Consider the following 64798-nt stretch of genomic DNA (forward strand, 5'->3'; position numbering starts at 1 on the left):
GGGGTTTGTGTGTGTGTCTCTGTCATTGGTGTGTGTGTGATGCGATGTGTGTGGCATGTGTGTGTTTGTGGTGTGTGATGTGGTCTGTGTGTGTGTGGTGTGTAAACTTCCTCCTCGCCTATGGGGGGTCAAGTCTACATAACGCCTGAAGGCAATTGTGTGGGTGCTTTTGCTGTTGTCGTTGGGCTTGAAGTGCAGCTGGTTTCTGAATCCAGGTTGTCACGGGTGAAAAGGAGGCACATCTCAGGGATACAGGCTGGAGGGCGGGTTTCACTGGCTTTGGAGAAAAGAGTTGAGAATATGATGCATCAGATTTGCAAGTCAGGGCTCCCTGCTCAGAGCGTGGAGGTTTGAACGCCCGTTTCCTTGGGCACAAACAGGGATGCCCACTTCCTGAGGAGAGCGTGGGTACCCAGAGCCTGCTGGTTTTGAACTCCAAGAGTCTGGAAGGAAGAGGAGCAAGAGTGCAGAGTCCTGGGCACCCGAGGAAGACGGCAGCCACCAGGGGCCTGAAGGAGGGGCCAGGGGAGGGACGGGGCCACCTCAGGGCCAAAATGTGTCGCCCCAGTGCAAAAAGTCCCATAGGCAACACAGAACGTTGAAACGTGGAGATTCCACTGCAATAGTTCCTTCTTCTACCTGTTTCTTTCTTCCACCTGTTGCTAATCAACTGTTTTGAATAACTGGACATTCACTAAATTGCTGACTTTTCGAACTTGGCTCTCTGGGGCTCCTTGGGAAGTGGGACCAAGCTGGGTGGTGTCGGGAAGCTGCCCAAAAGCTGTGGCCTGAGGAACTGGGGGCTCAGTCCTCAGCTCTGAAGCTCTTTATTGAATGTTTGCATCTAGGGTCCTGGCCTGAGACGTCCCCAAACACACTAGGTCCCATGTGACCTTGAGCAAGTCACTTAGCGTGCTGGGACCTTGGTTTGCGCACCTGTGACGTCAGGCATCGCAGGGTCGCCATGGGGATGTCCAGGGGCCTTGTGCGTGCCCAGCTAAACGGCAGCTGTCTGCCCTCATAGGGATCACTGCTCATGTCTTGCCCACTGCTGGACACTCTCTGAATTACCTTGGAAACCCCAGCTGGGCACAGGCAACAGTAGCGTGGTGACTCTTCCAGTCCTCAGAGCACACGGTCCTCCAGGTGGCAGCCGTGAACACCTGGAGCGCGGCGTTCTGACCGCTCACGCGGACTGGCCAATGCCCAGGAAGACAGGTCGTTAGTGGCCTGAGGGGCCCTGAGATCCGGCAGAATCTCTCTGCAGCCAGCCTAGACCCTCCCGTGCTGAGTCTGACCTGCCCCTGGTCAGTGCCCCACCCACGCAGGGCGGCCACAGTTCTTATCGGCTGGACCTCTGAGCTCTCTTGGAGTTCCCTTCTGCTTGCTTACGGAGTCTCCCCAACCCAATTTTAGCTCCATGTAAGGGCCCTCCCTTAATACCCAGTCCAGGGTCTCCTGGGGTGAATGCCAGTTGGATCCCATGACTTAACAAAGGCATTGCCTTGGACCCATTTCTCAGATGGGGAAAGTCAGGATCGGGTTGTACTGACGTCCTCCTGCTTCTGCAGTGAAAAGACATGACCTTACCACATCGGTACTCATCTTCCCCGTCTTTGCAGTCTGACACTCCGTCGCATCTAGCCGTCAGCTCAATACACTTAAAAGACGACCGACACCTGTACTTCCCGGAGCAGTCGAAGTGGACTGGAGAAAGGAGGGAGGGGGCCGAGGAAGGGCTGCTTCAGTGCACAGCACTGACAACCGTGCACCTGCCACGCGGCCTTGAACTTGCCCAAGCGGCATGAGAGCTGCGTTGAAACGGCATGACTGCCAGCAGCCTGTTTCCCTCAGCCCAGTTTCTGTTCCAGGTTCCAGCGGGTGGGGCAGCTGCACCCCACCGTGTCTCCCTAAGTGACCTCAAGCCACAACTCAAGATGCATTTAGACTCCGGTGGCTCAAGGTCCAGAGAGAAAGTGCATGGCTGTGGCCGACTGGCTAAGCCATCTGAGCAAGGAGCCCTGAGTGAGGACCCCTGGCCCCCAATCTACCTCCTGTCTTCTCTGACCCTGGGCGAGAAGTGAGGGAACTGTGGACCCCAAAGCCGAGCACGTGGAGAGTTAAACCGATCTGAGATCCGCCTATTTGAAGAGTAAATACGAAATTGTTCCCTATCAGAGACCATGCAAATGACTCTCTTTCTCAAAAGCCACTTGCACCTTATTTGAAACCCAGCTTGGCCTGGCATGAATGGCCTCCTTGTCTCCTCCACTGGCTCCCACCCCCTCCTGCCTGTGGGTTCAGTTTCATCAGCTGCCTTTGGCCACTTTTAACTGGGCAGGCTCCTTGGTGACAAAACCTCCAGCACAGCCAAAGGCCCCCGCTGGGGCCCAGCTCGGCTTCACAATCCTTCAGGCAAATAAAGCTCAAATCAGCGAACCCAGAGGGTGTTTGCCTTAGTAATTAGGGCTGTGTGGCGGGCCCAGGCTGGTGTGAGGGGGGAGCCCGTGAAAGTCTAAACGCCTGAACAGGTACTTGAGAACCTACTAAATAATGGATCATACTCACTGCCCAGACCAATGGCCAGCGCTAATATCAATGCAATTATCCCGATGACAATGATGGGAAAGAACTTCAGTGGCAGCAGAGACAGGATCTGGGCAGCCACCGCGTCGGCATCTAGAAACCAAAAAGCGGGGAGAGCAAAAGGCCACGCAACAACGAATCTGAATGAAATAAAACAAAATTTAGCTATTCATCCCCCCTGCCCTCAGTGCAGAGAATGTTCCAGCCCAAAGAGAGTTGACTTAGAGAAATGGCCGCCTACCTGGGGGGCACATTCTCTAAAAGTTGAGCCCCAAGCTCCCCAACTCCAGCCCAGCTCCATCCGTCCTCGGCTAGGGGATGGTGTGATGGGTTGAATTGTGTCCCCCAAGAGACGTGTGTATGTTCAAACCCTCAGAACTCAGAATATCATCTTATTTGGAAATAGAGTCTTTACAGAGGTGATCAAGTTAAATCAAGGTCATTAATGTGGGCCTTAATCTAAAATGACTGGTGTCCTTATAAAAAGGGGAAATTCAGACACAGAGACAGACACACAGAGGGAAGATGATGTGAAGAGACGCAGGCAGAAGGCCATGTGAAGATGAAGGCAGAGATTGGGGTGATTCATCTATAAGCCAAGGAACCCATGATTTATCAGCAAACCCCAACATCTAAGGTGAGGCAAGGAAGGATTCCCCTGCAGGTGGCAGAGGGAGCAAGTCCTTGCCCTCACCTTGGTTTCAGACTTCTAGCCTCCAGAGAAAATAGATTTCTGCTGTTTTAGGCCACCAAGTTTGTGATGTTTTGGTGGCCCTAGGAAACTAACACGGAGGGGAGGTAGAACCCCAACTTCCAAGGATGTTTTCCTAAAGAGGAAGGCAACATGTAAAACCCAAACAGGGTGCTTTCAGGAGAGAGAGAGCTGGGAGCTCTGAGAGGGTCACCAGTGGTCATTCTCCACCAGTCCTGGGCATAGACACCGAAGGCCTTTATTCCAGACCATCTCTTGGAGGATGCTGGCAGAGCAAACAGCCTTAGAAGACAGAGATAGTGTCCTTCTCCAGAGCAAGGGACAGGTTATTATTTACTGTCTGGCTTAATAAATACCACCTCTTCCTTTGGGACAAAGCCTGTGCAGGTCTGTTTGAAGCCCATGATAAAAGATGTGGATTCCCTCAGCTCAGGTTTCCTCAGCTGTGATGCAGACCCACTGCGTGTACAGCGTGCACCTGGGCCGCTCCACACTGCTGCCGAGGGACTTGGTGGGCAAGCGTGACCTACTCAAACAGGATGCTCATGCCACCTGTGCTGTGCGTACACGTGTCTGACGGAAGGGCTGTGTCTTCTGCCAGCATCCGTGGGACTGGGGCAGGCTGACTTGTTAGCTTGCAAGTAGGGTAAAGCCCCAGACCCTTCCCAGTTCTTGCCTATAGAACAAGGCTGATTTGGTAGAAAAGAAGGTGTGAAGAGCTTAAGAAACCCAAAAGTGCAAGCCTCTCTGGACAACAGGAGGATTTCCACTGCAACGTTTACTCTCAGGAGAACAGACCATTTCATGCAAATTATCTCATCAATCCTGAAAATACATCTATGCTGAAGTTGTCCTCTCTTATAATTAGGAAGATTAGAATGTAGGAAAGGGAGGAAGCTTTCCAGGCCTCACATGATGACACAGGATGGAGACTCCCTTGGCCTCTATTCTCCTGCTCTTGGAGATGTTGGGCCGAGAGTCTCCCATGGAAGAGCCAAAAAGAGGCTCCCTGTCTGTCTTTGGAAACCCACAACTTCAACCTCTGGCTATAAAGACTGTGATTATAAAATGGTCAGTACCCTTCCCGGTTGCCCAAAATAGAAGTGAATTGGAAAACAAAAATGGAAAAAAGAAAGTGATGAAATGGGAGGAAAAGGAGAAAAGAGTAAAGAAGGAAAAGGCAGGAGCAGAAAGGGAAGAATGGGGGGATAGGAGATGCACATCAGACTCTGTGCCGTGAGTGTGGAGCGGGGCGGAGGGACCACCCGCACGGTCCTTGTTTAGCCTTGGATGGAGGAGCGGGTGGCTTGTTCCAGGCTGTACTCTCAGCACCTAGAACAGCACTAGGCATTCCACAGTCCTCAGTAAATGTTAGTAGATTGAAGGAATGGGTGGATGGATGGATGAATGGATGGATGGATGGATGAATGGATGGATGGATGGATGGATGGATGGATGGATGGATGGATAGATGGATGGATGAATGGATGGATGGATGGATGGATGGATGGATGGATGGATGGATAGATGGATGGATGGATGGATGGATGGATGGATAGATGGATGGATGGATGGATGGATGGATGGATGGATGGATGAATGGATGGTTTCGGGATAATGAACGTGGTTTTATCTCAAGGCCAGAGACCAGTTCCTTTCAGGATGACCAATTTAGAGTCAGCCAAGCAGACCCCTCCCCTCCACCTCCCCCGCGTCCGGAAGCCTGCCCCAATCAGTCACTCTCCCTACTGGAGATGCCGGTTCTCCAGTCACTTTAAAACTCAGCAGGAACCCCAGAAGGACTTCTCATGATTCTAGCTGTTCTGTATCTAAGAGTGAGGTTTAGGAAGTGAGCCCCCGTTGTAGATCCAAAGATTGTCCTTCAGTTAGCACCTTTGTATCAGCTCACATTTGCCACTGTATGGCTCCTCGGCCGCGTGCCCTGTGGTCCCACTGTGGTCCCCCTCCTCCTTGCCCTGTCTTTGAGGACATGCTTGGAATAAAAAGCAAAAGGTATAGCATCTCTTCAAAGAAGGAATGCAAATGATAAACAAGCACACACAAAAAACACCTTCAACCCCTCTGGAAACGAAAAAAACACCACAAAGTAGACATAATTACATATCACCTTTGCAATGTATTATTATTATTACTACTACTACCATTCCCACTGCAGTCCAAAGTGAAAGGAAATGGATCTCCACTTAACAGTCAATAAGGGTATAAGTTGTGTAAACCTTTGGACAGTCAAATTGGAAATATGTACCAAAAAGCTAAAAAATGGATAGAATTTTTGACCTATTAATTCCACTTCTAGGAATTTATCCTAAAAAGTCATCATAGATGTACACAAATCTCTATGTAAAGGACACTTAAAGGAGTGACCTTGATAATATTGATGCACGGACATATGGAAACAGCTTAAGTGACCAACAAAAGGGAGTTGGTGAAATAACAAATGGTATAGAAATATCTAAAATGATAAAGGAGAGGTGTCGGCAACGTTTTTCTGTGAAGGACCTGATCGTAAATGTTTTAAACTTTATGGGCCATAAGTGGTCCCTGTCACAACTTCTCAACTCTGCAGCTATGGCCTGAAAGCAGCCAGACAAAGTGTGAATAAATGGATATGTCTGTGTTCCAATAAAACTTTATTTATAAAAACAGACAGTGGGCCAGATTTGGCCCAGGGACCATAGTTTGCCAACCCTTAAAGGCTATTTAATTATTTAATGTCATGGAAAGATGAACATAATATTCTTAAGTTAAAAAAAAAAGCTTCAAAATCATACAAATAGTAGGCAGACCTCGTTTTATCACGCTTTGCTGATATTGCAGTTTTCATAAATTGAAGGTTTGTAGCAACACTGTGTAGTCAGATAAAGGCTAGCATTTTTTAGCAATGAAGTTAATTGTTTAAGTTAAAACGTAATTTTTAAATTAGGGTATGTACATTGTTTTGGGGCATAAGGTTATTGCACACTGAATAGACTATGCTATCGAATAAACTTGACTTTTATATATATGGGGAAACTAAAAAATTAGTGTGACTCATTTTATTGCAATATTTGCTTATTGCAGTGGTCTGGAACCAAACCCAAAATATCTCTGGGGTCTACCTTCATATTTCACTTCCAAAGAGAAATACAGATATGTTGATAGGAAAAAGGCAAGAAATAAATTATAAAGTGCTAATATGTTTATCTCTGAGTAAGAGTAAAATTGTGGGTCATCTTAAAAAAACTTTGATTAACTGTATTTTCTAAATTTCTATCATAAAAAAATGCATTGATTTATTTAAAAAGAAAAGTTTTAAAAAGTTTTTATTCCTTCCCATGACTAGGAATGAATCATGAAGAAATGATCAAAACTTAGCAGAAAAGAATATGTACAGTGTTATTCATGTTATGATTTATATTATAAGATATTAGAAACAATTATATGTCAAATGATGACAAAAATGGCTATGTAAATTACACACCTATCTGATCCTATAAAAACAGGCATTTAGAAAACCAAAAAGCACATGGAAAAATGCCTGTCTGCATCTGCACTGCCTGTGAGTGTATACTTATGGACAAGGACAGGGAGAGAATAAAGAAGATGTAAAAACTAGCTAAGTTTGGGTGGTTAGGTAACTGCAGGATGTTTTTTCTTCATTTCCACTGAGGCTAATTTTTGAAAAGCGTTTGTAAATTGTGTATCTTTTCCCTTAATTGAAACCTCTTCTCCCACCTCCCATCGGTCAACATCAGTTGTCCAGGTGGTTTAAAAGGAATCGATAGTGCGGCCCCCATGCCATGCTTTCTGGAACCCTAGCCAGGGGCCCCAGAGGTCCCTCTGCCCAGCCCCTGGGCTCAGTCTTCCTGACTGCAGCCGGGACCAGGGAGCCACAGCTTCCTGTGACAAGTCCTGATAGGGTCTTTGCCAAAAAGATCCTATCCAGGCAGGAAGGAGTCTGCCATTTCTCCAAGCATTTGTGACCCATTTCCAAAACTGACTTTCCTTCCTTCAGTTGCTAGGAGCAACTCCGTCACCTGCTGTTGAATTTTAATCTAGGTATCTGATACCATTAGGGCAACCAGCTTATTTTAAGTTTTCTGGAAGGACTGGTGACCACTGATTGTCAGGAATTCCTGGAGGCCTCAGAGATTTCCTGGCCAGGATCTGACCCCTAACTCCCAGGGGCAGTTGGAGCCTTGATTTCTGAAAACCTCCATCCAGAGAATACCAACACCTATCTCCAGGGAGTTGGCAAGAGGCTGAACAAAGTGACGGCCCCCCCTAATGCCCCTTCTCTCCAGGATTCTGCAAACACGAGGAAGCGGCCTGTGGGTGTGAGGGCTCCTGGGGAGATATTTCTCCAGGGGAACACTCAGCCACATCGATCATCTATATGGGGGAGGGGAGGCGGGGCAGAAATGATACCTGGTGCCACCTACCTGGTGCAACAGGACTTATTTTCAAATCGTCAAGGCCGAAAAGCGATCTGAAGGAGAAGGGGGCTTCGGCAGCAGGTGGGTCATTTTCCCCCATGGTGACTATTTCAGGACCTCGGAGACCAGGCTCTACCTCCACCTCCTTCGCAGGAAAGAATAGAGAGCGTTTGCATCCCCATTTATAGTTTTAGCATCAAACGAATCTTTGTCGTGTGAAATCTTTGAAATCTGACAATCCACATAAAGAGCATTCAGTGCCAATAAATCAAAACTATTTGTCCAGGGAGAACACTTTTTTTTGTTTCTGAGCCACAGCAGGTAACAGAGAAACGTCTAGAGTGAGCGAAACTACGAATGTAATTCTGCCAAACGTATGACTTTCCCATCATTTGTTCAACCAATCTTCAAATCAATTGAATAGCATGTCTCTAGAGATATGCCCTTTTACCATTTAGAAGTTAGTTACCATTATTTTTCAGAAGATAACTTACTTTCAAACACTTTCTTTCTCTCTTTTGTCCCACTTAAACTCGACCCTTTTGCCTGTGCAGGTGATACACCTACCATACTATAAGAAGTCTGGATACTCACATAATGTCCGTGCCCCCAAAATGCAGATAGCACCAAGGAAGGGACGCTCACCCACAGTATTTGGAGCTTCCCGTAAACACAACCTTTTCCTGGCTCGCACAGGCTTGACCTAATTAAGGATGAAAGTATCCTCGCCCTCCGGGTGCCCAGGGCCCCCCTTACCTCACAAAGGGAGGAGTGGCTGGCGACTGTGGGCTCGCCCAAAAGCTACACGGGAGATCTGTTTCCTCCAAGAGAATTCCACCTATCGCGATGCCGGACAGGTCAGAAGCCTTTGGAAGTCATTTCCAATAACTCAAAAGAGGGGCAGAGGCAGCAAGGAAACAGTCCAAATGTTCCCAACTAAAGTCCAGCTCACTCTCCGAGGAATCAGGCATGAGCACCCCAGGAAGTTGCTTCTGCAAAGTGCTAAAACCTAGACTTTCCAACAGTCATATAAACATGGATACTTAGATCACCCATGGTTATTTTCTCTCCATTTACTTGTAATGTTTGAAATTCAAAAGGGAACTATTAAGCCACTTAAAACAAACTCTGTCTTCATGCTGTTTCACGTGGTCATGGGAAAATCTAAGCAAGAGTTATGCGCTAAAAATGTTTATTTCATTTCCGTTGCAAGAGTAGCTTCGAAGAATAGCTTAGGAAACTAATAATTCACATTCAGCATTTTTTTACCGTGATTCTTGCTCGTAAGTGCTGCTTGCTATCAGCCTGTGGCAAATTCCACAGCCTAGCTTTAGAACAAGAATAAGAATCAACAGCAAAATGCTTTCTGAAACAAGGAACCTAGGTAAGGGAGTCCCTTCCCAGCAGGTCATGGTTGGGAGGTTTCACATCCAGAAATGTTGTGAAGTCATCTTTTAGAAGCGGCTTCTCTCCCCTCCATCCCCCCCCCACAACTTCACTCACCATTTCTGGAGCCGCCATCATTAAAAGCAGAAATAATTTCCTTTCTCATTATAAAAGCAAGCGTGATGGTAAGCAGGCTGCCAACAGGATAGTCCAACCGGGAAATATTTCCACCAAGGCACTCAGCCTTGTCGACTCAATCATCACAAAATGGCTTGATCACGGGCCTCTGGGTAACCCTACCTGGCAGTGACTATCAAGTAGCCACTGGTGGTTGACTGCAGAGACCAGAGAGGGGAAAATGTGGCTCGCCTTTAATTAGTTAAGTAAGGTAAGCAAACCTTTTCAGAAACTTCTCATAAGAGAGGCTTTGGGACACAGGCACTCCTTTTATTTAAAAGAACGGGCAGGTCCTGCCCAGTGCTGAGCAAGCTCACCCAGCAGGGCAGGGAAACGCTTTGGTGGGGCTTTCTAGCCCCCTATGTGCCTGAGCTCAGGTTTAGACTTGCAGCGCTCTGCAGACAAAAGACGGGGGACCCGCCGCCAGCACTCTACAGAGACACCTTGCCCGCTCCACTCTGTAGAGTCCTCTGCGTCCCAAGAGACTTCTGCGCACAATACAGCTTAAAGATGTGTTATCAGGAAAGCACAGAGCCCTGCTGCTGTGGGCAGGGGACTGGGAGCCCCTTTGGAAGGCCAGGGTGAATGTGAGCTGGATGAGAGTCGTGCATTCACTGATTCAGCAAATATTGATGGGCCATCTGCCATGAGCCAGCCATCTAGACTCAGAGCAGATGGCAGAGGGGACAAAGCCCTCACCTGTGGTCTCAGGCGATGACAGACACTAGAAAGGGATGAGGCCGGGAGCGGTTTAGATAATGATGGGACAGTGTGGTGGAGGACGGCCTCCAGGAAGGAAGTGACGTTTTAGTAGAGCCCTTGATGATGTGATAAAGTGGGTCTTGTGAGCTTGAGACTAACCAGGACTCTTGGCCTCCTTAACCAATAGAAATGGATAAGAGGCCAGACAAGAAATTCAGACAAGGCTGTGTTGGGGCTCCTGCGGCCGCAGGAAGGAGCAAAAGCAAGTAACAGGTTCCCCTGATTGCTCCCCGAGGGGGGTTGAGCTGTTCCTTACAGGGGGTGAGGGTAGGGGTGTATCCAGGGGTCAGGCCAGAGGGTGACTTAGGTGGTCTGCCCACCCCTTTGGTGGTGTTGAGTGCAGGGAGCATTTGCAGTGCCCTGTTTTTGCTCCCAGCTCTTCAGAAATGGCAGTTGGGGTTTTGTTTTTTGTTTTTTTTTTTGGTCTTTTTGTATTTTTTGAATCTTGTTGTCCAGAATTTGCCCTAACTGTGCATGCACGAAGTTATTTTTAGTCCTTTATAGTTTCTTTGCGTTTTGTTTCTCTAGGAGACGTTTGTCCAGGTGCAAGTACTGCAGCAAAGGGTCCCAGGTCCCAGCCTGTCTCCAGCTAAGAGGGGAGCTTGCTCCAAGCGTGGGACCATCAATGCCAAAGGCCCAGTGGAGAGGATGAGTTAGGAGTGTTGGAGAAACTCAGGAAAGCCTATGTGCCTGGACAGGCCAATGGGCAGAGCTTGGAGAGCCCGGGCTCCTGGGAGGACTCTGGTTTGGCATCCATGTGAGGGAAAGGGTGGAGGAACTGATGTGGTAGATCCCCGGGTGTGGTGGGGAACTACCTGTGTGCACCAAGTAGAGGGGCAGGTGTGTGTGTACAGAGAACCAGGAGGAGGCTACTGAAACCCCGGGCCACCACGACTGCGACCAGGGTGCTGGTGGCACAGGTGGAGATCAAGGGCAGGGTTTGGGATTGAGTTTGAAGGTCGCGTTGGTGGGATTGGTCAATGGCAACAGTAGCCAAAGAACTATATTCAGCCAATCGTGATTTACTTCAGTCTTGTTTTCCCACCCCCAAGCACCTGCCCACATATATCTCAGTGTCTTTTGCATTTAACACCAGGTGTCCCTCGAGCCCATACATCCCTTCTTTACATCTGTCCTAACTACCCTCCCCAGTCCCTGAAGGAGTATTTGCTCTCAAAGACAGCGACAGGAAACTTAGAACTTAATCCTTCCTTTGCTTTTACCTGAGTGTCACAGCTGGCGCTCCCAAGTGTGGTACAGCTCTCGAAGGACAAGAGTCTAGAATGTGCTCTTTGGGTGTCCAGCACAATGGTGAGTGTGTGATGGGCCTCCATGTATTCGAGCTGATTGTAAACCTAGGTGGATGGACAATACTGAGTAGACATGCAGAAAACCAAAAGCAACCACGAGGTCATATTACCATGGGTTCACATGTTGGCATGTGGGTCAGATGAAGTCAAAGATTGGGACAATTCACCAGCGGGTATTAGGGAAAGAACCCATGAAGGTAGCTAGACTTCTACCACCATAAAGTAGCTTTTCAGAAAGGTTACCTACAATTCAATTCCATCAAACTCAAAATAAAATGTTAAGGAAACAGAAATCAGCATACGTAGGGCTGGCATCTGATATTCACCAAGCTAATGTCTTCAGAGGCCTCGGTTTGAAGGTATGAGAAGGGGCATCCTCCCCCGAGGACTCCTCTAGAAGCTGTGAAGCCTTAGTAACCATCTTCACACAGCTTGAGTTACAGGTGTGGTCTGTTTCCACCTTGGTTCCTTTAGTGAGTGAAGGGAGGCTTTGGGGCTCAGCCCCAGAAGAAATCGTTGATCAGGAAGCTTTAGTCTTTTCACTGTTGGCCTTTGAAGATAACTTTTCAATCTAAGAGAAAGGAATTAAGCTAGATAGGGCACTTCCTTGTTTACACGGATAAGATATTTTTTAAAAATTACATTTTAATGTGTTATAAGCACCATTGTTCAAAAAGTGGTTTACTCTTAGAGGAGAAAAGTATGTTTGAGGAGAGGCTCTATTTCAGACCCCAAATCTACTTTTTTCCCTTTGGGTAACAAGTTTTGCCTATTTTCAGACATTCAAATTTAAGGTCTATAATTCATTTGATTTTGAAATTATTTCATGTTTTGAAATCCTCAAAGGAAAAAGATATTACTTTAAAATATAATTTTTACTTTTCACATTTAAAGGTGAAATATTGAAACGTTTTCCTCTGAGGTGGACAAAAATATAAGGAGATGTACTATATAGGTATATGTCATATGTATTCAATATTTGGTGGCCAAACCAGTGCAATAAAACTGAAAGAAGAAGGAGGAGGAGGAAGAAGAAAGAAAAAAAGAAAAGGAAAAAAGATGAAAGAAAAAGAAAGGAATAAAGGAAGGAAGGGAGAATTTTTAAAAGAAAAGAATATGCACTGGTTAAAAAACAAGAAATAAAGCTAGTATTATTCATAGACAAAATTATTTTTGCACAAAGAATATCTTTAAAATTCTAAAGATAAACTTTTAGAATTAATAAGTAAGTCAAGTAAGACTTGTGGATATAAGTTGAGTGTAAAATAATGTGAAATCAATAGTATTTTGATTTATCAGCAACAGAGTAGGAACATGAAATTTTTAAAAGATATACTTTACAGTGCATCAATAATAATCAAATATCTAAGAATAATAAAACCAATATTGTAAAACCTTGTGAAAATTAAGAGGGAAACCTCACTAAAATGGAATTGGAAGGCCAGAAGTGGGAGTTCTCACAGACACACAGGTAGACATCAATTACAGGAAGAATTCTCAATTACAGACCCCAGCAGAGGGATCACCAAAAGGAAAGAATCACCAATTATGCGCCCCAACAGGAAAAGATGCACATTGCATCTCCTACAAGAAATTGACCACCCCGGTAACTCAGCCAGTGAAAAACCATCATTACCCTGAATTCTCACTTTTATCCAATGGACTTAGTTCAGAGTAAGCCCTCCCAGCTTCCCCCTTTTTACTATAAACTAATGTTCCTCTCCTTTGTTTATTAGACTTGCCTGTTGTTTTTACTGTGACTTGCTTGTCCTGAATTGCAATTCTCTGTTATTCTCGAATAAACCCATTTTTGCTGGTAAAATAACTGACTTCTATTTTTTAAGATAACAATCTGGATACAGAAACTATGTAGCAGAATTGGAAGTGCCTGGAAATTTGGCAACTTACATAAGATGGTCAAATTCCTTGAAAAACAATTTAATAAAACACATACAAGAAGAATAGTCCTATATTGCTTAAATAAAGTAAATCCATAGTTTAAAACTTCCCCAAAAAAGAAAATTCTAGGCTCAGATGACTTCACTGATAAATCTTTTCAAATATTTAAGAAAGAAATTATACCAAACTTACAAAAACTCAGAGAATTTGGAAAGAGATAACACTCCCAACTCATCTATGAGGCCAGAATAGGGCTGACACTAGGGTGACCAATTGTCCTTGTTTTCCTGGGACTGAGAGGGTTTTCCCAGGATGGGAACTTTCAGTGCTAAGACCAAGAAAGTCACAGGTAAGTCAGAATGAGTTGATCACTGTTGATACCAAAACCTGACAAGGAAATTACAAGAAGGGAAAACAAAAGGCCAAGCTAACTTACAAATATTGATGCAAAGATTTTAAACAAAACATTAACAAATTGATTCCAGCGATATATAAAAAGGATAACATATTATAGCCAAGGAGGTTTTATCTTTGGAAAACAAGATTGATTTAACATTCAAAAGTCAATTGACGTAAGTTACCTCATTCACTGAATAAAAAAGGAAAACAATATGCTCACCTCAACAGACGCAGAAGAAGCATAAGATAAAATTTAATATACATTAATGAAATTTGAAAACACTTCAGTAAACTAGGAGTGAAAAGGAATTTCTTTTATTTGATAAAGAGTATCTACCAAAAAGCCACTTTTATTCAACATGGCATTGGAGGTCTTTGCCAGACAATATGGCAAGAAGAGGAAATAAAGTTTATAAATATTAGAAAGTGAGGGGAAAACTGTCCTTATTTGAAGATTACATAATTGTGTACATAGAAAATCCAAAAGCATCTACCAAATATTAGAATTAATAAGTGATCTCAGGGCTTCCCTGGTGGCGCAGTGGTTGAGAGTCCGCCTGCCGATGCAGGGGACGCGGGTTCGTGCCCCGGTCCGGGAAGATCCCACATGCTGCGGAGCGGCTGGGCCCGTGAGCCATGGCTGCTGAGCCTGCGCGTCCGGAGCCTGTGCTCTGCAACGGGAGAGGCCACAACAGTGAGAGGCCCGCGTACCGCAAAAAAAAAAAAAAAAAAAGTGATCTCAGCCAGATTATTGGATGTGATGTCAATACATAAAAATCAATTGTATTTCTATACGCTGGCAGCAAACAAATGGAAACTGAAACTATTTTTAAACCATAGCATCAAAAACATACAACATGTAGGAATAAACTTAATGACAGAAGTATAAGACACTGAAAACTACAAAGCATTACTACAAGAGATTAAAGAAATAGAGAGATGTACCATACTCATGAAATGAAAGACTTAACATTGTTGAAATTGATCTATGGAGTCAACGAAATCTCCAACAAAATCTCAGCAGGCCTTTTTATTGGTGGAAATTGGCATACTGTTTTTTATTTTCCTCTGGATTCCTTCCCTTTCCTTTTTAAAAATCAATTTTATTGAGGTTTAGTTTACACACTATAAAACGCACCCATCCTAAGTGTTTAGTTCAGTCAGTCTTGAACATCTATGCACCTATATAGTCACCACGAAATCAGGAAATAGGACATTTCCATTATCCTCCCAAAACCCCTGCATACACTAGTCTTGGTCAACCACGTTATCTGCTTTCTGTTTCTATAGATTAGTTTTACTGTTTTTAGGATTTCATTTAAATAAAATCATATAGTATGCATGATCTTGTGTCTGGCTTCTTTCAGCCAACAAAATGTTCTTTTAAATTCATCCATGCTGTTGCATGAATCAGCAGTGTGTTACTTATTATTGATAAATGTTATCCCATTGATTGAATATACCATAATTTGTGTATCCATTCTCCAGTTGATGGACATTTGGATTCTTTCCAGTTTGAGTCTCTTGTGAATAAAGCCATCATGGACATTCATATACAAGTCTTACTGTGGACATACATTTTCATTTCTCTGTGACAGATTGCTAAGAATGGATTGATCATATAGCACATGTATGTTTAACTATAAGAAACTGTCAAAATGTTTTCCAAACTGGTTGGACAATTTTGTATTCCCACCAACATTATGAGAGTTCCAGTTATTCCACAATCTTGTCAAAACTTGGTATTGTCTGTCTTTTCAATTTTAGCTCTTCTAGTAAGTGTGTTGTGGTATCACGTTGTGGTTTTAATTTACATTTCCCCGATGACTAATGATATTGAATATCTTTTCACATCCTCTTTAGCCGTTCATGTATCTTCCATTGTTAAGTGTCCATTTAGGTCTTATGCCTATCTTTAAACTGGATTGTTTGTTTTCTTATTATTGATTATTGTAATGTAAATACACACAATAGATACGTATGCAATTACAGTAAGTCCCCTACATATGAACCTTCAAGTTGTGAACTGTCAAAGATGCAAACGTGCGTTCGCATGTCCAATCACGTAAGTTAGTTCACGTGTCTGGCGTACATTGTCAGGTGCGTGCATCCTCTACAAGTGGTTGAGCTTTTGTGTACTTTACTGTACAGGACTGTATAGAGTACAACAGTATAGTGTCTTTAGTTCAAGCCCAGGATGTCTGGAAGCAAGGGTAAAAGCAGCGGTATATAGCCGATTGTGTTAGTTGTGTCCCTAGACTAACTTTGTTGGACTTACTAACAAATTGGACTTACGAACTGGCTCTTGGAACGGAACTCGTTCGTATGTAGGGGACTTGAGGTATATTATATTATATTCTCTATATATTCTGGATATAAGTCCTTTGTCAGGTGTATATATGATGATATTCTCTCCCAGTCTGGCCCTGGCCTTTTTATTTTCTTTATGATGTCTTTTCAAGAGCAGATGTTTTCAATTTTGATGCAGTCCAATTTATGAATTTTCTTCTTGTATGGTTCATGCTTTTTATGTACTAAGAAAGCTTTGCGAACTCCAACATAGCAAAAGCTTTTTCTTTTAGAAGTTTCACAGTTTTAGCTTTTACATTTAGGTTTATCATACATTTTGGGTTAATTTGGGGGCATGATGTGGAGAAAGCGTTGAGGTTCATACTTTTCCCATATCAATATGCAGTTTTCCAGCACTATTTGTTGAAAATATTACCCCTTCCCCCATGAATTACATTGATCCCTTTGTTGAGAATCAGTTTGGCTACATATGAGGGTCTTTCTGCACTCTCCAATGGCTCACGATGGCAACCTGATTTTTAAATGTATATGAAAAATCAAAGGGCCCAGAGGAGCAAGACAATCTTGAAGTAGAAGATACAACTCAGAGGCCTTAGCATTATAGTAATTAAAGTAGTGTAGTGTGGGCACAAAAATGAACAAATCAAACAGGAAAACAAAATAGAGTCAGAAACAGACTAATACATATTCAGTCAACTGACTTATAATAAGCATTCTACTGCAATTCACTGGGCAGAGGGTGGTCTTTTCAATGAATAAAGAAAGGTATAGGGAAATAAGTGAACTTTTACGCCTACCTCCCACCATATAGAGAATTAATTCAAGGGGATCATAGAGCTAAATATGAACCACAAACATGGTCAAGCTCCAAGAAGAAAACATAGGAGACTATCTTCATCAGTGTTGGATTAACAATGATTTCTTAAATAAGATGTAAGAAGTTCTAACCATAAAAGAAAAGATTGCTAAATTAATTTTTATTCAAATTAAGAATTTTTGAGCTTCCCTGGTGGTGCAGTGGTTGAGAGTCCGCTTGCCGATGCAGGGGACACGGATTCGTGTGCTGGTCTGGGAGGATCCCACATGCCGCGGAGCGGCTGGGCCCGTGAGCCATGGCCTCTGAGCCTGCTCGTCCGGAGCCTGTGCTCCGCAATGGGAGAGGCCACAACAGTGAGAGGCCCATGTACCGCCAAAAAAAAAAAAAATTAAGAACTTTTGTTTCACCCAAAGACATTACTAAGAGATTAAAAAAGCAAACCAAAGCCTGGAAGAAGTTACCTGTAAAGGCATCCAACAAAAGACTCATCTCTAGAGTTTCCACAAACTGATAAGCAAGCACAAACAATCCAATTTAAAAATGGCGGACAACCAGAAGAGGCCCATCCCCAAAGAGGACATTCAGAGGGTCAGTAGCCTGTCTCGTGGTCCTCAGTGTCACTGACATTTGGGGAAATGCAAATTAGAACCAGAGTGAGATACAAGACAGCCCCAGACTGGCTGAAAGACTGATAACATCAAGTGTGGGCAAGGCTGTAGAGCAGCAGAGACTTTCATCCACTCCTGGCAAAGGGGCAGGTGGGTACAACGGCTTTATAAAACTGCTTGGCAGTATCTAATGAAGGATGCACATGTCCTATGACCTCACTGTCCCACACCTAGACGGGTACCTAACAGAAATGCATGCATGGGGCACTCAAACACATATACAAGAATGTGTGCAGCAGGAAAACTGAAAACCCCCCAAATGTACATCAACTGAGAACTAGAGAAATGAATTATGGTGCGTTTATCTGATAGTTCACAGCAATACCGTGAACCATGGCTACACTCAATAACGTGGATAAATTTCACACTCGTAATTTTGGGCAAAAGGAATCAGACATGAAAGAGTACATGCTATATGGTTCTGTTTATGTCAGATTCCAAGATGAGCAAAATTAATATACAAGTGAGCACAGCAGCTACATTTTGGGGGAGGGAGGAGAAAATTAGGAGGCTGGGGGAATGACGCTGGGGGCCAGGGATTTTCTGAGGTTCTGGTGATGTTCTAGGACAGGGTTTCTCATCCTTGACACTGTTGACATCTTGGTCTGGACCCTTCTTTGCTGTCATATACGCTGCAGCATTCCTGGCCTCAGCCCACTGGGTGCAGGTAGCAAACACCCCCTCCTCCAGCTGTGACAACCAAAAATATCTCCAAACGTTGCCAGTGGTCCCTGGGGATGGGGGCCAAAATTCCCCTGGTTGAGGACCTTTGTTTTGTTGCTGGTCTTGGAAGATTAGGTTAGTGAGCTCACTTTGTGAAAATGCATTGAGCTGTACCAGTAGGCTTCATCAGCTTTTCTGCATGCATATTAAACTTTAAAAATTTTTTAAATAAAAAAAAAAAGTCAATGAATAACTAAAAGAGCCAAAACGTTTAGAGCTAGCAGGGACACTAGATGCAGTGTTGCAGATAAGGAAGCTAAGATCCAGTGGCTCAGGTTAACCCCACACCGGCTTCCCCTCCCCCACCTTGCCCCCTCCCCCCCAGGCCGACTCGCTCCCCCAGTACAGCCCAAGTCAGAGCCAAGGCCGATCCCATGCAGGTACTCGGTTGGACCTCTGGACCCCAAACCCCACTGTGGAAGGGGCTTGGTGGACCTTACACCCACAGTCTGCAAAGAGAATTCTGAAAACCAAGAGCTCATGCAAACAGGATATTAGCTTTTGTCAGAAAGATCAAAAAGGGCTTGAGGTTTTTCTTCTCAGCCTCAGCCTCCCTTGCCTCTCCCTCCCTGCTTTATCTGCTCACTTCAGTCAGCATCAGGAAGAGATGGCAGCGGGTGAGACTCAGATCTACGCCAAGGTTTCCAACAAGCTCAAGGGCCGCAGCACCACCTCGCTCCTGGACCCCCTCCTGGGCATGGGCTTCCCGGCACACACCGCGTGAGTACCGCCCTGCCTGGCCATGTGCCCTGGACCCTGAGCTGGCCCCTCTGGGGCCACAAAACTGCAGGTGGCCCAGAGCACTTACTTCCTGTCAAGGGTTGCACCATGCAGGGCCAGAGACCGGCTCAAAATGAGGCCTTTTCTGCTTTTATAAATGACACTATCTTTGCCTTTTAAAGACAAACTCTGCTTGCTGGTGATGGAAGGACCTTGAAATTTGTGAAAATTGGAAGCAGGGTTTGGAGCAGCCTGGCTGTACCCACCTCTGTGGGCAGCTCAGTGAATCTGAGGCAGCTTTTTAGACTCGAATTTGAAAGCCCCAAAGCCGGGTGGGTCTCTGATGCTGGGACCTCTTGAAATACACAAGAATGTAGTTCTAAATATGCAGGGAAACCCCTTGTCCTTAGCGGGGGACTCTCCTGAATGTCTGATGATGGGACGAAATGATTAAGGAACTCCCCGAGCAGGGTGGACATGACCCTACTTGTCCAAGGAGAAGGGCCACACAGAGACGACTCCACCTTGAAGTTTACCCTCCGGAAGAGGACAGGGTCCCCCAAAGCAATGAGCTTGAGACCGACATCAGGTTGCAGCTTCCACAGTGTTCTTAGATCTGGTGCTTTTCACGTGTTTATTCATGTGGGAAACACATCATAAGTCCCCTTAGGTAACCTCGGATTTTGGGGGGAACAAACTCTCCTTAGACAGATGACAAACCCTTGCCCAACTGCGTGGAATGACAGAGGCTGGACCCCTTTCCTCCCCAGCCCAAATCAGGACTTTGTTGTCATGTTATGCTCATAGTAAAGCGGGGGTCTGTGAGACGGGAACAGAACCAGGCGTGGGCAGGGTGCTTGCCGTGGGCCGGGCACAGTCCGTCAGGGGCAGACGGGGACACCGAGGCCAGAGAGGGCAGATTCTGGAGGGGCAGGGCTGGAACCCCACTCCCAGTAACACTCACGCTTGCAACACTCAAGCTTTATTACGTGACCAAAGCCACCATCGGAGACATACTCAAAATTCCTTCCCGTTTAAACAGCTGCGTGCTGGAGGTGGAGAAACGTGTTTTAAACGTCTCCCTTAGGCGCGAGCACCCGGGTAAGGCTCCTGTTAACCTCTCCAGGCAGCCTCATCGACGCCAGTATCCTCTGAAATAGCAGCGTTGGGCACTGGCCACCTTGGGTGCCTGGTCAACTCCGGCTATTTCCAGGCTGAATTCCTGGATGAATTACCTTCACCAAGCTCCATTCTGTCCAGTTCAGTCCCCTTCAGTTAAACTCCATTCAGTATACATTCATCCCAGTTTCAAGGCTGAGTAAGACTTGGTTAGGCACAGGGAGCTTGCGGTCCAGTGGATCAGCTAGATGGACTCAAGTCCATTGAGATGAGGAGCGAGGTGGCCATATGTGCAGTGGGGAAGGGCAGGAGAGCTGCACGGGCATCCTGCTTGGGTGGTTTGCGGAGGGCTTCCTGGAAGAGGAACATCTGAGCTGAGCCTGGAAGACCCCGTGCCATTTCCCCCAGGGCATGTTGGCACCGGGCCTAATCTTGGCAGGGAGGCACGTGTGCAAGCCTGGGACATGGCCCTGCACAGCCGACTCAAGGGTCCAAGAGCAGGTCCACCTGGCTTGGGAGAGGTGCATTGGGGAGGGATGGGGATGCGGGATTCAGGTGTGGGTGGTCAGGACAGGAGCCCTTGGACTCCGTGCCAGGGTCTGGGTTGGGGGGCCAGGGAAGGAAAATGATGGGCTGAGATGCAGGGCGTCTGCGTTTCCAAAACCACAGTGATGCCACACGGAGGGCGGAGGCCTGGGCACTGCATCCCACTGTGAGGTCTGGCCGTCCAGCCCCTGGGGGGGACCCCCTAAGGTCCCATGTGCTGCAGGGACACTCCTGTCTCTCTGACCTTTTCCAAAGAGCAGAAGGCAGGTTCCGAGAGCTCCTCGCGTTCTCCCTCCCCACAGGCTCAAGGCGTTGGCGGCGACTGGGAGGAAGACGGCGGCGGAGGCGTCAGACTGGTAGGTGCAGTGAGGTCTCTGCAGGGCGGGCGCTGGGAAGTGCCCAGGACACTCCAGGGGGCGGGGAGCCTCCATGCCGCCCACCCAGCACCCAGGGAAAGGAATAAAGAGGCCCCGGTTAACATGGAAAACAAAAGAGAGAGAACTTTGAACAACGTTTTCTTCACTTAAAAGTCTGATTTAATCCAAATGTGCCTGTCAGTGAAGAACAATATCCATGCGATTTGCTGAGTAAATAGGGGAGAGCCATCCTTGCTGATATGAAGGCGAGGTTGCCACTGTCTTCACCTCTGATGGGGCGAGAACTTGCAGGTGGTGCTGAATGTCCCCCAAGGCCTCGCACATTGCCCCTCAGGGTGCCAGGTGCCTGGGGGCGGGGGGGAGCTCTGGGTTCCCGGAGGCTCAGCCAGCCCTCAGCTCTGCGGCTCTGCCAACCTCCTGCTGCTACAGACCTCGGTTTCCTGCCCTGGGAATCAAACAGGACACCCCGTTCTCTAAAACTCAGTCCCGCCCGCGTGTGGCATGATGGCATCATTCTGCCTCTGGTGGGAAGTCCCCTCGTGCCCCGCCCCGGAATAGCTGCAGTAAAAATCAAACAAAAGCCCCAGGTCCCGCCAGGCTGGGGTGCCCTCCCCAGAGCAGGAGGGCAGACACAGGCACCAGGTCTCTGAGGGCTCAGCGTGTCCTCAGCGGGAACCCCCTCCTCCTCCAAAAACTCTAGGCCAAGGGCAAAAATGCCAGCCCTGTACAGGACAAAGGGAAGCACCCGGGACCCTCTGGGCTAGGCTAATCCTAAAGTCAATTGCAGAACTGCAATTAAAAACCAAACCCACTGCCCTGAGGGTCGTGCTTGTGGTGACTCAGCCAGAAAGCCCAGCAGACCCACCGAAGAACAGGGAGGTGGTGGGTCCCCTAGATTCTGTGAGAGTGGGCCCGGCCGCACTCCTAATCGGGGGCGGGGGGCTGCAAATTAGGATGCCGTTAACAGCAAAAGGCGGCTTCAAGTGTTGGTGAGAATGAGGGGAAGGTGGTCTCTCACTTTCTCAGCTGCAATAGCGGTGAATATCAACACTGAAAATGTGTAGCTGCCACCCACAAGTTCATGTCCAAGTACATTCCCTGGAGAAACACAGAGGACCTAAAAAGACATGTACAAAGATCTTGATCACAGTGCTGTGAAATTTTTTAAAAAGGAAACAATTTAAATGTCCATCAGTGGCATGGGTGGATGAGATATTACATATGTAGATGATGCACTTTTATACAGACCTTAGAAGGTTCATTCTGACAAACTTCCCCAGATGTATGTGTATCAATGTGGAGAGATTACAAAAACACAGGGTTGAGTAAAAAATGCAAGTTGCAGAATTATTTGAACAATAGCTTATAATTGATATAAAACACACACAGGTGCTATCTGTGGATTTGTTACCTAAATGTCTAGAAGAAAACAAAGCAGATTAAGACTTGAGGTTTCCTCTAGAAAAGGGGAAGTGAGCTACAATGGAAGGGGTATAGCTTCCTCTATTGGTATTTTTTTATTAAGGAGAAGGTATTTGTGTGTATCTTATGTTTTCTCCAGTGGCTGTACCCTGATTCCTAAATTCAATATTATATCACAAGCACTTCTCTGAGTCAATCAAAAATTATTCAAATCCATAATTTCCAATGACTTCATGATAAAGTTATTACCTTTTTTCTCATTTTTTCCTTCTTTCCTATTATAAATAACCATACAATAAATATGTTATATGAAGTCTTATCTATACTTTTTGCTTCGGATAAATTTCTGGAAGTGGAATTATTAGTTCAAACGGAATGGGTATTTTAAGGCTATTGACACATCTTAGCCAATTGCTATATGTAAAGGTTGCAGAAATTCATCCTTAAGTCTCACTGCACCTTTGACACAATTAAGCATAACTTTTACCCTCTCAAAGACATTCTGCTAATTTGACAAGTGAGAAAATTAGTGTCTCGTGGTTGCCTCAAGTTTTGTTTTTTTTTTTTTGCAGTACGTGGGCCTCTCACTGTTGTGGCCTCTCCCGTTGCGGAGCACAGGCTCCGGACGCGCAGGCCCAGCGGCCATGGCTCACGGACCCAGCCGCTCCGCGGCATGTGGGATCTTCCCGGACCGGGGCACGAACCCGCGTCCCCCGCATCGGCAGGCGGACTCTCAACCACTGCGCCACCAGGGAAGCCCCAATTTTTTTTTTATTATTGGTTAAAAGGAACTTGAATTGGGGGCTCTATGTCATTTTTCCTAGGATTTTTTTTCTTAGTATTTAAAATAAATTTCTGAATTGAAAGAAAATATAGTAGCCACCTAAGTTCCGTCCAGTTCTTTGTGGCTTTGATTTTTACACTTAATTTGAAGTTGGAGATAAAATTAAAGTTGAGGTTTTTTCCACAAAATTTTCAACCCTAAGGAGATGACTGGCCCACAAAGACCATTAGAAGACCAGGTTTTGAGTGTTTCTGTCACCTTTCTCTACTTTTCTGGGTCTTTGGCCTGGGAATCAGACTAGCCAGGATCTGAGACCTGGCTGGACACTGACCTGCTCTGCGGCCACACGCAGCCTCGTGCTCGGCAAGTCCCGCCCGGGCGTGGACGCCTCTGCTCTGCACGGCCTGCTGTTCTGAGTTACTGTCACCACTGTCCTGTGTCCTCCATGGGGAAAGACTCCTTTGGCCACGACGCCAGGTAAAAGTGTCCCATTCTCTGTTGCAGGCTTCACTGCCATTGCAATGACCCTTCTCTCGACGACCCCATCCCCCAGGAGTACGCCCTTTTCCTCTGTCCCACGGGACCCCTGCTGGACAAACTTCAAGAGTTCTGGAGAGAGAGCAGGCGTCAGTGCGCAAAGAACAGAGCCCATGAGGTCTTCCCTCACATAACGCTCTGTGACTTCTTCACGGTGAGTCAGTCCAAGGAGCTTTTAATGTTCATTAATACAGCAGCTGAGTCATTTTCCGCCATAACTAGGTGGTGATGGGGCAAAACTGAGGGGTTTACTTTCACAGGGTGGTCCACGATGGTGGTGTTAGCTGGACTCTTTGTGTGAGATATCCTTTACTTTCCTCCTCATCTTCATCTGGTGAACTTCTATTCATCCTTCAGAACCCAACTCATTTATCCCCTCCCTTTTAGAGTCTTCCCTAGCTCCCCAGGCAGAAGAGGTTGCTGCCCTTTGGGCTCCCACCATCCTCCTGCTTCTAAGTCTAGTAGCACTCTTTCCCTGTTGCATGGCCATGTGTCTGGTGCAGCTCTGCATCCCTCACTGGACTGAACCGCTCAAGTGAAGGAGGATAATTCACTTACCATAGCCCCCCAGAGACCAGCACCATGCCTCAAACAGAGTGGGAACTTCACAGATGTGTGATGGATCCACTGAAGAACGGGTTAGCCAGCCACAGGTGTAGGACTTCTCCCTGCCTGGGAGACCAGCCCTCTGATTCGAAAGATGTTCAGAGTGCCAGCTCCAGCTCCCAGGATGGGGTCCTGGGAAGGTGAGAAGGACCTGGCATGCTCAAAAGACAAGAGGGAGGCATGAGAATGAGAGAAGGAGGGGCAGACACCACTGTGGCTCCCGACCAGAGAAAAGTGCAGAGGGCACACCCTGGCCCCACCCCAGCTCTACTGCCAGCAAACTCTAAGGGTCCCACCGGGGCCCAAGGAGCCCTCTGTGCCAGGCTTCTTTGCGCTGCACGGAAAAGGGGATGCAAACCTGTGCAGGAAGGCTTCCAGAAGATGCCCCAGGAGAAGCAGCATCTTCCAAAGCCCTTGACAATCATCCTCATTTGCCAGGGCCAGTGGGGAGGGATTTCCAGGTGCTGAAACCAGGAAAGTCCCAGGCAAACCAGGGAGAGTTGGTCACCCTACTTGCACATTGATGGCATTTGTGACAGGCTCCTTCCTGGCTTGTCCTAGGAGCTCATCAGGGAAAAGAGAGGCAGTGAAGCCAGCAACAAACATGACCTTAGAAATGGACACGCCTGGCCCTGACAGCGACAGCCAGAGAGCTGACTGGGGCCTCCAACTCTTCCTCCCAGCCTGTCGAGGCGTGTCCATTTGTGCACGCATACACACATACACAGACACAGAAACACACAGCATCTCACACAGACACACAGACACACCACACACACACACACGTCACAAACACAGATATACACACAGAGACACACACAGCATGACACACAGACACACCATACACGTAGATACACACACACACATTTCCCTTCTCTCGAGGTAGCTGCCCCCTCACGCCCACCCCACATCCCACCCTGCCCTGGTGGCTGAGTGCCCCTTTCCAACAGAAGAATGTAACAGGGATTCACTCTTTGCCTTTGATTCTGTAAAATAAGGATGCTCAGCCACCACATAGTGCCGTCATCTACAGGTCGGTGTATAACGTGGCTCCATGATCCCAGGTTACATGAGGCGAGTGCCCTCCAGGCACCACATGCTTTCCAGGCCCTACGAGGACTGCAAAGACACGACAGACAGGGCTTCCCAGGTGGCGCAGTGTTTGAGAGTCCGCCTGCCGTTGCAGGGGACACGGGTTCGTGCCCCGGTCCGGGAAGATCCCACATGCCGCAGAGCGGCTAGGCCCGTGAGCCATGGCCGCTGAGCCTGTGCGTCCGGAGCTTGTGCTCCGCAACGGGGGAGGCCACAGCAGTGAGAGGCCTGCATACCGCAAAACACACACACACACACACACACACACACACAAACAAACACGACAGACGGGTGAATTGAGCGCGCTCCTGGTTAGCAGGGGAGCTGAGGGTGCCCATTAGCAACGATGATACAGTCCATAACTCAGAGAATAAAGAGGGTGTGGGAAACCCAGAGCGAGCCAGCTGCTGGGGAGATGAGGATTTGGTCAGCTCCCCGAAGGGGGGGGCTCTGTCAGGGTTCCGCTGGGGTCCCACACGGGCGCGTGGAGCCTTTCTCACTGAGCAAGGAGCCAAGAGCTGCGTGGCCAGAGGGCAGGTGAGTGGATGACAGCAGGGTTGAGGGGGAGCCTGTGAGCCAAGACCACGTCAGAGGAGACCCTGCTGGGGGCAAGGGTGGCTCGATCACTGGCCGAGTGTGTGGCCCGCTGCCGGGTCTGAAGGTCAGCGGCCGAGGGGTAGAGGCTACAACCTTCCTCAGTAGGGCAGGTTCTGAGCAGTGCACCCCGGGGCTGGCTTGGTGTCTACAGGAAACCTCCAGAAGCCAGTAATGCAGCACTGAGCCCAGCTGTGGGCCACAGGACTGGAGGATGGGGTTCGGGATGTGATGCAGGGTTGGGTCAACTCAACGTGGAGTGAGGCACATATTTAGAGGGACAAGGGATTTTTTTGTGTGTGTGTGTGTGGTATGCGGGCCTCTCACTGCTGTGGTCTCTCCCGCTGCGGAGCACAGGCTCCGGACGCGCAGGCTCAGTGGCCATGGCTCACGGGCCCAGCCGCTCCGCGGCATGTGGGATCTTCCCGGACCGGGGCACGAACCCGCGTCCCCCGCATCGGCAGGCGGACTCTCAACCACTGCGCCACCTGGGAAGCCCTTGTTGTGCGATTTTTGACCTGAGCACTCAAAGGCTATTCTATTCCAAAAAGAGCTTGACCTGAATTCTATAAGAAACTGGGGACCAGCTATAGAACGGATCCATCACCCCAAACACCAGGACTAGTTAAATTATGTTACAGCATCGTGAACAGAAAAGAGGCTCCCAAGGCTGCCTGATTTTTATTAGTTAAGGTAACGGGTGACTGTCCTGTCTCTGTCCCTCAGTGTGAGGACCAGAAGGTGGAGTGTCTGTATGAAGCCCTGAAGAGAGCCGGGGATAGGACCCTGGGCGCCTTCCCCTCGGCTGTGCCTCTGGTTCTCCATTCTTCCATCAGCTACCTGGGCTTCTTCGTGAACGACAGCCCCGCAGACATCATCCATGAGTTTGCTGTGATGTTCGCCACGGAAGCTTCCATCTTAGCAGGTAGGCGGCCCCAAGCAGAAGCACACGCAGGGCCCGGTTAATAGAAAGTGGTCCCTTTGTGCCTGGGGCTGAGCTCGCCACACTCGGGTGCGATGGGCAGACCCCAGGGCAGCAAGAGTGAGGCTGTTTCCCCGATGCAGCGACGGTCATCCTGCGGGCTGGCTGGGCACAGGGTTGTCTGCACCGTCACCAGGTCACTTCCACACCACCTGGCCCTTTACAGCCAGCAACTATGACATGGCCTTAACCTGAGGTTGAACAATGAGCTAGAACCTCCGTAACGGGCCAGGATGTCCTTCAAAAATGTGAGCTAGGGCTTCCCTGGTGACACAGTGGTTGAGAGTCTACCTGCCGATGCAGGGGACATGGGTTCGTGCCCCGGTCCGGGAAGATCCCACGTGCCACGGAGCGCCTGGGCCCATGAGCCATAGCCGCTGAGCCTGCGCGTCCAGAGCCTGTGCTCCGCAACGGGAGAGGCCACAACAGTGAGAGGCCCGCGTACCACACACACACACAAAAAAATGTGAGCTAAGTCAGACAGAGAAAGACAAATATCATATGATATCACTTATACGTGGAATAAAAAAAATGGTACAGATGAACCTATTTACAAAACAGAAGTAGAGTCACAGATAAAGAAAACAAACTTACGGTTACCAAGGAGGAAAGGGGTGCAAGGGATATTGGGAGATTGGGACTGACATAACCGCACTACTGTACACAAAATAGATAACTAATAAGAACCTGCTGTACAGCACAGGGAAATCTACTCAGTACTCTGTAATAACCTGTATGGGAATAGAATCTAAAAAAGAGTGGATATATGTATATGTATAACTGATTCACTTTGCTGTACAGCAGAAACTAACACAACATTATACATCAATTATACTCCAACAAAAATTAACTAAAAACAAAAAAGAGTGAGCAAATAGAAAGACTCAGAACTAGCAGAGGGCTCTTCTCTAAGTGGGAATAGCCTTGTCTGCATCGATGTGGTTTTTCAAAACACTCAGCCGTGTTCCAGCTGCTGGGAGACTGTCCCAGGAGGGACGGTGTGTGGTCACATGATGACAGGGGATCGTAGGCTGGGGCACCTCCCCCAGCCCCACGCCCACCAGGGGCATCCCTCCTCACCAGGCCAGTGCTGTATGTAAAACACAAGTCCTATCTGATTCATTTTAACGTTTTAGGTATGAGCGTAGTCTTGTCTCCTTGGCCTCTTGGGGGGAAAATTATCTAGACTCACTTTGAGAAGCAGTCAAATTCACTTTCCTCAGACACCAGCCCCGGTCTGGAGACTGAGGCGCCGGCTGGGGTTTAGTGGGAAGAATTCCAGACTTGACCTCAGGTGTTAATTTTCCCTCATCTCTGGTTGGTGATGTGACCTGAATCATGTCCTCTGACCCCTGAGTTGTTTTCTTTCTCTGCCAATGGCTGGGGCTCTCGCCCTTTCAACAGTGCGGCGTGTTTGGGGAACTTCCCCGTGGTCCTGGTACTCAGAGGTGCTCCGCACAGCTGTGCTTTGCTGAGTCTGAAACTCGAAGAGGCCGCAGCACTCTGGTAGCAGGACCCCTCCCTGCCCCCTGCAGACATGTATGAATGCAGATGCCGGTCACATGAAGAATTTCCTTAGTCCCAGATTTCCATTGGGAGGCTCGCTTGTCGAGTCTGGGATCGTATTTGCTAGATAATGATAACCTTACCCCATGTCCTTGCGGATTGCCTCCTTTATGTAAGCGTGAGTTCAGGGGATGGTTCTTGAATCTCCTTGTCTCTAGAAAGATGACGGACACGGCTCTTGTCCTGATGCAGTGTATCAGCCGCTTGCCTCCGAGCAGGCTTAGCACCTCACTTACTCCCGTGCCCCCAAAAAGTGGCTCTTCATGACCACTCATTTTAAAAATAGAGTGACCGAGGGCTGTGCAGGGTAAAGGGCCTGCCCGAGGTCACTGTCATGGGTTGAAAAGTGTCCCCTAAAATTCATGTCCACCAAGACCTCAGAAAAGGACCTTATTTGGAAATAGGGTCTCTACTAGATGTAATTAGTTGAGGTCACACTGGAGTAGGACAGGCCCTAAGTCCGGTGACTGGTGTCCTTGTATGACAAGAAGACACAGAAACACAAAGGAGAGACCATGTGACCACGGAGGCAGGCATTGAAGGGATGTGGCCACAAGCAAAGGAATGCTGGGGCCACAGGAGCTGGAGGAGGCCGGGAGGGACCCTCCACGGGAGCCTTCAGCAGCGGGCACTGCCCTGCAATACCTTGGTTTTGGACTTCCAGCCTCCAGATGCATGAGAACAAATTTCTGTTGTTCTAGGCCACCCAGGGTGTGGCCATTTGTGACAACAGCCGAGGAAACCAACAGAGTCCCCAAGCCAGTGGGTGGTGGATCTGGCACTAGAGTCCGGCCATGTCCTGCTCCATGCCTCCTGGGCTTCGTGCTGACCCACTCCGCACCCCGGGAAACCGGCTTTGACCTCACGTCCGTCGCCCACCCCTTAGCAGGCTCTGCCCTGCCCTCCATGGCCGGCACCCTGGGCCTGACCCTGATGGGTCGGGAGGGACCAAGCACAGCTCAGCCAGCAAACATGTTCCTGGCCAACTCATGGTCCCCAGGGGCACGGGCCACACAGAGAAAAGGACAAGCGCCCATTCAGATCAGGTGACTCGGTGATCTCTCTGATGACGATCTCAGCGGGCCTTTCCCAGGCCACGCTGACTCATCCACGGCAAGGCCGTCACCCCACCTCGTCTGGAACATCCGAGAAAAGGAATTTCCCCGCCACCCACATGCTCTCTTGCTTTGAGCTCCTCTCCCCCGCAGCTCAGGGCCGGGAGACCTCGCCGGTTTCTCTTTTGCTACCAAAGGCTCAGATAGAGGATGGGAGACATCAATGGGGTTGCCAAGTCTGGGCTCCAGGAAGTGGGTGCATCACCCTTGACGTTTTTCAGGGGGGAAGACAGATCCCGTGTGTTGCTAAGTGTTGCCCGTGAGAAAGGTAGCAGGTAACTAAGATTTACTGAAAGTTTCCCAGGGACCTTACAGTTAAGAGGCCGGTTTCCCAGGACAACCCGTCCAATCCTCAAGTTGTTGCTGTCGAAACTGAAGCTGAGTCAGACCAAGACGGTCCCCAAAGTCAGCTGCCAAACGGGGCAGCTGGGTCTAAAGTCAGGTCTATCAGATTCCAGAGTCTGTGCAGTTCCATTCATCGCCGCCTCCCCAGAACAAAGCTGCTTTGTGACCCGGCTGAAATCGGATCCTGGCTCCTTCGGGGACACTGCTGCCCACTGACCTGAGAGCCCTGGAATGAGGTCCAGGAGGGCTGGGGCCATGAGGGCAGAGGTCACTCAAAAAGACCAGGGCCTGGTGGCGCAGTGGTTGAGAGTCCGCCTGCCGATGCAGGGGACACGGGTTCGTGCCCCGGTCCGGGAAGATCCCACATGCTGTGGAGCGGCTGTGCCCGTGAGCCATGGCCGCTGAGCCTGCGCATCCGGAGCCTGTGCTCCGCAATGGGAGAGGCCGCAACAGTGAGAGGCCCGCGTAAAACATAAAAAAAAGACCAGGGCCTTGGCCGCTCCAGGGGCTTCCTGCTTCACCAAAGTCAGCAGAATATTAGAGGCACTACGATGTCTGATGGAATCACATTGCTTAGGGCATTTTCTTCCAGAGACTCTGCAATGAACAAAAAGCCATTGACTGGAGCATGCGGCCACCCGTGCAGGCCACTGTGTAACATGCACACCCCAGGGGATGAAGGAGATTTGACTCAATTGTTGGGGCAATTAGCTTGCACATTGATGGGCCACAAACAGCCGCCCCCCAAACCCCTGTCTCTATACCCTCTGCTTTCCTGCTTCTTTGTAGAATCTGCAAGTACCCAGCCACCTCCTTAACGAGGTGACCTCTGTGTCTGGGCCAACTCCTTGCCCTGTCGGGGGAGCGCTGGTGTGGGGAGGGGAGTGGGCAGAGACAGGAGGTGGGTGTGTAAAGGCATTTGCACCTCCAACCCGGGCTCATGGCCACCCCGGATGCGGAGACCCCGGGCGTGTGGTGCGGACGTCTGGGTCAAGGTGCCCCATTTGCCTGATTTCACAGACTGCACCGTGAAGCCCTGCACCAAGCAGCTGCATCTCACCCTGGCCCACAAGTTCTATCCCCACCACCAGAGGACTCTGGAGCAGCTGGCCAGAGCCATCCACCCCGGCCAAGGCTGCCAGTGGACGGCCGCACTCTACTCCCGGGACATGCGATTTGTACACTACCAGGTGAGTGAATGCAGGCGGACGGCTGGACTGGTATTAAAAACGGACGGTTGCAAAGATTTATGAATACATTGTGCTGCTTGCTAATTTGTTTAGATAATGATTTGAGTGAAGCCTCGGTTCAGGACTCCCTCCCCATGGGATTGATTGCTTTAGATAGAAAGCTTGTTATGCTCCTTTCAGACCCATGGAACAAGTATGAATGAATCCACCGTGTTCTGTGGTGTGGGAGAAGCTGTAAATAACCTCACTCCGAGGGGGGTGGATGTGAACATCTGGTTATGCTTTGAGATTTTCATATAAGAAATAAGTAAACAGAGATCAATAGGTAGATAGTAGATTGATAAAATAGGTAGATGATAGAGATAGATACATGATAGGTAGATAGGTAGATAGATAAATTGATAGGTAGATAAGAGGTAGATAGATAGATAATAGATTAGATAGATAGGTGATTGATAGATACAGATAGGTAGATAGATGATAGATAGATGATTGATATGTATAGATAGATGATAGATAGAGAGGTAATAGATAGATGATACATAGATAAATAGATAGATAGATAGATAATAACTAGAGAGACAGATGATAGATAGATACCAAAGTTCATTTCTGAATGTATCTGAACAAGTGTATACTTCCTTTTGTCATATTCTACTGTCATCAGACAGAGGCTTGGATGTGTCTTGGAGACACAGAACCCATCCTTGCTTGAGACATGAAGACACTTTCCTCCATTCTAGACCCTGAGGGTCCTGTTCCAGTACAAACCGCAGAACATGGATGAGCTGACACTCAGTCCCGGTGACTACATCTTCGTGGACCCCACTCAGCAGGAGGAAGCCAGCGAGGGCTGGGTGATTGGGATCTCGCAGCAGACCGGCTGCCGGGGCTTCCTGCCCGAGAACTACACGGAGCGAGCTAGCGAGAGTGACACCTGGGTGAAGCACAGGTGAGCGCCCCCCTGCTCCTGCAGCCCAGATGCCTCTCTCAGACTTAGTGTCTGAGAGCGTCTTTTTGGAAACAGTGGCCATGGTGCTTGTATGCTTCTAGACAGTTCCATTGTTGGTAAAAATTGCCTTCTCCGTGCTGGCAACATTATCCCTGCAGGTATATGGTAAATATCTTGGTTGATTTGTAGTTTTCCACTGAGAACATTCAGAAAACATCAATGACTCTACAAAACTTTTCTGAGATCATACTCCCAAAAGGACTACAAAATACCACTTCCTTATTATGAGCATAACAAATTATAGAAGCATACAAGCACCGTAGAAGAGATAATTCAATTAAAGATGAGCCAGTGAAATAAATTATGATACATCCATACAATAGAATACTTGAGGCTTTTAAAAATGATCACGAGGAAGTATTTTATGTACTGATATAAAAAAATCCAAGAGGGCTTTCCTGGTGGTGCAGTGGTTGAGAGTCCGCCTGCCGATGCAGGGGACACGGGTTCGTGCCCCGGTCCGGGAAGATCCCACATGCCACGGAACAGCTGGGCCCGTGAGCCATGGCCGCTGAGCCTGCGCGTCCGTAGCCTGTGCTCCGCAACGGGAGAGGCCACAACAGTGAGAGGCCCACATACCGCAAAAAAAAAAAAAAAAAAAGTTAAAAAAAATCCAAGAGAGTTGCAGAACAATGTGTATAGGATAGCACTAGCTGTGGGGAACAGATGCATTAAAACATTATCATCTGTTCTTATATCTGCACAATACGTATTTATATGCACGTTCATGCGTAAAAGTTCCCTGGAAGGGAAGATGTCTGTAAACTTCTAACAGTGGCTACCTGCAGGGTTGAGGGTGGGAGTTGGGAGAATGGAATAGGAATGGGAGGGAGACTTCTCACCCTCTACCACTGCATAATTTTTAAATTTGTGAACCATAGAAATGCATTACTTATTCAAAATCTAAATTAATCAATGTTAAGTTTAAAGAAAAGAGTATAAGGAAATTGGGTCAAAGGGAGAATAAAGGGGGAGAAGTCAGACAAACCCAGGGCCAAGCTCTGTGCACACCATGCACGCTGTGGGGCCCAGGCTCCGAGCTCTCCTACACCCAACGTGGAAAAGGATATGGCTTCCACAAAAAGATCACAGCCATCCCAGGTGTGGGTAGACCAGTCGTCCTGGAGAAGCACAGTTTTGTGGGTGTGGACATGGCCATGTGTCCAGTGGCCACAACAAAATCACAGGACATTGATGTCACGAGGGACTGCAGAGATAATCAGGTACATCATCATCCCTGAGAGCTGAGAACACTTGGGCCCAGGGAGGTGGAGGGGCCAGATGACATCACGCAATCAAGGAAGCACTTGGTTCCTTTTAGAACCAGCTCAGTCCATCACCCAGTCCAGTGAACCATTTAAGGAGTAACAGGGAGAAGATGCCGGTTCCACCCCAACTGACCATCTGAGGTCCAGGTGGTGTGGGCTCCCGTCTGGTCCCTGTCCTTTAGCAAGTCCTCCAATCCTTGCTCAGGACAAGAGAGCATCACTGTCGCCAGGCAGTCGGCACACTGGATGTTTCTAGAACTATGCAGCTAAGATTCTGGAGAAAATGAGTTTGTGGCTATTGCATCATTCACCTTACAGTTAATCTATTAGTCACCTGTCACCAAAATAACGGTTCCAGCTTTTAGGCTGAACATTTCTGGGAGTATTCCTTCTAGAAACAAGTTTCCCCTAGGAATTAATAAGTATTAACAAGAATTATAGCAAAAGAAGAGAAAACTAAGTACTGGGCTGGGCTGTGGGGTGTCTGATTGGCCGTGTTTTGGAAGCACCCCAGCTGTGCTGGGGAAAAAGACAAACTGTGACATGTGATTATGGGTCAGAAGGACAGAGAACCAGCACTGTTGTCAGACTCAGCTGTCCTGGCTAAGTCTTTTTAAATGGCCCAAAGTGTACTTTATTAAACATTCAAACTTTTACATTCAGAAAATGGCCCTAGAATGTCTGGACACGTTACTAATCGGTTGAGCAGAAATGCCGTCCGACGATACTGTCCCAAGGCTACTTTAGCTGTGGGCAGACAAACCGTTGTTTATAGACAGTGGATAAATAGCTCTGACAGTGTCAGCACAGAATTCACACTTGGGACGTGCAACCCAAGCAGGAAAAATTATTGGCCTTACCTCAGTGACCCATCACCAGGGCGACCATTCAGTCTTTGTGCCAATAGTTCAGGGTCTCTGGATTTACTCAGCAACAAAATGACCCCACAATATTTGCCTGTTACTTTGAAGAAAAAGATCAGAGGTGACCACTGTGATATTGATGGAGCATATTCATGAATCACAGCAGTTTTCAACCCTCCACAGACAAGAAGGTAGGTAGCATAATCTCGAACAAAGAGCCACGAACGTTAGAGCTTAGAGGACACTTTGCCCTCTTTGAGCCAAGATGAGAGTACCAACCCTGGGGCAATACACGCTCAGGAACTTTCCAAAACCACAGAGCAGGTTCCTGGCAAGCAGCTCAGACATAATAGAGACATTGTCATGGGCTGCATTGTGTCCCCCAAATTCATACGTTGATGTCTGAAGCCCTAGCACCTCACAATGTGATTGTATTTAGAGATGGGTCTTTAAAGAGGTGACTAAGGTAAAATGAGATCACAGGGTGGGCCCTAATCCAATTTGTCTGGTGTCCTTATAAGAAGAGGAGATCCGAACGCAGACACACACAGAAGGACGATCATGTGAGGACACAAGGAGAAGATGGCCGTGTACACACCAAGGAGAGAGGCCTCGGGAGGAACTAACCCCGCCCATACTTCGATCTTGGACTCAGCCCCCAGACTGTATGAGAATAAGTATCTGTTACTTAAGCTGCCCTGTCCGTGGTACCTCGCTACGGCATCCCTAGCAGACACAGTCCACACAACCCGACAGACGGTAGCTTTAAAAGCCCGTTTAGGGGGCTTCCCTGGTGGCGCAGTGGTTGAGAATCTGCCTGCTAACTCAGGGGACACGGGTTTGAGCCCTGGTCTGGGAGGATCCCACATGCCGCGGAGCAACTGGGCCCGTGAGCCACAACTACTGAGCCTGCACGTCTGGAGCCTGTGCTCCACAACAAGAGAGGCCGCGATAGTGAGAGGCCCGCGCACCGCGATGAAGAGTGGCCCCCGCTGGCCACAACTAGAGAAAGCCCTGGCACAGAAACGAAGACCCAACACAGCAAAAATAAATAAATAAGTTAATAAACTCCTACCCCCAACATCTTCTAAAAACAAAAACAAAAAAACCTATGTGTGATTTGAAAAAAAGCCCCTTTAAAAGCCAGGGAGAATTTAAATACATCTATTTCTATGGTGTAAGTTAAGCAGTAAGTGGGTCTCTGACGTTTCAGAGAAAAACAGAAATATTAAAATGCTATGTTCTTTCCTTTCTCTTCTCATCACCAACATCCCCATCGTAATCAAGGCTGTATTTCATTTGAAAGAGTAGCAAAAAAAAAAAAAAAATCAATTTTTCTCTCCAACTGTAAACTTCACAGATGTTATTTATAGATAACAAGGCTTCACGATCTGCCCCGGGGGCCGGGAGCAGGGTGCGTGAGGGCCACACCTCGCCCTCAGGAAGGGGAAACCCACCAGCATTTCCTGTGTCAACATGAGACTGCAAATCCTGAGAGCTTGCTCAGTTGACGAGGGAGATGTCAATGGTCTGAATATGGGGCTCATGTTCTTGTCTGTGTATGACCAGTGAAAGATGTCCAACGTGCTGACATCTGACGCTGTGAGAATACGAGCTGTGTAAACCTATTTGACCTGGATCCCGCTGTCGCTGACCAGGGTTCTTAGCTTCCTTAATCAATGGAAATTGATCAGAGGCCAGACAAGAAATTCAGGTCCGGCTTTGTTGGGACCCCTGCTGCCATAGGGGAGTGAGAACCCACAACAGGTTCCCTTGCTTGCCTGCTCCCTGAAGGGGGGCGAGCTAGTTCCTTATATGGGGTGAGGGTAGGGTGTGTCCAGGGGTCAGGCCGAGGGGTGACTTAGGTGGTCTGCCCACCCCTTAGGTGGTGGTGTGGGCAGGGGGCATGCGCAGTGCCCTGCTTTTGCTCCCGACACCCTGTTTCTGCTCCAGGCTCTTCAAAAGTGGCGGTTGGGTTTTTCGGTCTCTTTGTATCTTTTGGGTCCAGAATTTGACCCAACTGGGCACTCACACAGTTATGTTTAGTCCTGTACAATTTCTTTGTATTCTGTGGCTGGAGGAGAGGTGTGTCCAGGTGCAAGCCCTGCAGCAGAGGGTCCCAGGTCCCAGCAAAAGGTCCCAGGTCCCAGCCTGTCTCACCGCCAGTAGGATTTACCGCTCAAGACAGGACAGGCAACAAGATGGGAAGAGAAGGTACGACTTGCAGACAGTTTCAGAAGTGAGTTAACTACATCGAAACACCTTGTGGGCACTGAGGGTCCCGGGCGTACGGTTGTGATGGTGAAAAGCAGGTGGCCTAAGCCTGTGGGCCCCTGAGATGCAGGAGAAAGGACGCCACTCCCAGCTCAGGACCCGGTAAGGGTCTCAGGATGGAGGCCTGGGAGCCATCAGCTTTACGAGAACTGGGGGACTTGGGGCCACTGTGGGAGAGAAAGGCAAACATTTACAAATGGGCCGAATAAGTAGAAACACACCAGGTTCGTGATGGAGCAAAATGAATCCTCCCAGAGCCATTTCCAGGTTTAATGGAATTCCAGGAAAAATCCCAATGGAATCGTTTGTTGGAACTTCACTGAGTGATTGAAAAGTTTATCTGGGAGAATAAATAGGAGAGAAGAGCTGAGAACACTTTGAAAACTAAAAGTGATGAGAGGAGGTATTTACCCTACCATATATTAAAAACATGTTATAAATTTATAATATGGTACTGGCTTGAGGGAAAGAGAAAAAATAGATCCGTGGAACAGACTAGCTAACAGAGCAGGAGACCTGGTATATTAGGAGGTTCCTATCCGATGGATGCATCAGAAATAGGAAAATAAATGGGTGTAAAATAAAAGGTATTCTGTATGACCTCACAGAACACACTGATATCAATTTAATTCTGAGTCAAGAATTAAACGGAAAAAGAAAATCATTTTAAAATAGAAGGCAGTTTAAATGACTGTATTTCTGATTTCTGGACTGGGGTGAGCTTTGAAAGCAGAGAAGCAGTGGAATGGATTTTAGGGTGACACTTAACAGATGTGTCTTTAATACTGATTATTAAATGCTTAAAATGTAAGCCTTCTGTATGTTAAAAATCATAAAGAATACTACAATTTAAAGAGCAAGATGAGAACATGCTTTTCAGAAAACAGTAATAGAGATGATGTTCCCTTACCAGTCACTCACGTGAGCTGACTGTCTGCCTCCTTCTCTTCCCCCGGAAACCGAAGGCCCAGGCATCCCTGGACACTCTGCCCACCAGTTGATTTGTGTCTGATTTTTTCATTTAACCCAGAGGCCACCTACTGCATTCCTCACTCCTATCCACCGGGACAGGTGAACGTCGGAAGAGTGCCCACCAGCTCTGGTCACCTGCAGCCTCTGGGCCCACGTGCCCTTCTCCCCACAGCACACTGTGATGCTAGGTCCAAACTCCTAGCCAAGGCCACCTGTTCATGGCGCGTTGCATCCCATCCCTCCTGGGCATCCCATGCCCTCCAAGGGCATCACGCCAGCATCATCTGTCATCCCAAGGCCCTCCCCAATGGCTCCCACCAGCAAACAAACATGCTGTTATCTTAAAAACAAAACCAAGCACAAGCTCTCTTTTTTTCCCATTTCCCTCTCTAGCTACTGTCCATTTCTCTCCTCTGATTGTATGTATCTTTTTCACTCAGCCTTGTTTGAAACTAGTCCACATGCTATAAAGCAGACCACAGGCCTCGTGAGGACAGCTTCGGTATAACTAGTCCTCCTTCTACGACCACCAGGACAGGTGTTCAGATCCCATGGGAAAGGGAACCAGAGGTGCTTGTAAATTGTTTTTAACTAGAGTTTACAAAGATGGCCTTTCGCTTTCTGAAAGGAATTTCCCCTGGGAACCTGGCCATTTCTTTCTCTTGGAGGATTTCCATGACCGTCGGCTCTTAGCTCTTCATTCTCACTCCTCCTCGGGCCCCTCCCCTGTTCCTCACCTCGGCACCAGCACCCACTCACCTTCTGGAGTTCTCACAGCTCTGGGGTGCCATGACCTTTGCCCTCAGTGGTCCTCAGAGCTCCCAAACGGCTGCCCACCCGGGGCACCTTTCTTGATCCCCTAGACGAGCAGCAGTGTCTTCTCCGCCTGCAACTGCTCGGGCACCGTGGTCACCCACCCGCCTACTAATGCATCTGTGCCTTTCCTGTGTGTTGCCATGGCGTTTAATGTGTCTATTCTGCTCCCTTATCCCTGTTCCCAACCACGAGCATCTTCACACCTTTGGTTATTTTAGAAGGCGATTCTTAGAGGATGATGCACTGGTTTGCTCGGGCCTCATAACAAGATACCACAGACATGGTGACTTAAACAGCAGGTGTCCCTTCTCTTGCAGCCCTGCAGGCTGGAAGTGCAAGCTCAAGTTGGTCCCTCCTGAGGCCTCTCTCCTGGGTGTGTAGATGGCCGCCTCCTCCCAGTGTCCCCACATTGTCATCCCTGTGTCCTGATCTCCTCTTTTCAAAAGGACCCAGTCAGATTGAATTAGCACCCACCCTAGTGACCTCATTTTACCTTCATCAGCTCTTTAAAGGTCTTACCTCCAAATAGGGCCCCATTCGGAGGTCCTGGGGGTCAGGACTATACATTTGAGGGCGCCCAGTTCAGTCTGTAACAGGTGGTGACGGAGAACATGAACCACCACCACTGGCTCAGGAGCTGCCATGTGCTGGCCACTGAGCCGTTTTGAACCATTCTTTCGTTTCATCCTCACGATGACCCAACCCACCCGTCGTGTCGCATGCATACTGTCCACCATGTGATGACAGGATGCTTCCCAGGGTCATCGTGACACTGATCTCTTTCCTCTCCCACAGGACGTACACCTTCAGTGTCGCCTCAGACCTGAGCTCCGGGAAGGACGGTGAAGCCAGCAGCAGGCGGAACGGGGAGCCTCAGCCTCCAGCCATGTCCCGGAGCATCAGCAACCTGCAGTCCCTACAGGTGACAGGGCCCTGATGTCAAATGAGCCACTCACAGCCCCACTCTGTGTCAACTCCGGGTAGACTCAGCTTCTCAGGGGCAGCTTTCATTCAGACACTGCTGCCCTGAGCTCAGACCCAGGTGGGCCAGCAAGGGGCCCATCTCTCTGCTACCAGGTCCCCCTACTCCGTCCACCCCGGGCAGAGGGTGACCCCCGCACACACGCACACACTGTGAGCCTGACCAGTGTCATCATGGCACTAGGTCACAGGGCAGGAAAGGGGCAGGGACCCAGCCCTCCTGGGGGGCCACACTCTCACCCTAACTCGGCCATCGGCCAGCTGGCTCCTTTCCCAAGAGCCCACCGGCCCCCAGAGCTTGCCTCCAGCTCAGACAAGAGCTGAGCGCAGGGCAGGGGACACTGGGACCCTGGGAGGACAATGGGTGACCTCTTTAGCAGGGCCTTTAGGGGGTGAACAGCCTGAGTGGAGGAGCTGCAGACTCGGGGCCAGAGGCCTGCCAGCCCCAGACCGATGAAAATGGGGCCCCTCGCCCCGGACTCTCTGGGAATGAGGGGAGCCGGCCTGGACTGGGGCCACGGGCTCCCTGAGGCTGAGCCCCCCTTTCCAGACTGAAGGAGGGGAGGAGCCGGCTTGCAACGCTCAGCCCCGAGCTCGGCCTCTGTCTGAACGCTGGTGCTTTAAATGGGCGAGAACCTGACACCCGCCCCGATAACACAACCCTCCCCCGGCCTGAGGTCACTCCATCCAGGTAGTGAGAAAGGAAAACTGGCCATAGTTTTGCTATGGTGGCCTAGTGGGCTGAAAAACAGCTCCAAAGAGGTAAGGTCCCAATTCCTACCACCTATTAGGAGGAAAATGGTCTTTGCATGTGCGACTGAGATAAGGATCTTGATGGGGAGATTATCCTGCATTATCCTGCAGGCCCTAAACCTAATCACAGGAAACAGGGGATGTGAGGCTCATAGACAAGGAGACAAGGCACTCAGGGAGAAGCCACGTGACCTCGGGGCAGAGACTGGAGCCACACGGCCACACGTCAAGGATGCCGGGGCCACCGGGAGCCTCCCCTAGAGCCTCTGAGGGGGCTGGACCTGTGACACCTTGATGCTGGACTTCCGGCCTTCAGAACTGGAAGAGAATGAGCTTCCTTTGTTTTCAGGCCCCGCAGTTGGCGCTTTGTTACAGCAGTCCCAGGAAAGGCATCCAGCGCCTTCTGTCAAAAGATCTGATGCAGCCCTGCTGTTGTGTGGACCCAGGGCTTAGTCCATTCCATTCCCCACGGACCTTTCACTTTCTCATAATATTCCTGATGCAAAGCTCTGCATTTCAAAGTTCAACTCCTCCATGCTCTTCCAGGGAAGAAAATGCCCCCAATCCAAAACCTCAGCCCAAGGTAGTGATGGTGCTTTGAGACCATCAGTGAGCAGGTCCAGGTTGGCAGCACGTGTGTGTCCTGTGACCTACTCGGAAGATCCGTCCTCGGCAGGGGAAATGGAATAGAAAAGGGGTCCTGGTGTCAGTGCAGGCAATCCCACAGCCATACTTCAAAATGTAAGACAGCAACAGGACTTCCCTGGCGGCACAGTGGCTGGGACTCCGTGCTCCAAATGCAGGGGGCTCAGGTTCGATCCTCGGTCAGGGAACTAGATCCCATTTGCGTGCCACAACTAAGGAGCCCACGTGCCGCAACTAAGAAGCCCACCTGCTGCAACTAAGACCCAGTGTAACCAAATAAATAATTTTTTAAAAAGTGTAAGACAGCAAGATGACCTTCCCCTTGGAGCTGCCGGAGGTCGGTGTTTGCATCCTGAACCAAACATCGGCGCCCTCCACCACAGTATTCGCTTCACCTTGACCATGTGCCCATGTTGAAGACTCGGCCCCAAGGCCCTGAGAAACTACATATGGAGACTTTGACCGTCCCATTGGCTCACAAACACCACATTTCATGCCCCCGTCAGAACGTAGTCAGGTCCACTGGGAAGAGCACTGTGCGTCAAGCAGCTGGAGATTCCGCATCCCCCCGGGGTGGGTGGGCCCCGTGAGGGGTTGGGAGGGTCTGGCTGGGGCTGCCCATGGTGCCGGACCCAAGAGTGCTTGTGAGGCAGGTGCAGTTTGCCCGAGACCCTACTTTCTGGTGTCTGCCCTCCTCAGCAATTCCCAACCACTTTCCAACATGCGGGGACTCTGCTGGGGCCCCTCCTCCTTCTTGATGAACTTGAAGAAGTGCTGGGGGAGCAGCCAGAGGTGCAGACCCTCAAGGCCCCACCCCTGTCGGCAGAATCAATCCCAAGGGCGTGGTCAGTAGCACTGGCTACGTTTCAAATGAACGCTGTGTCTCTCAGGGTGTCTACCTGTGAAAAATACCTACATTTTCCTCTCCAGGATTTGGGGGAAACCAGAGCGTGATTCTGGGTCTGGTGATCGGAGTTCACACCAAGGAGGGCCACATCTCGTCACCTCTTCCTCACCTCACTCAATAGCAAAGATACAGGGACTTCCCTGGCGGTCCAGTGGTTAAGACTCCACACTTCCAATGCAGGGGGCAAGAGTTCGATCCCTGGTCGGGGAACTAAGATCCCGCAAGCTGCTCAGAGCAGCCAAAAGAAAAAAAATAGCAGATACAAAAATATCAGCTCTCTCATTTTCACCCCGAAGCCCACCTGCAGAGGCCAGAGATGGGGAGGGAGAGAAAGGGTCCACCTGAGGAAAAGGAGCGGTCAGGGCAAAGCAGACCTCTGGCTGCAGCTATCTCCTGTCCGGATGCCCTCCCCCTTCTGACCGTCCCTGATGACCTTGGCCTGACCATCCCCAGTGATCTTTGCCCGTCCATCCCTGGTGACCTTGGCTCCAGGCATGACCAAGTCCCATGTCTTCCCTGGAGTCCCCCCAGCCCACCTCCTGTGGCAGGCACTGTCAGCTCTGCCCCTCGTCCTCTGCCATCTGTGACTCATCTTTCCACGTTGGTCCAGAGGCCCCAGTGAGATCTGAGGCCTCCTAAGTGGGGCACCTGTGGACGACACCTTGTGTCCCAGCATCTGGCACGCGTGCCGCCGGACACTGACGGCACGAGTCCCCAGAGGCAGCGGGCCTGCGCTGATGCGGAATTTCCCATCCTGCTCCAGGGTCGAGTCCCGCGAACGGTCTGGGCCTGGCGCTGGGCAACACCGCCCCTGCCCCCGGGGCTGGGAGGCGAGCGCCTTCAGGGTCCCGGCCCAGCCTCAGGGCTTCCCTCGAGAGGTTCTGTGTCATCTCTGGGGCTCCCGGGGGAGGCCTGTGCCCCGCACAGCTGTCCTGGTGGCTCCACGTCGGCTCCGCCCTCAACCTCTGCAGGTCACTCACTGCTCTGGCCATCTTGGCTCTCCCTCATCCTCTCCGTCTTTTTTGCAGAAAATGTGCTCAGGCTTCCTCTAGAGGTCAACCTCTCCCTCCGACATAGCACAGCGAGGAGAAGGGCCAGCCCCAGCTCCCCTGAGGAACCCCCCAGCCACCCCGCACATAGAGGCCCCCTCCTCAAAGACCCCCCATGCCACGGCCTGGAATGCAGCCCTTGGGTTAATTCACCGAAGCACTGACCTCCCCAAGAGCAAAGGTGGACGTGAGCCCTGCGGTTTTGAGGCCCAAAGGCCGTCTGAGCCCCTGCCCAAAGCAAAGGGGGAGAGCTCCAGAGAGCTCTGCTGTTTCCACGGCTGGACCCGGCTAACCTCCGGTCGATGCCTTTCTCTCCCCAAAATAAAAAAGTAAAATAAAGTGCTGTTTTCCCCTAACACTCAGCCAAACAGAAGAACGCCAGCTATGGGAAAGAGGGACCAGCAAGAAAGGAGAAAGAAGGGTAGAGGCAGGGCTTCTCCCCTGGGTGCCCGGAGCTGAACACATGCCCTGGCGCCCTGGAGAACAGGGTGAACCACATTTAAGCAGAGAACCACATATAACACACCAACACTGGGGTGGTCCCAGAGGCCCCCTCGGAAGAAAAGGAGTGCCAGCAACAGAGGAGACTAGGATGGATGGATGGATAGTTAAATGATAGATAGATTAGATAGATAGATAGGTAGATAAATAGATAGATAGATAGATGATTGATAGATAGATAGGTAGATAGATGGTGGATAGATAGATGATTGATAAATAGTAGATAATAGATAGATACATTTTATAGATATAGATATAGATATACACACACACAGATGGTCCCCAGTGTACAATGGTTCGACTTACAGTTGTTTAACTTTACGATGGTGCAAAAGCAATATGCATTCAGTAGAATTTTGAATACTTGAATTTTGAATTTTCCCAGACTAGTGACATGTGGTCCAATCCTCTCTCTGATGTTGGGCAGATATCAAATGATATTAAATGCATTTTTTACTTAAGATATTTTCAATTTATGATGGGTTTATTGGGATGTAACCCCATCCTATGTTGAGGAAGATTTGTACATATCTACATAGTATATACATATATCTATTATATATATCTATTATATATAATATATATTATGTAATCTATAATATCATAATAGATAGTATATTATAAAAATACATTATGATAGATATAATATAGTATATTATAAAGATTATAAGTATCTTATATAATTGAATTACAATTACATATCATATTATAATGTAATAAATGTATATATTATTATATTTAGATAGATTCAGATCATTTCCTAAGAAGTCACTATGGAAGGGTGAATATTTGTGTCCCCCACCAAATTCCTAGGTTGAAATCTTGTTGATCAATGTGATGGTGTTTGGAGGTGGGGCTTAGGTCATGTGGGTGGAGCTCTCATGAAAGGGGTTAGTGACCTTATGGAAAAGACCCTAGAGAGCTCCCTTACTCTCCACCGTGTGAGGACGCAGTGAGATGTTAGCCCAAAAGAGGGCCCTCACCTAACTGTGCTGGTGCCTGATCTCTGGCACCCTGAGACTTCCAGCCCCCGGAACCCTGAGACACAAGTTTCTGTTGTTTATAAGCCACCCAGGGTATTTTATTACAGCAGCCTGAAGGGACCAAGACAAGGGATAAGAACTTGGAAAAGAGAGACGGTAGACAGTTGATGTGCCATGATGTGGGTCATTCATTCCACTTGCTTTTCATTTCCTATGTGTGCTATAGTGCCCAGAAAATGAAAAGTTGCAAGAAATTAGAGATCACCTGAAATTCTTAGCCCCTTCTCATCATAATGGTCCTGGTAAAACGGGCTGTAGCTACTGAGCAAGGAAGGAAGAGACGTGGTGTCCAGGCCACCACTGGATGAGAGGGAGAAGCTGCTGGAACAAGTCTCATAAAGTGGATGTTAACTCTCACGTGCCTTTCTTTCCACCATTCCAGGCCAGCATAGTGAAGAAAAGCATCCTGGTGGTGCGCCATGGGGAGAGAGTGGACCAGATCTTCGGGAAGTCCTGGGTGCAGCAGTGTTCCACTCCCGACGGTAGGTGCAGTCCTTGCAGAATCCAGACGCAGGAATTAGACGGAGCTAACAGATGAGATCACGTCTCAGTTTTCTTAGCCAGAGCCCCTGGGGCACCATTCTTCAGAATGACCATGCATAGACTGTTCATGTGGGATGGACACACGCTCCATCTCTCTCCACAGGCATTACATGTGTGCATGTGAGCGTGTATGCATCTGTAAGTATCTTACCTCAAACGCTTTGGGGAAGATGGAGGAATGGTTTTCAATAGTAAGCAAGTCTGCTGGAGTGACACGTGGACAGCCCTGTGTGTCCTGGCAGCAAACACATGGCATTTGGTTAGTGGGTACGGCACTGCCTTGAGAGCAAGTCACTCTGACTGCAGTCACTGACCCTCAGCTGCTGGCACATACCCCAAATTGCAATCTCACAGCTGCATCTTTCTGAGATCATCTTCCCTGCGGTGGTCGCTTCCCTACAATGTTTGGCCATGCTATACTCAACTGAAGGGCATATTTTTTAACGTATTGGGTGCTTACCCCAACTTCACCTCTCTGGATGCCAAGAACTGAGAACAGGGCTTGTAAATACAAAATACCCACAGTCTCTGTACTGATCCACAATTGTATCACACACACCCCCTAATGGAAAATCCAGAGTGCCACTATTTCTGAGCCATGGATAATTATATAAATGAAAGTATTGAATGAACCTAGTGATAAAATCCATTCACAGTGGCTGGACTTGTTGAACCCTTGGGGATCCCTCCAGGAGCCCAACAGGCCAAGAAAGGGGGAAGTGAACAGGGGAAGCATTGGCAGATGACCTGAATGCACAAGAAAATTCCTGAGCAAATGACATCATGACTACACCTATCTCCAAGAACCCATAGAACTAATGCAACACGTGTCTCTACAAAACAAGACCGAGTAGAGGCACACAGGCTCAAGGAAGAAATAGGTGGCTCTGAAGATGCATTGACATTCAAACAAAGAATTATAAGACACTTCTTGCAATAAAACAATTACTGAAACTACAGACTGAAATGGCACACATGTCAATATGTATATGATGGTGGTGGTGGTGTGAGAACTAGACCAAGCAACCACCATCAAAAAGAGTGACTGGACTTCATAAAAAGAGGGAAAAGATTTGGTCATCTACACAAAAGATCAAGTCACTTATAAGGGAAAATATTTTAAAGGCACTGGAAATTCCCAGCTTAGAGGAAACTGCCGATGGATCTTTTTACCAGGTAAGGAAGCCCTGGTAAAGCGCATTGTGACAGTCTACTTGGTCTGAATTCTGCAAGTTGCAGTGTTTGATTAACTACAATGACGGGTATCTGGGGACACTGCTGGCCTCCCCTTGCATTCCAGCGTCCCTCCTGGTTTCTGCTCACTTCTGGACGAAGGACCCACACCCTCTATGGCCCCTCACTTCCTAGCGGAACTGGCCCAGGGCACCCCTATTCGCTCAGACTGTACTCCCGTCAGAACCCAACCACCCCCCAGGTCCTCGGCTTCTTCTGAGCTCCGCCCTCTTCCTCCCAAAGTGATCACAGATAAAGCATCAGTGAGGGCAAAAGACCTCAGTGGAGTAGTTTCACATTTGGGGATGACAGATGCCCTTGAGAATATGACACAAGTGACGGACCTTCACTTTGAATGAAAAACAAATACCAGCTTTCCCTGCGGGCACACCTAACACTGGCATTTAATAAAGGTCTGTAAAGCTTACGGTTCAAACAAAGTCTCTGCCGGTGGAAATTCCAGGGAGGCAGCTTCCAGAAAAATCTTACATGGAACCTAAAAACACAAGGCATGCAAATAGCTGCCGCCTGCCTCCCCTTGGTAAACTGCTGGGAGGCTGGGGTGGCGTGTTCAGGAGCAAATGACAGGCCAGCCATGTGACGTATGGCAGGTCTCAGGAGAGGCAGGTTGGCTGCTAGAATCTGTTGTAGCCAGGAGGTTTGGGGGCCGCTTGGGAGGATGAGAGGGCTTGGTGTGGTGTGGTATGATTATCCATTTATCCGCAGGGATAATTGGATAATCTGAGGATGAGATCAGACCTGACCCTATTGGCCACTACCTCTGAGTCAGGCTCCTGGCTCCAAGCATTATCTTGCTGATTCGTTCAGGCAACTCTCTTGTTTCCCGATTTTTATCGATAAGGGAGATTAGTCAGTTGCCTCTACACACACAGCTAGTAACTGGTGGTGCCAGGATTTGCACCAGATCGTCCAATCTTTGAACCCAAGGTCAAACTCAAAGTGAACCAAGGTGCTCTGAGCCTCTGAATGGGTGGGGGAGGGGGGATTCCCAGTGGAGCCCCCTGATGTCCAGTCCTGCTTCAAGCAGCTGACTAATAATACACAATGCAGGACGCTCTCCCGCCATCTGTATTCTGTCCCGTAGGCAACGGGACATCTTCAAGCTATGGGGACGGGTTGAGTTTCATCTCATTAATTAATACCAATTTGAGATCCTTATCGAGTTAAGCTAAATCAGTCTCGGTTCTGAATCAGGAAAATTGTATGAATGACTTCGGGGCGGGGGGTTGAGAGGACAAAGAAGATCTCATGGTTCCTATGGCTGAAACATACGTTTTCTGTGTTTGAGGGAATGGGTGGTGAGAGTAGGACTTCCTCCTGGAATTGAATCCACATCATGGAGCATGCTCAAGAAAAAACACAGTTGACCACAGTGTAAATAATTACCATGCTTCAAATGTGGGTCTTGATCTTAAGAGTTTAGTGGGACAAATATGCACTAACTCAGTGGAACTGAGCATCTGATACTTATTTATGCTTTAGGGAAATACTACCGGCCAGACCTGAACTTCCCTCGCAGTCTGCCCAGACGGAGCCGCGGTATCAAAGACTTTGAAAACGATCCACCTTTATCGTCCTGTGGAATTTTCCAGTCCAGAATGGCAGGTATGTTTGAGGATCATTCTAGTAGGAATAGTAACAATGTTTGTAGGTGATTATCACTCACGTGTATTGAGCCCTTGCTATGTGCCCTTTGAGGTCAGATCTCCCCTTTATATAAGGGCACCAGGCCTCATAATTTGCTTGTCTTAACTTGGTCACCTCTATAAAGACCCTACATTCAAAGAAGGTCACACTGTGAGGCATGGGGTTAGGACTCCAACATATGAATTTAGGGAACAGAAATCAGCCCATCACAACATCCACAGAAACCTCACTGGTGTTGGTACCGTGCAGATTTTGTACTGAAGAGATCTCCTTCTTTCCCAAAGACCAGGTCCTCTAATTTTGCAAGAAGAAATGTGATTTACAGGCTTGTCTTTCCATGAGCCCCAGGGGGCTTGAATTTCCATTACTGCAGATGACCATGAACTTGAAACAGCACCCACTTGATGCTCACAGTTCTGTGGGTCAGAAACACAAACACAGCATGGCTGAGTTCTCTGTTCAGGGTCTGAACTCTGATATCAAGCTGCTGGCTGGGCTGACTTCCCACCTGCAGCCTTCTGGAGGCAGTTCCACATTCATTGGGCTGGTGGGAGAATTCAGTTCCTTGTGGTTGTAGGACTGAAGTCCTCACTTCCTTGCCTGGTGCCAGCACAGGGCCTGCTGGATTCCTAGAGCCCACCCACCTTCCTTGAAACATGGCCCCCTCCATCCTGGAAGCCAACATTAGAGAATTTATTGCATGTCAAATCCCTCTACCTTTGGTTTTAAAAAATTTTTTATTAAAGTGTAGTTGATTTACAATATCATATAAGTTTCAGGTGTACAGCAAAGTGGTTCAGTTTTAGTTAGATGGATAGATAGATAGATGTTCTTTATCAGATTCTTTTCCCTTATAGGTTATTACAAAATATTGAGTCTAGTTCCCTGTGCTATGAAGAAGGACCTTGTTGGTTGTCTATTTTATACATAGTAGTGTGTATATGTTATCTGACTTCTTTTCCGTGACTGGCTGGAGAAATCTCTGCTTTTAATGGGCTCACCTGAATGGGTCTGGCCCACCTGCAATAATCTCCCTTCTGCCTTATAACATAACCTGGTCACAGGGGCGCTAACTCACTGTATTCACAGCTTCCACCCACGCACCAGGGGATTATAGAGGGTGTGTATACGGGGTGGTGGTGGGGATTCTTGGGGCCTCTTAAGACCCTGCCTGCCACGGGTAGTAAGCCACCTGTTGGAGTTGCCACCATGGGTAGCTACAGTTATGAAGAGGGCACTTCTCCACCTGCTGTCTTCCAGGGGAAGCTCTGCTGGACAGTGGCATCAGGATCACCTCCGTCTTCACCTCCCCAGCCCTCCGCTGTGTGCAGACAGCCAAACACATCCTGGAAGGTCAGTGAGAACTGCAGCTAGTTTCTCGTGTGACCTTGACCTCATGACGCCTCTCCTGGGGGAGAGGACAGTGAACAGAGGTGAGACTGGGGTGGGTGACCATGAATGGCCACACAAAGTCACAAGACAGTTGTGAACCGGCCCTCGAGAACTGTTAGGAGGCACTGAGCCAGTTAGCACTTCTGGAAGGTCAGGACTGTACTTCGCCTTTGGCCTGCTTCTGCCATGTGTTTTTTAAAAAGCTGGGGGCGAGGGTGTTCCCAGAGGGTTGAGAACTGCTGTGGTCCCTTCTCAAGTCCAAAATGCAGGACTCCCTGGGCAAGGGAATCGGCTCCTGGGAACTGTTCAGCATCATCAAGAGCTGCTGTGTGGGGCTTCCCTGGTGGCGCGGTGGTTGAGAGTCTGCCTGCCGATGCAGGGGACACGGGTTCGAGCCCCGGTCCGGGAGGATCCCACATGCCGTGGAGCAGCTGGGCCCATGAGCCATGGCCTCTGAGCCTGCGCGTCCGGAGCCTGTGCTCCGCAGCGGGAGAGGCCAGAGCAGTGAGAGGCCCGCGTACCGCAAAAAAAAAAAAAAAAAAAAAAAAAGAAAAGCTGCTGTGTGATGGGAAGCCAGTGGCAGACCCTTCTGAACGAGCGTCCACCTACGGGAAGAAGCAAGTTCCTGCCAGAGATGGGCAGCCTGCCCTGGGGGTCTTGGTTCTGCCCCTCCCAGTGTGGGGAAGGGGACACAAGACCTAGGTCACCATGCACGCACAGCCGGTCCTCCACAGTGATGGGACTGAGGGCAGAGCGTGTGGACACGGGTGCAGCAGGTGGGCCCATGTGGAGGAGGGGGCTTGCCTCTGCTTTCTCAGAGACACAGGAAGTCAGGTCACCAGGTGAGCATGAGAAAGGGGAGCACTGGATGTGTGACATGCTTACTGGGGAGGGGGGCCAGGACAGGGATGGGGAAGTGCAAGGTGACCATTGGGCAGCACAAAGGCCACTTGAGGTCATGGGCACGGCCTTACACAGAGACCCATCAGCTGGGCTGGGGCCACCCCCAGGCGTGGGCCAGGAGGAGCGGAAGGAACTGGGGCTATAACCCCAGACACGTTTGAGAAGTAAGTATGATGAAGTAAGAAAGGGTGCGAGGTGCACGAGGGAGGGCTGTGGAGATTGAGTGGAGATTTTAAGCTGTGTAAGGTAGGGAGTTAGGGGCTGGGGGAGGCCAATGATACCAAGAAAAGAGTCAGCTCCGTGGAGTGAAATCCCAGGCGGTGGCTGGAGGGTTGGAATCAGACACGTGGGACAGGAGGCTGCAGAGAAAGGAAGGCTGGCTGGAGATAGAGAAGAGGATGGCACTGAGCTTAGAGGGGGTTGCAGCTGCTGGGAATGACCTACCAGATCAAGGTCAGGGAGGAAGGACATCAGTGGAGGAGGGTGACAAAGAGCAAAGAGGCTACTGCTGCACAAGCCATCCTGCAGATAACGGCATCGTGCCTGGAGAGGTGTCAGAAAGAGGGCAGCGAGCAGACCTTCACGGGAGGAGCTGTTGAAATGATGGCGGGTCTGCCAGCCCGAGCACCTCCCCAGCATCTCCTCCATGTAGATCAGAGAAGCTCTTACAAAGCACCTTCCCTATTCTGCCATGCAGCTGGGAATCCCTCCCAGGGATGGACCTGATCCTTGCACAGGACCCGTGTGGGCCCGTGGCCAATCCAGTCCTTTCCTACCTTCTCATTAACGTGCTGCTTCTTGATCCACTCGCTATGTTGTGAGGGTAGAAACCCATTTCATCACCGTCCGCTTTCCACACATTTAAAACTCGGAGGTCGTCTCTGTGCATCGTCAGCCCTGCAGACGTCCTCTGTTTGTCATTTCTCATCCGAGCGTGACAGGGGACCCTGGACTCCCCCGCACGGTTTCTCGAGAAACGCCCATGGTTTCTCCCGCTGTTGAGATTTGCACGTTCATTGCTTTGCTTCCCTGCAGCTCTGGGCTCTGGACCCATGGAGCCGAGGGCAGGTTAAAGCACAATGTCAGCTGCTAAACAAACCCGGGAGGGGCCCAGGACCCCACCGTGTTTGCTCTGTTTCCGTTTGATAACTCTTAATAAATAGGACAGAAGAAAGCAAAATAGATATGAAGTCATTTTATCCCCGGATAGCTTAGGATCAATATATGTGTAATTAATTCAACAACTATAGCGATCAGATGTGAAGAAAGTAAGAAACACGCACAAATACAGGATAAAAGGTGACAGGCACATCCCTGATTCTCCTGTGCCCCCCACCCGCCTTTAAACCCGCCATTTAATTGAGCCTATTTTGTTTTAACCCATCCGAGAGGCTGATACTTTTCCACTAACCTAAAAAAACACTTGAATTTCCATCTGAGGCTGGCAGCCCACAGGTGAGCGGGGGTGACACCTGCAGATTGCCTGTGTCCAGCCAGGCCAGCACGTGGATGTCTCTGACGGTGACGTCCTCCAAGTCTCCAGGCCCTTTCCTAGTGATGCTCTCAGGCTCCCTTTCCCCACCCAGCCTCCCAGCCATGGTCACAACATATGAAAAAAAAGATAAGGAATATTCTTTTGGCCTTAAATGAATATAACTGAGAGCTTCAAACACATTTTTCGTAACTTTATCCCCTTTTTCTTATCATTCATGTTTCCTCATTATGAACGTATCTGTTCCAATTTCTCTGACTTCTGTGATGTGGATCTCTTGCATTTCAAATAACAGCTCCCCAAAATGTTTTCTGACAATGACCATGTCAATGTCTTTAACATGATCTCTCACTGACTTTTACTCTATATGCAGATGAGGAGGAGGAGAAAGTCAGTTTAAAGAGCATAAATTCATAAATCCTGTGTTAATCCAGAAAAGCAGGATGCCCGGCCTTCCTCATATGTCCTCAAACATGACCATCCTGTTTTCCAGAATGCTAAGCTTTATCTCACCACCATGTCAGTGAATGTCCAGATGGACCATTTCCCAAAGTGTGACCCGCAGAACAGGAAGAGGGCCCAGCGCCACTTGGGACGCTCTCCAGACTCTTTATTTTTTTATATTTTTTTATTTTGTAGAGTATTATTTTTCTTTCTTTTTTCAATTTATTTTTTATTGAAGAATAGTTGAATTAAAATGTTGTGTTAATTTCTGCTGTACAGCAAAGTGACTCAGTTATCTGCATATATGTTCTTTTTCATATTCTTTTCCATTATGGTTTATCACAGGATATTGATTGTAGTTCCCTGTGCTCTACAGTAGGACCTTGTTGTTTATCCAGCCTATATATAATAGTTTGCATCTGCTAATCTCAAACTCCCAATCCATCCCTCTCCAAACTCTTTCTTCGTGTCACCTATTGCCGGGGACACGAGCCCCTCACAGGCTGCGGGAGAGCCCAGGAGCCCCATCAACCAGGCTTAACTCTCTTTTCTAAATGTACTTTGCAAAGGAACCCATTTCATGGGCCTGAAATACATTTGGGGAATGGATTTTTTTGCCAGCATTTCCGTTTAATGTCATTTTCTCCATTTCAAATAAAAACATTAAGGTCTTGTTTTTCCCCCACTCAAAAAGAGGTGGCCTTAGTTTATAGGTCTCTTACTGAAGGTATAAAAAAAATGTCAGCTTATGGAATGTGCTTTCCTTTTTTTTTTTTTTTTTTTTTGCGGTACGCGGGCCTCTCACTGTTGTGGTCTCTCCTGTTGCGGAGCACAGGCTCCGGATGCGCAGGCTCAGCAGCCATGGCTCACGGGCCCAGCCGCTCCGCGGCATATGGGATCCTCCTGGACCGTGGCACGAACCCGTATCCCCTGCATCGGCAGGCAGACTCTCAACCACTGCGCCACCAGGGAGGCCCTGGAATGTGCTTTTCTGTGGCAAATATATGTACTATTTTTGGCAAAACAGATGAAGTGTACTTAGATGCAAACATGATTATATGAAGTTTTGTCCAAAACAACTTCACCAGTTAGATTTTACTGAATTTATGACTTCCATTTCCAGTTTTTTTTAATTTACAATAGAAAGTGGAGGTTTTTTCTCATTAAAAAAAAAATCCTAGGGAAGGGCAAGTTGTGAGAGATAGAATGTTCCAGAAGGTGACTCCCATCCACCTTCCACTTCAGCTCAGTCTGGGGCAAGTGTTTACCAAGATGGCGCTTCCATGTGACTAACAAGATCCACGATTGCCCTCATCTTTTCCTCAAATCATTGGACCAGCCAAGTCCTCATAGGTGCAGGCTCCTTCTTGACCCAAGGAGGAGCCCCGGTGCCGCGTGCTATGGGGCTGCATCGGGTGACCAGGATGAGCACCAGGGAGGCTGCTGCCAGTGGCACCTCCCAGATCCCAAGAGACTCTGGACCTTCCTGATGAACAGAGGGTCATCACTCCTCTCATACCCTCCAATTGCCTGGTGGCTTTTGTCTGAGAAATAGTGTGTCTGTGCCTAATCACAGGACAATATTCAGCAAGCCAAAAAAAAAAAAAAAAAAAGTCAGATTTTTTTCCAAAGGTTTGATTTAGACCTAGGAAGAGACTTATTTACAGAAAGCCAAAATAGACACAGAAGATGATAAACACTTGTATTCTGTTGAATCCAGAGCTCAAGCTGGAGAAGAAAATTAAGATAAGAGTGGAGCCCGGAATCTTTGAATGGACCAAATGGGAGGCTGGCAAAACTACCCCGACCCTCATGACCCTGGAAGAGCTGAAAGAGGCGAATTTCAACGTCAGCATGGATTATAGGTGAGCCGTCTCACGTTGTCTGCTGCTGGGGTTTTCTCGTTCTTGTTAAAGAAAAATTACTCACGACACTTGTTAAAGATAATAAGGAAGGCTTTATTCAAGAGGGAACACTGCAGTGGGGGGTTGCAGAACGGGAGGAAGATCAGATTCCCCTTTGAATATAAGGCCAAGTGGGGATTCTTCCTCCCAGGAGCAGGGTGGGGCGATGGGAGATTCTTAAGAGAACTGGGTGATTCTTGCTAAACGGAACCTAAAAGGATCCTTGCTGCAGGCAGGCCAGGGGATCAGACACCTCCTGGGGTTGGAGGGGAAGCCGAGTTTGCTCGGATATCCAGAGTGGTCAGATACGGAGGTGGGCGGTTCTGGCTAAACTGAGTCCACAAGGTTGGATGTGAAGCCCACAGGTCAGGCCCGCTGAGAAGAGGGTCAGTCACTCTGGCTAGAGTTCGTCAGCCAGAGAACCTGCATCTCCCTCTGCCCGTGGCTGGCTGCGCCATCACAAGCCTGTGTGCCTGGTGCTCAGTGAGAAGGCACGCTGGAGGCCCAACGCCAGCTCTTTGCTGGTTTGAGCACAAATCTGGAGGCTCGCTGCGGACCGCGAGCCCTGGCTAGAGGCGAGCCGTCTCCTTCCTTCTGCTCCCCTCCCCCTCCTCCAGGCCCGCCTTCCCGCTTCCCTCCCTCCTGCCTGCCGAGCGCTACGAGGATTACTTGCACAGGTGTGCGGTGAGCATGGAACAGATCGTCAGCACCCGCCCGCAGGACGGTAAGTGCCCCCATCGTCCTCGGGTACCAGCCGCCCTGGGGGTTGCGTTCTCACCTCCGGGATGGAAATGATTGATTTTTGAACCTAGGGATGCCCCAACCTCCCCTGCCCCTTTCCCTGCCACTGGAGTGCTACATTGCTGCCTCTGCATAGACACATGCCCCCCAACCCAGGCCCTGGGGCCCCTGATTTCGGAACCAAGAGCTGATGGGATCCAGGACAGAAGGGTCAACACAGACCCCCCCACGCCCACTTCCTAGGAAACAAAAGAAACTAAGGACCAAACAGCCAAATGTTGGGTCATGTTTAAATGACAATTCGGACAAAGCATCTGTTTAAGTTGATGGTTGAGACCACTAAAGAAATTTGAACATGGAATTTAAATCTGGAATCTGAATATGGAAGTATTTAAGAAATATTAATGCTAATTTTGTGAGGTGTGATAATAGCATGGTTGTTGTGTAAGAATGAAAAGTCCTCATTTGGAGATGCAAACCGAGGTATATCCTGTGAAATGGCATGATGTTTGGGATATGCTTTAAAATGCTTCATTAAGTGTCCATCAACCGATGAATGGATTAAGAAGATGTGGCGCATATACACAATGGAATATTACCCAGCCATAAAAAAAGAATGAAATTTTGACATTTGCAGCAACATGGATGGACTTGAAGGGTGTTATGCCAAGTGAAATTAGTCAGACAGAGAAAGACAAACACTTATATGTGGAATCTAAAAAATACAACAAACTAGTGAATATAACAAAAAAGAGGCAGACTCACAGATATTGAAAACAAACGAGGAGTACCAGTGGGGAGAGGAAACGGGGAGGGGCGAGATAGGGGTAGGGGATTAAGAGGTACAAGCTATTAGGTATAAAATAAGCTACAAGGATATATTGTACAACATAGGGAACATAGCCAATATTTTATAGCAACTAAATGGCGTATAACCTTTAAAAATTGTGAATCACTCTATTGTACACCTTATATAATATTGTAACTTATACAGTATAATATTGTACATAAACTATACTTCAGTAAAAATAAAATAAAAATACTTCACAGAAAAGGGCGTGGGGTAGCAGACAGATGATACAAGATGGGCAAAATGTCAACAACCGTTGGAGCTCCCTGATGGGAGCACGGGGATTCACCAGACCCGCTTGTGGGGTATATGTGAAAATGTCCATATAGTAAAACTCGAAAAACGAATCCTATAAGATTTAAGTTAGCAAGTGCGTATTGAACATCAGCAATGTGTCAGGTACCAAATAAAGCATCATGGGAAAAATCTAAGCAAAGAAGACACACGTTCTACCCTCAAAGGGTATGAAGGGTATATAGGGTATATAGTTGGAGGAAAAGGCGCAAACGTCTGGAATATTAGGAAAATATTAAATAACATGAAAAGAGCTCAGAAGGAGTCGATAAGGGACCACCTGGCCCGCCTGCCCCACCATCATTCTCTCCATTCCTCATCCAAAGGAGCTCAGGGGACCAAAGACTCTGATCACCAGGACTTCGGGGACAGCTGAGCCCCTGCCCTCCTGCCAGAGTCCCCAGTGCACCGTGGGGCACGTGCTCTGAGACCTCAACCTTGCGGTGTCCAGCACCACACCCACACCCGGCCACGAGACCGGTCTATGTGACCTGTTTTGACGTATGGGCATCCTGGGGAAGGTGCTTTTGGAAACCACACCTTAGTGGCCTTTGATTCATTATCAGTCTCACGTTGCTCACAATTATTGCCACAGGCCATCAGAGGACAGAATGAAATGAGGGCCTTTCCTGCACCCAGGCCCCGCCCTGGTCCACCTGTCCCCACCTGACCCAGGCTGAAGTTCAGGGTCCACGGATGACCTTCCTTCCAAGCATCTCCCTATGGTCCTGAGGGCTTCTGGAAGCAGATGCAGATCCATTGCTTCATTACCTCTGGGGTCTACTGACCCCTGCCTGTGACACAGGTGGCCGCTGCCTGCTGCAGGGATGCAGACCCATCCACTCATGGCTGTGGCAATTGGCTGAGGCACCCAGGCTGCAGCACCTGAGCAGTGGAATGCGTAGGGTTTGGAAGGCAAAGGCTGGGCCAGGAGGAGGCGGAGAGCGTGAGCAGGCCAGGAAGACGAGGGGCGTGTGGGTCAGCGGACAGAGCAGCGGCAAGTTCAGTGGGGCTGGAGGGTAAAAACTCACACCTGGGGCTTCGCTGGTGGCGCAGTGGTTGAGAGTCCGCCTGCCGATGCAGGGGACACGGGTTCGTGCCCCGGTCCGGGAAGATCCACATGCTGCGGAGCGGCTGGGCCCATGAGCCATGGCCGCTGAGCCTGCGTGTCCGGAGCCTGTGCTCCGCAACGGGAGAGGCCGCAACAGTGAGAGGCCTGCGTACCGCAAAAAAAACAAAAAACAAACAAACAAACAAACAAAAAACCCTCGCACCTGCCAATCCTGCGGCACTGGTGGCCCTTCACAGGCTTTACCTGTTAGGTCCTCACCCTCTCGTGCGATCTGAAATATCACCTCCACTGACACCATGTGACTTGGAAGCTCAGAGTGTCTAGGAGGCCGCCGTGTCCAGGTGGCCCGGCTGGAGAGCACAGGCCAGGGGTCAAACCTGCATGTCCGGCAACCTCACCATGACCTTGGAGGCCAAAGAAATGGTGTGAAATTACTCAGAAATAACACAGGAGAAGCAGGTGGGGGCTTGGCTCTGGGTGTCACACCGGAGAATTTATAGCCACGTTAGGGACAAATGAATAGATCGCTCTGTGACTCTCAGCTTTCCAGGGAAGCTCGGGTTCTGATTTCGTCCTCAGGCGGTGGGCTGGGTCCGGCCTCGGGGCCTCCCTGGCTCACCCGCAAGTCTAACTCCCAGCCTTGCCTGCGCCTGTCACCTTTAGGAGACTCACTCGGCCCTGGACTCTGGACGTCTTTCTGTAAAGTGAGAGTCATCCATGGCCCCTTTGGGACTGAGCAGATGATCTTTCTCAAGCTCACAGACAAGGCCTGGACGAGGCCGCTCAGTGCACGGCGCCGTCCCATCCCTGAAGCTTGCAGGCAGGTGCAGCCAGCCACCCGAGCCCCGCACAGGATGCGACAGGCTCAGAAGAACTTCTGCACAAACGAGAGGCCGACTGCCAGTGTTATTCAGCTCTTACCAACCACGCCTCCCTCCTCCCTGGGGTCCCTCAAGGCCTCGGGGCACCACGAGCTTGTTCCGCCTGACAACTTTGCCCCCCCGCCCCTGTCTAATAAGAGGCGTTCTCTGTGCCTGCTCTGACCTTGGGGTGTTCTTTCTCCCACAGTGGGCGTCATCCTGGTCGTGGGCCATGGCTCGGCGCTGGACTCCTGCACGCGCCCACTCCTTGGGCTGCCGCCCCGGGACTGCACAGTCTTCACCCAGCTAGTGAGGAAGGTACGCACCCCCTCGTTCGTCTTTCTGCCGCAGAAACAGGCAGCCCAACGATGCGGCGTCACCACACGCCCCTCTCAGGACGAAGACAAGAGTCCTGACAACCCAGGGCAGCAGGGACGCCCCTGTCACCTGAGAACGTGCCCGCCTGCTCTGACGCAGAGGGCAGCCTTGGGCAGGGAGCTGACGGGGAGGTTTGTCATCTTTATCATTATGGCAACTGTGGCCATTTGCTGCCAACATAATATAAAAACCAAGACAGAGAACTTTTATTATCAGGTCACATGATAATTCCTTGTCACTCCAGTAGTTGAGCACTTGGTCCAGTGGCGGGTGAGACATTTGGATAAGACGAGAAAGGGCGGTTGCTGGGCTCACTTGCGCTGGGGACTGGGGACCTGACGGACAGAAGGGAGCCCCGCCCTCTTGCCTTTGGAGTCATCCAGCCTCAGAACACACGAGCTGGTCAAAGCTGCTGGGGTGCCTGGTGCCGGGCCGGGGCCGTATACACACATACTGAACAAGCAAGCCGGTGACGGACGTGTAGAGAAGGAAAACGGGTACTTTGGACCAACCTGTGGAGCATCACCGGGCAAAGCAGAGGTGGCAAGGCGAATGGAGGCAGGAAACTCAGGGCTCAGACCCCGCCCCCATCCCTGCCCCCTAAATCTACTCAGGGTCCTGCTCCTGCCGACATCGCCATGTCTCCCGTCCCCGCGTACTCGGAAGTGGCCGCTCCTATTCTTCCATCCCTTCCCACCCCGGGGCCCCCTGGGGGTCCTCGTCATCCACACAGACAGCAGTGCTGCACACGCCAGACGCTGACTGAGATTGCATGTCAATTGCATGTTGACACGGTTCCAAAATCCCATTAGTCTTTGTGGCCAAATTCCCACCCACTCCCCTGACCCTTGGCCTCCCCTCTGGAGATGCCAGCTTTGAACTTCCAAACTCCCGCCACTTTCTTACACTGAGGATTTGGAGTCCACCCCGCCCCATCCCCAAGTTAGCTGGACTTACCAGTTAATACCAGAAATTCATCAAGGGCTTTACCAACCAAGATGGGCCTTAAAGTCAGGGGCAGCTGAAAACGGACATTCAGGAGCCCACCCCCATCACACTCATCCCCGAACCCTGCCCCCAGTCTCTACACACAGAAGGAGAGAGTGTCCCTGAGTCAACGCCAGCCCCCACTTGGATCCTGCCCCCCAGGTTGGAATTTTTGCACGTTTCTTCTAACCAAGGAATTTCCGGACATTGAAAAGAGAGGGGAAAAAAGGAAAGCAGAACATGTAAACAAACAAAGCCTTAAAAACAAAGATCTGCTCCAAACCATTTATTTTACAGGGAATTGAGGTCTAAAGTTTTGCTTTGTCCTTTAATCTTGGGTTTAAAAACACAATACCTGTATCTTTTTGTGACGCTGAATTCGAGAATGGAAGGCACTCTTGAAGCAGTAGGGGAGACAGAAGGGGTTCTCAGCCTCAACATTGTAGACATTTGGATGGGACGATGCTGTGCTACGGGGACTGTCCTGTGCATTGTGGGATATTTAGCAGCATACCTGGCCTCCACTCCTGAGATGCCGTAGCACCCCCAGCTGTGACAAAGAGTAAGGTCTGCAGACATTTCCCACTGCCCATGGGAGGGGTGGGGAGTCCCCACTGAGGGCTGCTGTGTTGGATGTTAGTGCTGCGTTCAAGGCATCGTGGGTACGTCATGCCAGCCTCCAAGTCTGTTGGCTTTGGAACAAGTCTGAAATCCATGGACCTGGTATAAAATAATAATAAGTGATTTAACTCTGTTCTAGGTCCCTTCTCTGGGTATGTGCTTCTGCGAAGAAAACAAAGAGGAAGGAAAATGGGAGTTGGTGAACCCTCCCGTGAAGACGCTGACTCATGGCTCAAACTCAGCGTTTAACTGGAGTGACTGGATCCCGGGCAACTAAGAACCACCTCTGTGTTTGCATAATTCACAATGATGAAGAGGGGAAACCCTTCACAGTGGCTGTAAGATACTGTTATTTTGAAGAGGTCATAGTCTCCCCTAATGTGACTTGTAGAAGCACAAAAGGCACTTTCAGATACCAGAGTGTTTGCCCTCTGTGGACCGTCATCCTGTGAGCTTAGCTGTGGGGATGCCACCTTGTACCATGTGCGTTGGCCATGTGGCTTGGCGGGGGATGAGGAACCATGACACTGACCCCACAGAAAATTCTACTTTACTTTATATGTTTTTATTCATCAAGTTCCCAATCGTTTTTTTCTTTTTCTGTTTCAATCACTCTTTGGCTATGTCCACATAGGCCAAAAGAGGTGGAATACTGAATTAAATTTTGCAAGAAAACCACCTACCAGATCAAAACTGGGAAACAGGCTTGGTGACCACAGACCAGGTATTAGTTTCCTGTTGCTGCTTAACAAGTAACAGCACAGTACTGATTAGAGACACAACTTTTTAAACACACGCGTGTTTACTCTGGTATAGTCCTGCAGGTCAGCAGTTCTGAAATAGGCCAGCAGGTTCCTTTCCTTCCGCGGCCCTGGGGAGAGTCTGCTTCCCTGCTTCTCCAGGCTTTAGAGGCGCCTGCATTCCTTGGCTCACAGCACCTTCCTCTGTCTTCAAAGGCAGCAGTGGTGCCTCTTCAGATCTCCCTGCTCCTCTCCTTACAGTCACATTGCCTTCTGCTTCTGACCTTCCTGTCTCCCTTTTGCAAATTCCCCTGGGATTACATTGAACCCACCCAATAATCCCAACAATCTGGGAATATCTCCCCATCTCAAGACCCATAACTTAATCCCACCTGCAAAGTCCTCTTTGCCATGTGATGTAACGTAGTCACAGGTCCAGGGATTAGGATGTGCACATCTCTGGGGCTGCTCAGTCTTCAGCCCACCCCACCCCCAGTCCTTCCAAGCACTTCCAGCTGCTTATACAGAGGCCAGGGTGTAAGGATTTGTGACATCCCCCCTTGGTGCAGGTCTTATTTAGCTTCTCTTTTTCTCCCTTTGATCAAGTGGAGGGGGGAGGGGAGCTTTGCAAATGAAGGCAGTGGGTCCTGCCCTAACTAATAGGAAGGAAAAACCAGAGAGCCCCCAAGCCCACCAGGCACAGTGAAGTATCCAGAGATGGTGTAGCAACGGTGCTCTGACTTTGAAGAAGCTGGTCCAGGCAGTCGAGGGGGGGCCCCCAGCGGTGTCCTCTCACCCCATCCATGCTGAAGAAAAAGAAAAAGTCCTCCAAGTGCTCAGAGGGAGGGTGTAGTCGTGGTTGGATGTGCTACACCACCACCTCGCAATCACTCTGCATTCTCTCCTGGATATCCCAGAGCCACACAGCCCTTCCTAATCACGATGATGATAAAAACTTCACAAATCAAGCAAATGGGGTTTACATAGTGGTCACTGCTTTGGGGTGGTCCACAAGATGTCCGGGTTCACCCTCTCAGGGGGGGAGGCTTTGGGGTCTCACACCCCTGGGTGATGAAGGGGGCAGACAACGACCTCCTCTTCACTGGGCTGCTGATGGGGGTTTACACGGGACGACGAGATGGGTTTGAATCTCGGAGCTTGAAGTCAAGTGTGCAAGAAACACTGTTTTCTTTATATTCTCTAATTCTTCTGACTAGCCCCCCACTTCTGCTGCAAAGATAGAAAAGCCCACTTCTGTCATTCTCGGCTTCCAGAATGACCCTCACTGTGCGGGGCGTCCTTGGGCACAGAGCTGTCCTGCGGAAGGGCAAGGATGGAGGTGCCTTTGGAAGCTTTTCATTATTTGGTGTTAAGTTTTCAACTCTATGAACTAATAAGGAACCAAAAAAGAAGAAAAGAGGGCTTCCCTGGTGGCGCAGTGGTTGAGAGTCCGCCTACCGATGCAGGGGACGCGGGTTCATGCCCCGGTCCGGGAAGATCCCACATGCCGTGGAGCGGCTGGGCCCGTGAGCCATGGCCGCTGGGCCTGCGCGTCCGGAGCCTGTGTTGCGCAACGGGAGAGGCCACAACAGTGAGAGGCCCGTGTACCACAAAAAAAAAAAAAAAAAAAGAAAGATTTCTGAGCACTCTCCTCTTTCCTCTTTGCTTTGGCTCTGCTGGTCCTCGGGTGTTTACAAGCCTAGTCTGAGCCCTGCTGACATCATCTGGAAATAGATGTCCTGTGCCCACTGGCACCCACCTCCAACCCCGCCCACATTATCTCTTTGGTTTCCTCACCTGTCAGCTTGAAAACACAAACCTGGAAAGGAGCCCTCCACCGTGTTTTGCTTGCTGCCCTCCACACGGTGGAGGTTAATGTTGTTTAATAACTTTGTGGCACAGTGACGGGGGCTTCTCCTGGCCAGTACTTGGCTCTTTTGGAAGATGAGAGGAGGCTGAAAGGGGGAGGAGGAGCTGGCCTTGGGCAGGGCTGCAAAGGAATTGAGGGGCCTGAGCTCATGCCTGTGACAGAGAAGCCTTCAGCCACAGGCCTGGGGCCACCCATCCCTGCAAACACTGCTATGTTTCTTTGAGAAGAAAGAGCCATCATAATTTTCCACTGAAGCAAGTCTTATTTTAGCACCAAATTTGAGATGCTTTAGGTATGAGTCATGTTGGTGAATTTTATGGGTTGAATCATGTCCCCCCAAATTTTATGAGTTGAAGTCCTAACCCACAGCACTTCAGAATGTGACTTCTATTGGAGATGGGTCTTTAAAGAGGTGATAAAACTAAAATGAGGTCATTGGGGTGGGCCCTAATCCAAGATGACTGGAGTCCTTATAAGAAGAGGAGACTAGGACACAGACATACAGAGGGTCAATCATTGTGAGAACACAGGGAGAAGAAGCCCATCTACATGCCCAGGAGAGAGGCCTCAGAGGGACCAGCCCTGCCCACACCTCAATCTTGGACTTCAAACCTCCAGAGTATAAGACTAAAATAAACAACTATTTTTTGAGCCACCCAGCCTGTGGCACTTTGTCAAGGCAGCCCCAAGACTACTACAGAGCATAAAAGACATTGATACAAACACCAAAAATGGATACTTCTGAAGGACTGGTTAATGGCCAGGACATGCAGCTCAGCACAAGGACCATAATAAAAGTCACCATCAGCCAAGCCTGTTTAAAGCGTCCAGATCCATACACAACCCCTTCTGACTTTTTCTGTACTTATTTTCAAACATTTAACATAAAAATCTAACTCCCTGTGGGCAGGTCTTGTGAGGAGTAAAGGCCAGAAACTGGGTCACCTAAAGGTCCTCCCTCCCTGGCCTTGGTGAAGAACAAGCTGCGGGGACATTTGTGCTGACCCCCTCTTCACACCCCAGTTATTTCTGGGAGCCCTCTGGGGAGCACAGGTGCTCGGGAAGGGATCTGTGGGACACTGCCCTTCTCAGCCCCCAAGTTCAAGAGCCCCTAGTGGCTTTGCCATCCTACCGTCTAGAGGAAGGCACCCACCTAGGGTCACAGCCCATGCTCCCAGAACCTCCTACACACAGCCAGGCTGGGGGTCTCATCCTCTCCAAGTCCCTTTGTCACCTAGTCTCAGGGGGCTCACAAAGGCCTACAAACAGCCCTAACTGCTTCTCTCACTCCATCAGACCCCCAGATCAGTCCAAGGAGCATGGCAGAGGAAGTGGGGAACAGAGGCATCCTTCCCACCCACGTACAGAGACCCTGCACCCTCTGACCACGCATCAAAAACTAGTTGTCAGTACTTTCAGATGCTGGGACCATAAGCCTGGAACCCCAAGAAATGGACTGAAATCCTCGTACCCCAGGAAGAGAATTCAGCAACATGGCTGAGCTCATGGGTTAGTTCAAACATCAATAGCTTTTGTTTAGGGCCACATCCTTAGGAGATATGACACAGAGAATGTCCCGTTTGCATGGCCATGACAGCACAACATGAAATACCTAAGAATACACTTACAGGACTCATGAGAACTTAACATACCACCGAGGGGCACAGAAGAAGGCTGGAATGGTTGGAAAGGCACACCATGTTCCCCCATAGAAAGCAAGACTCAATATCACAAGGATGCCATCTCCTAAATTCATCCACAGGGTGATCACGATCAAATTCAAATCATGAAAATGACTTTTGAGGGAGAAATGAGTGGATTCTGAAGTTCATGAGGAAAAACAAACTTCCAGGAGGAATAACTAACAAAATCCAAAAGGGAGTGTTGGGATAAAGAGGGGAAGTAACCCCAACAGATATTAAACCCATTATAAAGCTACTGTAGTTAAAACAGTGTGGCAGAAGCACTGGATTTTAGGCAGAGCAATCAGAGGTATAAATAGAAAGACAAGAATCAGCCCTGAAATATAGGTGTTTCTGTATGTTAAACTGGGTAATGGAATGACTGGGTGGAGTGGGGGGGAGATGATTAAGTCAGTGATGTTGGGACAATAGGGTCGCCATCCGGGGAAGAGAAGGTTGGAGTCGTTCCTCACTCATTGCAAGAAAAAAATAAAAGGTTTAAATGTAAAAAGTAAAATTGTAAAAGTACTAGAAGACACCATGTGAGAACTTTTTAAAAGTATCTCAGAATTGGGGGAAGGCCTTTGTAACCATGACACAGAAATCTGGAACTATAAAAGGAAAAATAAATTCAACTAAAATATTTTTCAAATCTGCTTTAAAAAGCACCTTAAACAAAGTTTAAAAGTACAAGCTGGGAAAGTACAAAATTTAAAAGTACTACAAGCGTAACCCTACCCCCAGCCCACCCAGCCTCCTCCCTCTGCACCCCAGGGACCCCGATGTCCTTAGCCATGCTCTGCCTTGCTCTGCTGTTTGCTGTCACTTGTTTGTGTAGACATTGCTTATTTCAAAGGGTG

At 49.0% G+C, this 64798-nt stretch overlaps 2 protein-coding genes across 4 annotated transcripts in view; one reads left to right on the forward strand and one right to left on the reverse strand.

Annotated features, from left to right (window-relative positions):
- The window catches only part of TMPRSS3 (transmembrane serine protease 3), a gene marked incomplete at both ends in the record, with an annotated part of 20659 nt that extends 11401 nt beyond the window's left edge, over positions 1-9258 (reverse strand). The window contains 5 exons of the mRNA XM_082625770.1: positions 1072-1195; positions 1591-1707; positions 2569-2679; positions 7741-7879; positions 9226-9258. Of these exons, the coding sequence (XP_082481896.1) occupies positions 1072-1195; positions 1591-1707; positions 2569-2679; positions 7741-7879; positions 9226-9258 (524 nt within the window). The remainder of the gene's footprint in view (positions 1-1071; positions 1196-1590; positions 1708-2568; positions 2680-7740; positions 7880-9225) is intronic.
- Positions 9259-18789: 9531 nt separating this feature from the next.
- On the forward strand, positions 18790-60401 carry UBASH3A (ubiquitin associated and SH3 domain containing A; the record flags this gene model as incomplete). 3 transcript variants are annotated; one of them, XM_082625385.1, is made up of 14 exons in its annotated part: positions 18790-18905; positions 20873-20926; positions 23658-23844; positions 26709-26907; positions 31011-31180; positions 31924-32132; positions 39181-39307; positions 44647-44746; positions 47544-47666; positions 48969-49061; positions 53660-53804; positions 54461-54567; positions 57869-57978; positions 59786-60401. In XM_082625385.1, the coding sequence occupies exons 1-14, from the start codon at positions 18793-18795 to the stop codon at positions 59921-59923; spliced, it is 1875 nt and encodes a 624-aa protein (XP_082481511.1). In that variant the 5' UTR covers positions 18790-18792. The 3 variants fall into 3 exon arrangements, with proteins under 3 accessions (XP_082481511.1, XP_082481510.1, XP_082481512.1); XM_082625384.1 differs by lacking the exon at positions 59786-60401 and having other exon boundaries at positions 57869-58343; XM_082625386.1 differs by lacking the exons at positions 54461-54567; positions 57869-57978 and having other exon boundaries at positions 59786-59849.
- Between the last annotated feature and the right edge of the window lie 4397 nt (positions 60402-64798).

This window comes from Mesoplodon mirus, assembly GCF_964341445.2.
Source record: "Mesoplodon mirus genome assembly, chromosome: 6".
Classification (NCBI taxonomy): Eukaryota; Metazoa; Chordata; class Mammalia; order Artiodactyla; family Ziphiidae; genus Mesoplodon; species Mesoplodon mirus.